Source organism: Arachis hypogaea, chromosome 20 (genome assembly GCF_003086295.3).
Source record: "Arachis hypogaea cultivar Tifrunner chromosome 20, arahy.Tifrunner.gnm2.J5K5, whole genome shotgun sequence".
Taxonomy (NCBI): domain Eukaryota; kingdom Viridiplantae; phylum Streptophyta; class Magnoliopsida; order Fabales; family Fabaceae; genus Arachis; species Arachis hypogaea.
In genome coordinates, this window is record NC_092055.1 from 141,149,933 (window position 1) to 141,211,624 (window position 61,692).

The following is a 61,692-nucleotide window of genomic DNA, read 5'->3' on the forward strand; positions in this document are numbered from 1 at the left end:
ACAATAGAGCTCGGTGGAGCAAGGATTAAAGAAGAGCTGCGACCACAGCCCGGGGGAAAAACCGAGGAGATTCAGGTCGGCGAAGAGGAAGGAAAAACCACCCACATAGGAGCCAACCTAGGGGAAACCCTAAGACAAGGGTTGACTAAGCTCCTAAGAGATAATTCCGATCTCTTCGCCTGGAAGGCCTCCGACATGCCTGGGATAGATCCCGAGCTCATGTCCCACAAACTCTCGGTCTACTCGGGGTCCCGACCTGTGCAACAAAGAAGACGCAAGCTCGACCCAGAGCGAGCCCTAGTAGTGGAAGAGCAAGTACAGGCGCTCCTGGAAGCTGGCTTCATCAGAGAAGTCAAATACCCAACATGGCTAGCCAATGTAGTGCTAGTCAAAAAACAAAATGGCAAATGGAGGATGTGCGTCGACTATACCGACTTAAATAAGGCATGTCCCAAGGACCCTTATCCACTACCAAGCATTGATGCCCTAGTAGACTCTAGCTCGGGGTATCAATACTTGTCGTTCATGGATGCCTACTCGGGGTATAACCAAATCCCGATGTACGAGCCAGACCAAGAGAAGACATCATTCATCACACCCAGAGCCAACTTTTGCTACGTGGTCATGCCATTCGGATTAAAAAATGCAGGAGCCACCTACCAGAGGTTGATGAATAAGGTGTTTGCCTCTCACCTAGGGAGCTTAATGGAAGTATACGTCGACGATATGCTGGTAAAGACCAAGAAAGAAGTCGACCTCTTGCCTGACCTTTCACAAGTCTTTGACACCATAAGGTCGCACGGGATGAGACTAAATCCTGCAAAGTGTGCCTTCGCGGTGGAGGTAGGAAAATTTCTGGGATTCATGCTAACGCAAAGAGGGATCGAAGCCAATCCCGATAAGTGTAGAGCTATCCTGGAAATGAGAAGTCCGACTTGTTTAAGAGAAGTCCAACAACTTAACGGCCAACTTGCAGCTCTCTCCAGGTTTTTGGCAAGATCAGCACTAAGATCCCTTCCACTGTTCTCCCTATTGAGAAAGGGACGCTAGTTTGAATGGACTCCCGAATGCGAGGAGGCGTTCCAGGAGTTCAAAAAGTTTTTGAGCCAACCTCCTATTTTGACCCGACCTGTAGCCGGAAAAGACCTCGTCCTATACCTATCCGTGGCAGACAAGGCTGTCTCAGCAGCCTTGATAAGAGAAGACGAGGACAGTCAACACCCAATCTATTTCATCAGTAAAGTTCTACAGGGCCCTGAGCTAAGGTACCACAAACTAGAGAAATTTGCCTACTCCTTAGTGATAGCCTCACGAAGACTACGGCTTTACTTTCAAGCTCACACAATAAGAGTCCGCACGAACCAACCCATGAAGCAAATCCTCCAAAAGACGGATGTTGCAGGAAGAATGGTTCAATGGGCAATAGAGCTCTCCGAGTTCGACTTGAAGTATGAAACTCGGACGGCGATTAAAGCCCAGTGCCTCACCGACTTCATTGCAGAATACGCAGGAGATCAAGAGGATAAACCAACTACATGGGAACTCTATGTAGATGGATCCTCCAACAAAACAGGAAGTGGTGCAGGCATAATATTGGTAGATGAAAGGGGAACCCAGATAGAGCTTTCCCTCAAGTTTGAATTCCCAGCTTCAAATAATCAGGCAGAGTATGAAGCCTTGATCGCAGGACTGAAGCTGGCAGAAGAAGTCGGTGCTACAAAGGTGATGATATACAGCGACTCCCAAGTGGTGACCTCCCAAATAAGTGGAGAATATCAGGCAAAGGACCCAAACATGAAGAGGTACTTGGAAAAAACTTTGGAGCACCTTGGGCGCTTTGCAGAAACCGAGGTGAAACACATAACTCGGGATCTAAACAGCAGAGCAGATGCCCTATCAAAGTTAGCAAGTACCAAGCCAGGAGGAAATAACAGAAGGCTGATTCAAGAGACTCTCCAGGAACCTTCAGTGGTAAAAATAGAAGACAAACAAGAAGTCTTCGAAGTGGTCGGATTAAACCTCGGATGGATGAACCCCTTAGTCGAATACCTGAAATTCGACATCCTCCCCAAGGAGGAAAAGGAGGCCAAGAAAATCCGAAGGGAAGCACAACACTACACCTTGGCAAGAAATATCCTCTACAGAAGAGGGATATCAACGCCATTATTAAAATGTGTACCGACCTCCAGAACCACCGAGGTATTAGAGGAAGTACATAGTGGAATCTGCGAAAACCATCTCGGAGCAAGGTCATTAGCCAGGAAAGTAATCCGAGCTGGATTCTATTGGCCAACCTTGCAGAAAGATGCCACAGAGTTTGTGAAAAAGTTCCAACCATGTCAAATGCACGCAAATTTCCACGTGGCTCCTCCAGAGGAGCTCATTAGCATCACTTCTCCGTGGCCCTTTGCAAAATGGGGAATGGATTTGTTAGGTCCTTTTCCTCAGGCGCCAGGACAAGTCAGGTACCTAATAGTGGGAATAGATTATTTCACAAAGTGGATAGAAGCCGAACCACTGGCCACTATCACTGCACAAAGAAGTCGGAGGTTCCTCTACAAAATATCATCACAAGGTATGGGATACCTTATTCCATTACCACAGACAATGGAACCCAGTTCACCGACTCCACCTTTAGAAGCCTAGTAGCCAGTATGAACATCAAACACCAGTTCACCTCGGTGGAACACCCACAAGCCAATGGGCAAGCCGAAGCAGCCAACAAAGTCATACTGGCAGGGCTGAAGAAAAAATTACAAGATGCGAAAGGAGCTTGGGCTGAAGAGCTCCCACAAGTACTATGGGCTTACAGAACAACCCCCCAATCCGCCACTGGAGAAACACCCTTCCGACTAGTTTATGGCGTAAAAGCCATGATCCCAATAGAGGTCAATGAGCAAAGCCCAAGAGTGATTTTCCACGACGAGATTGGGAATATACAGGGGCACAAAGAGGAGCTCGACTTGCTCCCCGAAGTCCGAGAAGAAGCCCAGATAAGAGAAGCAGCGTTGAAGCAAAGGATGACCGCAAGATACAACAAAAAAGTCATTCGAAGGAGTTTCACCCCAGATGACTTGGTCCTAATCAGAAACGACATTGAAGTCAACAAATCTGGGGAAGGAAAGCTCGCTGCTAATTGGAAAGGACCATACAAGATCAACGAGGTCTTAGGAAAAGGCTATTATAGGGTAACCGACTTCGACGGCAACGAGTTACCAAGATCATGGCATGCTTGTAATATGAAAAGGTACTACAGCTAAAAGCGAACCCTACTCCCTGATGTACTCTTTTCCCAACTTCATGATTTTTTCCCAAAATCAAAGGGTTTTTTCTGAGAAGGGTTTTTAACGAGGCATCACAGTAGGGGCTAAGGGAAAATAGATTGTCAAAAGCCCTTAGTAGCAATAAGGTACCTCCTCAATTAATAAAGATCTCTTTCATTTTAATATCTCTTTTAAATTCCCTTTTTTATTCTCTTTCTACGAAACGCGCCGATTTAAGCTCGACAAAACGTGAAAATCCCATGAACCGACCTAGATGGTCGTCAGGATAAAACGACGAGGTACAAGTCGGCGTAAAGAGGCTATAGAAGTCGATCATGATAAACTCGGGAGCAGTCCGACTCATAAGTCGGAATGCGAAACCGAGTAAAACTAAAATGAATCGCAAAAGTAGCCTAAGTCACGAAAAGCTCAATGAAACGAAATTGAGTACTAGGAATAACAAAAAGAGATAGGAAAAAACTAAGAAAAGATTATAAGGCTGCCCTGAAGATCAAAAAGATTCAGAAAAGCAGACAATCCCAAAGAAAAGGTTTTTTCCAGAAAAGATCAAAAATCAAAAGAACTACGAATAGAAAAGCATGCGCGCACAAGGTAACTCAAAACCCTTATCCAAAAAAAGGGTATTTATTTAATCGTTAAAATTAAACCCTTATCAAAAAAGGGTATGATAAAACTATTTTGTTTACGGCCTTAAAAGGCCAAAAATTGTTCAAACATCAACAAATAAATATAAAGAGTTTAAAAAAGGGGGCCCACAAGCCGGACCCCCAATAGCCAACAAATTACTTCTTTGCAAGAGGAGTAGAAGGATCACCACCACCAGGACCAGGAGTTGGAGAGAAAGTCAGAGGAGCGGTAGAAGAGCTCGGAGCGTCCTTAGAGCGAGGAGGGGACTCTATGATCCTCTGCCCCCGAGTTTTCAAATCGGACTCGGACTCCACCACGGGGACAGGAGGATCCACGATGGCACCATCAATAACAATCTTATCAGGGTCTAAAGGAGAAAGGTCCAAGTCAGGAGCAATGACTCCGACCTGCTCCTTAAAAACCCTCCAAGCCTCATCAGCACCATCCGCAATAGAGTCCTCCAACTCGGTATAGGCCTTCCGGGCATTCAGCAAGTCATTCTTTACAGACACAAGATCATCAAATAAACTGTTGTAGCTGGCTTGCGCTGCCTTTCTCAAATCCACCTCCATGTTGCATTGGGCTTGCAACTTCTTCTCCTTCTCCCGGAGGCTATCCCTCTCCTCCTTCAGCTTGGCGACTTTCCCTTCCAACTTCCTCTCGTGCTCCTGATATATGCGAAGCCTGCCTTCCAGCTCCTCGACCCTCGAGGTCATCCCTAAAGAGCTGAGAGGAGTCTTCTCAAATATATCTAAGAGTTTGCCACAAACTCCCGCCGTCTTGAGACTCTCCTCAACCACAGCAGTGAGGTAGTGCCAAACAGAAACATCATCCATGCTCATACGAGCATGGGGATAAATGTTCTTTCGGACGAACGCAAGAGCGTCCGCCTCACCAGAAGCGCCAGACTCTAAGGTCTTACGCTTCTTCTTCTCTGGTTCAGGAGTAGGTCGGACAGAGGGGGGTGGCAGAGAGGAAGCAGAAGAGGAAATCACAATAGATTGGGAGGGAGTCCCGACGTTCCGAGGAGGAGGAGGAGGAGAGACAACCGCCCTAGCACCACCAGACCTGGCACGAGACCTCGCCTTGGCCTCCTGAACTCTTTGGTAAGACTCCTGGGCATTTGTTTTTGCCATCTCTGAAAAAAGCAACAATTGATAGATTAGACAAGTCGGAAGAATTAATCAGACAAGTCGGAAAACCAAATGAAAGCTACCTAGTTGCGCCTGGATAAAACTCGGAGACCCCTGGAGAAACTTTTTCGTGTCCAAGTATGGAGACCTCCCCCAAACTTCTCGGAGGAACCCCACAATGGCTGGCTCCACATCATCCAGGTCGTCAAGACCATATTTTTCACAAGGGGAGGCCTCCAACCAGTATAAAGGAAAGCGGGGGGAAGAATTATCATCCAGGAAAAAGGGGTGGTGACCCTCTACAGCTTGCACTTTGAAAAAATAGTTTTTGAAGTCGTGGAAGGATTCGTCAAAAAGGGTGAAAATTCTCCTACCTTGTATGGCTCGGAACGATACCCACTGTTGTTTATTGTTTAGCCCACTAAAGGATTTTGTCATATGAAAAAGATAGAAAAAAATCTTTAAAGAAGTCGGGAACTCTAAAGCCTGGCTGATGAATTGATAAATTTTCAAAAAACCCCAAGAGTTGGGGTGAAGCTGGGTAGGAGCGACTCGGCAATGACGTAAAACAGACATCTCAAAGTCTGAAAAAGGAAGAAAAACACCCAAACGGGTGATCATACACTCATACATAAAGAAAAAATGGGAGGCCGCCTCATTAGCCCTCCCAAAGCAAACCCGGTCTTCTGGACCCGGGGCCACTAACTCATACTTCGGCTCGTCTTCCTCAGAAGAACAAATTCTGTGGCGAGTACGAAGATGGGTGATAAACTCAGAATCGACTGAGGGTTCCTCCCCTAAGACTGTGACATCAACCCAGTGAGAGAGAGCATCTACAGAAGCCATTTCTTTTTCTAAAAAAGGGGTGACAAAACCTACAAGGGGAAAAGAAAATCACCAACACGGTCTCTAAAGGGAGGGGGATGCGAAACTAAAGTCTGCAAATCAAATTTATCTACAAAGGCATATTAAAGAACTAACCTTTTATCTGGAAATGAGGGTTGGAAGCAAAAGCCTTCGAAAGCACAAGAATACAGTACGAACGAATGCAAGGGAAATTTGAAAGATCGCAGAAACGAAACAATGAAAGAGAGAGAAAGTATTTATAAGAACGTTAGGGGCATAATGGTAAAATAGGGGCAGTCATTAATGAAGATGCACCGTTACCAAGGCTATTGAATCCCTACGCACACCCCTAACGAACACGACGCATGATTAGACGTAACTGTCAGAACCAAAAGGTCACGAAAGGTCACGTCGGTTTCAAACCATCACGTCGGTCCTCTTACAAATCGGCTACGACCCCGAGTAGAATACTCGAACCCAAATCTTAAAAAGAAATTGGGCTCGAGTAGGGGCACTGTTCATACCCTGGCCCAATGATAAAGGCCCAGGATCCAGGCAAAGAAGCCCAACCCAAAGGGTTGGCCCTCACCCAGTACCAGCCTTCATCCCAAGAAGTCGGTACTGAACATGACCTGCTCCAAAGAAGTCGGATACGAGGGTTAGCTGGCAGATAACACTCATTCGAATGAGTAACTGCCCCTAGAAACTCTCTAACCACTTCATAGAGCCATATCTTAACCTCCCTAAGATATGGGAACGGTTATCCACCTAAAAAGGTGGCACTACTTCAACGGTGGTTATTGGTTCACCACTATAAATACACTGACACCATTCAGGTATCTCTAAGTTTCAATACTCTCTAACCTGCTCACACTATTGCTAACTTAGGCATCGGAGTGTCTTTGCAGGTACCACCCCCCATTCTTTCACACGTACAAGTCGGACGGAGGAACACCGAGTAACAGATCCACTCGAAAGCCACCTCCTTCATACGTTTGGGCCAACCAACGCCATCCAGCCCATTAATCTCCGGTTACCCAGCGTAACAGAATCCAAACTTAAAAATTATGAATATCGGATCCGATCTGATTCGATGATTTTAGTGCGATCGGATCGAAATTTTAACCATATCTAATTCAATCCGATTCACATTCACCCCTATTAAGATCAGTAATCTACCGAATGGATTTTCGGCCCTTATTAGGCTGGGCCAAAAGAGATGTATTATTGTCAAGGTTGCGAGAACCGGACCGGTCAATAAACCGGTAAGGTCACTGGTTCAATGGTTTACTGGTTCGACCGGGGTTCAACCGGGGTTCAACCGGTTTAATTAAATATTAAATAAAATTATTAAAAAATCTAAAAATAATTTTAAATATATAAAATCAAGGCTTAACCTTGAAGTATACTACAATATCACTAGTGATTGACACAATAGTAAATACTGCTAGCTTTTCTTTTTGGCATTACAAGGGTGTGGCTACTTTTCTCTGCCAAAGATGTTTACAGAAAGTATTCAAGTCTTATACAGATACAAAGATACTCAGCAATAAAAGTTTCATGGATAATGTTCTTCTCAAGATCATTGAACAATTTAGCCACAGCTTTGTTATCACCTTACCAATTGATTTCGGAGCATTATTGTTCCAAAGCTTCAAATGTTTCCGGAGCAGGTAAAGATCATGATGCTTCATCTTGAATGGTTGAGTCCTGTTGTGGAAGGAGTGTTCTCTTTGACAAAGATAGATGACATTGCAATTGCTCAAGGTTCTAAGGCTCGGCCAATTTTCAAAGTAACTGCTCATTGGAGGAAAATTTTATTCAAGCAAACTTCTTATACTCAAGAAATTCAGCAACATAGTTGGTAGTAAATACAACCAATATAGTTATTTTCTCTTAAAATTATTGGTATTTCTTCCAGATATGCTTAATCTTTTACTCTGTTTCATGTCATGCTGCTTAGTATTCCTTTTCAATTACTTTTGCTATTTTGTATCATTTCTAGCTTTTGATTGGTACATTGAGGAAAATCATGACTATATGGCATTTTGTATTTGTCAGATGATTAATCTTTATCTTACAATTGAAATTAAAAAGCTCTCGCTCTTTTCAAGATAGAATATAATTCAGCAACCAAAATCATGAAGTAGCAAACAAATTCATGAAGCCAGCAAACAAACAAATAACCTCAGAAAATGAAAAATCAAAATCAAAATCGAACAAATAAAGCAGCAAACAAATTCATGAAGCAGCAAACAAATTCATGAACAAATAACCTCAGTTCATGAAGCAGCAAACAAATTCATGAACAAATAACCTCAGAAAATGAAAAATCAAAATCAAAATCGAACAAATAAAGCAGCAAACAAATTCATGAAGCCAGCAAACAAATTCATGAACAAATAACCTCAGAAAATGAAAAATCAAAATCATGAAGCCAGCAAACAAACAAATCATAATCAGAAGGCAGCAAATAAATCAAGAACAGAGTCTTACCGGCGGCGAGTGAGGACGCGGTGTCGGCGACGCCCCAACGAGTAGGCGAGCTCGACGACGGCAATGAGGAGGCGGGCTTGGCGAGAAGCAGGATGCGATGGTGGTTGCGGCCCTCAACATCGGCGCTGCTATGGATGGGTGTGGGTGGCTCAGTGGCTGCTTGCTTGGGTGGCTCGGTGGTGAATTTGGGGCTTGGTGGGTGAATGCAATGGAAAGGGGAAACTGGAAAGTGGAATGGAAACTGATTAGGGTTGCTGTGGGTTACGCGATTTCTCCTTTCTCTTTTTTTTTTAAAAAAAAATCCAAAACGACGTCGTTTTCTTCCTCAGAGTGCAAACCATCAAATCGTAAAAAAACCGGACGGTTCTCCCGGTTCACCGGTTAATCACCGGTTTGATCGGTTTTTTGCTAGACGGTTTTTGGCGTTATCCGGACCGGCTAAGTGACCGATTCTCATTTTTCCGGTTGAACCGGCCGGTCCGGTCCGGTTTTCAGAACCATGATTATTGTCATGCCTTGGTTGTATGTCTGCGATTAAAACTTAAAAGTGAGGTCATAATGAGTCATACATTAGTATAGCTCGCTTGTGTGTTCGGTGGTGGTTTCAAAGGTTACGATACAATATTAGAAATTACTAACACCTATTTTTGGTATAAAATAGTGTGCACGCAATTATAATTACACAATGAATTTTGAAAATTAATTAGATAAATGTTGTTAACAACAATTGCTTTAAGAGAAAGTAAATGAAAACTTTTATTTAAAAAAAAAAAATCATAATTTCATGATTCATATAAAAAATATTTTTGTATTTTTTACAAAAGTAAAAAATAAAAACTTATTTTAACAATATAAATAGATAATTCAAAACCAAAAAAAAAAAAAAAATCCAATAAGAAGCGTATGGTAGAGGATTTTCTCCTTGTTGGGGCATGTGGACCGTTCCTAAATTTGTCATCTTTAAGAATAGACAAAAACTCAACTCAAACCATCTCATCATTTCATTTTATTTGCTTTCCTTATTATACCTTTTCAGTTCACTCTTCTCCCACATGCTACAACACACCCTTCTTCATTTGTTTCCTCAACTATCAAATTCTAGACAGAGATCATGGATATTGAAGAGTGGGAGTACCTTCCAGATAATGGGTACCTTGATTTCAATGATGAGGGTGGCAAGCAAATCTTCCTTGGCAAGAGAAACTTAGAGCCAAAAAGTGCTTTTGACATGGATTACTTTTGTTCATCTCCACCAAGAAGCCCAAGGACCATGATGCACAACAATCACAATCACAATCAACTTGTTCCTCTTCCAATTCTTTTACAACCCAGAATCGGAAACTCCTCATCAGATAAGAGAGACATCACAAACAACGTTGTTTCCCCTAAGACAGTTGATCATGATACTGTCTCACAGGTTTTCTTCAAGACCAAGGAAAACGAATTCGCCGACATGAAATTGGACACAGGTATATAAATACACGTGTTATTTCACGCATTTTTAATGTGTATTTTATATTTTCGACAAATATTCTATATAAATAACTGAATTTTTGCATATACATTGGTTTTTATGTATTTTATACGGATAGCTGATTCTTAGCATTAGAGAATGTTCTAGAATGTTCTATATACATATAATACCTTGGCTAGAACATTGTTTGGTTGATTATTGGTGTTGCTAACATGCATACAGGTAGCTTCAAATTTGAGGAGAAAGGCGAGATGATTACGTCTCCAAGAATGATAACTTCGCCTAGAATGAAGATTGAGAAGAAAGAAGTTCTTGGGATGGAGTGTGATGATGAGGATGAAGAGGAAGAGGATCGAAGTTGGGAAGAAGAGAATGAGGGTGGATTCAACATATGGAAGTGGAGCTTGAGTGGGGTTGGAGCTATCTGTTCTTTTGGTGTTGCTGCAGCCACCATCTGTTTTCTCTTCTTTGGAAGCCACCAAAAGAGGAACAACATCCTTCACGACAACAACATTCGCTTCCAGATCTATGCCGAAGACAAGGTTAGTTAAGAATTGTTAGAATTTAATCAAATCTGTTAAATTATTTAATAATTTTTATCTATTAACTTCACATAAAATTTAATATATCTGAATTTTTATCATCTGAACATATTTTATAAAAATAATAATTAAAAATTATTAAATAAATTGATATGATTAATTAAATTGCATAATATATGACACGAATCAATATTTTAACTGCTATCTCTACATAAATAATTAGGAAAAATATAGGGAGTCAATGAAATATTTGTATAATGTGTACAATGGAAGTTTCGGGAGTATTTTAGTGTTATATTTTTCCATCAATATAAACTTATAGGATGAGTGGTATTATGATATGGTATTTTTAGATCTGAAAGGTTAAGAGTTCGATTCTTTGTGAACTTTAAAATTAGCTTATGATCCATTGGCTCCCTAGCAAGACTCAAATAATTATTCTTAAAAGAGTAGGAATTTATTTGTAGAATATTCATAAACATTATTTAAAAGACAAAAATATTATTTATAACATAAAGTTTTTTTAAAACCTTTACTTTTTGAAAAAAAATTATATTTCAAACTAAGTCTCTCTTTGAAATATTGAACAATTTTTTTACTTTAGTAGATGATTTTTTTTTTTCTAATAGATCTTTTGAGATAAATGTGTTACATCACGGATCTGGCTAATTTTTATATTATGTATCCGTGTCACAATAAAAAATTAAATTTTAGAAAAAAAAAATAAATGGTGTTGTAAAACTAATTGCAAAATATGTAATCAAAATATTTAATTAACTTCTTACTATTTTAAATGTCATATAAACATTAATATCTAATTAGATGACCGTATAAAAATGTAAAACAATTAAATTCGTGATACTACTTTGAATGATGAATATTTTAGCCAGATTAGGTTAAAATTTTAATAAATGCATGGTTATGAAATTATTGGATAATTGGGCTGACCCATGAATATAATTTGGATATGATTGCAGAACATTAAAAAAGTGGTACAGCATGCAACAAAATTTAATGAAGCAGTTTCTGTAGTGGCAGGTGTTCCTATAAGCAGAGCTCACATAACCATTGGAGGTTACTATGATGGACTTTGAACCAATTATTATGTGATTATTTCTTGAAAAAATTATTGGCTGTTTAAGCAAAAATATACTTCTGTAAATAACATGATGCAGGGATACTTCTGTTTTCCTTGTAGATACACTAAATTAGCTAGGGAAAAAAAAATTAGAGTGAAGATTATTTAGATTTGTCTCTATTAATTTTTGTTTTGGTTATATTAGTGCAAAGGAAAAGATTAAAGAGTTCAATCTTTCTATCAAATTAGTCATTAAAAAAGAGCTACAATTATGAAACTTCAAAAAACAAAATCTATATATAAAACACTATGCATGATAGTGTTTGAATACTATATTTTTATATTAAAATACAAAATTGTGGGACAGAAATTTTTGTAATTGTAGAAATAGCCATAGATATACATATTTTTTATTTTTATATTTTGCATTTTTTATTTCTTTATTTTTACTTTGTATTCGAATCAACACTAACCAATTCTTCGCTTTTTAGTTTTTATACTAAAAATATTCACCAATTAATATTTTCCTATCTAAATAAATACAATCTAAGACAAAATGAGAACTAAATATCTAATTGCAATCCTTTTAAAACTTACTAAATTACCATTTTTTTTAGTACAACTAAATATTTTTTAAATATTGTCTTTTATTCGGTCTTTAGAAAAAAGAAAAAATAAAAAACAAATAATTTCTCTAATTTTTTTACCAATGGTACCGTAAAAATGAATATTTAAATTAATTAAATATTAATAAATTTTTAAAAACTTAGCAAAAGCTAAATTTTAAAGGACAAGTAGTATTTTCATTTTTTTTATACTATTTATCAACATGTCACCGTTTTTTTTTTTGCAGATGGTAGCAATTTTTTTCTTTAGTGCTTAAGGCCTAAATGGAATAATAGCCAATGAACTATAATTCAAATGATATAGTCTCTCCACTCTTACTTAGAGATCTCGAGTTTGAGTCTCACGCCTAACTTTGGAAAAAAAAAATAATAATAACTTCAATAAAAAAGTTTTGAATGAAACAACTCCTTCACCACATTATAAAAAATCCTCAAGGAAAAAATATCTTCAACATGAAAAAAGGTTGTGACTTTATGTTATTCTAAACTTGACCCTTCATCTAAAATTTAACAATACATATTATTTTGTTCTTGGATTTACCATACCAAAATAGCGAAGGTTGAGGTTACTATCAAATAGTTTCTTCTCCTCTCTTCTCACGTCTCCATGACAAAAAAACATGGAGATATTTATTATGATATGCATGAAGTCACCAAGCTGTGAATAAGAAAGAAAACGAAAATATGGTTGCAAACAAAATGAGATTTATTAAGAGATGGCCCACTTGGGAGAACTACTCTCTCAATTTGCATCCATGGATGATTTCTAATGGCACACGTTGTTCAGTGATTGTTAAGTTGCATTGTCAATATAAGTGACTGGTTGGTAGGTGTTAGTTGGAATTACACAAATTTGTTCAATGTATTTTGAAAGAAAGTACAAATTTGCATAACCTTTTTGGAAACATGTTAAGGATACTTGTCAAGGATTCGGATAATATTTTATTTTATTTTATTTTATTAAAAAATAGAATTAAAGGATTCCAATAATATAAGATTCGGAACTTGAGAATCAGGAAAAGGGTGAGTGACATTGGACAAAAGGGAATCTCAATTATATACTTGAGAAATTTTGTGCTTTTAATTTTTTTTATTTTACAAAATTTTATGAAAATGAAAAGTTGAAACAATAAAATATGGTTATGTTTTTGAAACATTATATTCTTCGGAAAATGAATAATTTTTTTTTCTTAGTATCTTTTCTTACATTTGATTCTAAGGCTAAGTTTGTTTCTGATAATAAGACAGGACAAAACATTGAGAATAAGATAAGACACTGAAGGACAGAAACATAAATTTTTGTGTTCTTGTATTCTGTTTGGTGAAAAACTAAAATAAATTATGAAAATTTAACTTATTCTCATTTTTTTCATTTAAAAAATTTGAAATAAAAAATATAATAATAAAAAATATAATCATAAAAAATTAATAAAAATAATAAAAAAATAAAAAATAAGTTGTGTTTCTTGTTAGTATTTATGTGTCTTTTCTTTTAGGATGGACACAAAATACATTAATACATTGTCTCTGTTCATGTCTCTTTTACCAAACACGATTATGTGTTTCTATGTCCCTATTGTCCTATCCCTATAAACAAACGCAGCCTAAAATATGATTGACAGTAAAATTTGAATACATGATTCTATTAAGAATTAAAGTATGTTACGTTATTATAAAGGTTTTCACAAGTGTTAGGTGTAATCTAGCACCATACATATTTTTTTTTCATCATATTTAAATTTTATAAAATATAATATCATAATTTAGAAAAAAAATATCCATCTCCGTTTATTGGTGAAAGTGTTGAGCTGTAACTTTCCTTTTGCTCTTGCATCTGATGGCTTTTTTCATTGATTTAAATATTAATAAATATTATTTTTTAAAATTATCATAAAAAAATCTTCTAATAATACACGTGAGTTATTATTATTATTATTATTATTTTTTGTTACCCACGGTATCTCCCAATCCGATAGGCTAAAGACTAATTCGTCGCGGATCGGAGCTCCATTTAAGGGTCTGTCGCTGGCCAATGAGTTGCTGCATGCACAAGATGAGAGTCAAACCCCCGACACTTACTTAAACAGACGAGTGAACTGACCACTCGATCAACCTAAAATTATTATTATTATTATTATTAACGCACGTGAATACTACACACAAAATTGGGTTTACAAAGATTTTTTTTTTGTCAGTGGATTGAACAACCTCCAATTATAGATACTCCAATAGATTGGATAATTTTCAATCCCTAGGTATACAATACACCCACACACTCTTCACATATTTTATCACATTTTTTCCTCAATTACAAAGATCTGACACCTATTTTGTATAAGGTGCCTGCAAAATGGGCTGCCATTTTATTTTTGGCCCAATACAAAATGTAAATGGAGTTTACTCAGAGGCCCAACTCCTTCGAAAAAAAAAAAGACGGCAATGGTGGTCAGATTAGACTGGAGGGAAGCAAATACCAAAAAAAAAAATTTAAATACCAAAAAAAAAAAAGACTGGAGGGAAGCCTTTTTGGAATAGGACTTGATTAAAAAATTACTAGAAGCTTTTGGTTCTTGTGATTGTTGGATCAACCATATCATCAAGTGTGTGACTTCAATAGTGACATGCATATCATTTTTCACCTTATTTGTTTATCCTTGCTGCTAAAGGCTAAAGCTCTTTCCAATTTGTTTTGGAAAACTCAAGCATCTCCTATGGATGAATGAAGTTAAAAGGATTTAGATTGTGGTGGAAGAATACTGATAAATAAAGAGAATTACTGGATAAGCTTAGAGAAACTCACAATAAGCAAACAGTGGATGGATCATGGATGGGTTTATTTTAATGATTTTTCAATTGAATAAGGCTGTGCATATAAGCAATTTTTGTTGGAATGCATAAATACCTCTAATTATTAGATAAACAATGTTACGTTATCAGTAAATATTATTATTTTAAATTAATATTTAATTAGTAATAATTTTACATTTATATTTATAAGTATTTATATACATAGATTAATATAATTTATACTTATATTTTTTAAAATTTATTACATAAATTAATAAAATTTATTTGTTAAAAATAATTTAATGTTTGTATTTGACTAAAATTACTAAAAAATAATGTTCCCTAGAGTTTCTGTTATTATATTACATTTGTATTCATAATAAAATATAAATTATTTTGTTGAATTTTATGTTATAAATTATAATATATTTACAAAACGTTTGACTGAACTTCTAAACTTTTGAATGAATTTGAACCCTTCAATTATCTAAGAGAGCATCTGGTGCATGGCTTTGAGAGCATCATATCATAACCACGTTCTTTTGAGTCAACGTAGACTTCGTGCAAGGCAAGTACATGGTGACAAAGAAATTATGTGGCAAAACGTTGTTGTATTTCAAAGTTTCAATAATAAATGGACAATAAAAATAAAAATATGACTCAAGCTTTGTAATTTCTATTAACACGTGGAATAAAATATTTGAGAATTAACTATGTACTAAAAAAATTTAGACCCCGATTAAATCCTAAAAAATATTATCCATAAAATAGATTTTAAGTGATTTAAAAATATAATAAAAATAATTAATAAATATTATATTTTTTATAAGTGAATTTTATATTTAATAAATGATTTATTTAATTAATCTGAATTTTTTAATATCATTTAAATAAATATTTAGAAAGTACATAAAAAAACAGAGTAAAATTTGCTTTTTAGATTTTTTATTTAAAAAAATGGTCATTCACAATATTTTTTTTTTTGAAAATCACTAAATATAAAATTAGAAATAAGTATTATTTTGGTTCCTAAAATTTAGGGTTAAAATCAAATTCATCCCAACGTTATTTTTTGCATTAAAATTGTTCTTTTTATTTTTTACGGATAAAAATACTCTCTACCATCACCACCTTTACCACTACTACCATCTCTTTTACTCTCACTAAATATCAATAATCAGATTTAAGAACACAATATTCAACATCAACAATAATCCATTATTTAAATTCAGAAATAACAACATCAACTACATCTCTTTTCCTCTCTTCCTTTCTCCTTCTGGACATTTTTTTTAAGTTTATATTTTTTATTAGGAATAATTTAGTAATAAAATAAAAAATTTTATTAAAAATGACAATTTTAATATACCAAAAATAATGTTGGAGACTATTTTAAATCCAAAATAAGTTGAAGGCGAATTTGATTTTGATCCTAAATTTTAAAAATTAAAACAATACTTATCCCTATAAAATTATTAAATATTAAAGATAAAAATATCTTAATTTTTTGATAGTATTTACAAAAATTTGTATTAAAATATAATTTTTTAAATTTTTTTAGAATATATATTAAATATTTTTGTTATCGCATTTTTTAATTTTTTAAGAATTTATTTACTCTTAACATTTTTTAAAATTATTTTTGTTAACATTATTACGAACTTTTAAATATTATTTTAGTAGGTTACTCAATATTTGACGAAGAGTTAATTGATTTGAATTTTGACCAGCAAAATTAAATGTACATTATCACGTGGAGGTAATGTAACGTGGTTTAAGAAACCTTTATTTTGAAGTTTCCAGAATATATTATAAACTCTGAATGCCAACTAGAAGATAAGAAAGCCGAACATGCTGGACAGTTCAGATGCTAGTTTTTCTTCTAAATAATTAAATTTTAAGAACGAGCAGGCAATTATTTAGAATAAAAAATAAAATTAATAAAAGAAAGAGGATAGAATAAAATAGGCACACCGACTAATAAACATATTCTAACAAATCGGTGAGCATTTTCTCCTACTTTGATGGATACAGAACAAAAAATGTGTCCTCTAACAATTTTCCATCTACTTGGATGAAAAGGACGCAACAACATCTTCAAAAATGAAATTCATAAAGCCATATCAAATCAAATTATAATTACTAGAATAATTAAAATCTTGATTTAATTCTTAAAATTTATACTAGAATAATTTTATAATTTAAATATTATTAAAATTTTACGTTTTATACATTTAATTTATTTTTTTAATTTTACGTAAAATTTTAATTTTTTATAGCTTATCTTATTTTTAACTAGGGTTGTATTAAGATGGATTTTTAAAAAAAAATTGGATAAACATATATAAGAGACATGCTTTTTTAATTGATAATTCAAAACCTTTTCTTTATTAAAATAAAATTTTAAAAAAATGTATTAACGCATTTTTAACAATTTTGAAAAGCTATTTTTTCTCTACAAAAGTCAATCTAAATGCACCAATAGCCAAGTGGAACAATTTGATTTCTTTTTTTTTTTTTTGTAATTTTGGTTCCACCCCTTGTAGTTCCGTTTTTTACTTTTTAGACTAATTTGCTAGAGGTGTTTGCGGTGCAGTTTGGTTCGGTTTTAAGAAAAAAAAGTCATCCGATCCGAACGTTTAATTTATGTGTGGTGTAGTTTGGATTGGATGAACTTTTTTTAGAAATCCGATCCGATCTGATATGATTACAAGCTGTTTGGATCGGTTTGGATTTGTGATTTTTTAAATAAAAAATTAAATACATATAACAAGTTTCAACATCAAATTTTAAATAATTAACAATGACATAACAAGTCTTAGCAATATCTTAAAAAGCAACGATAACATAACAATAGAAATAAAATTATAGGTTAATTAAAATAAATAAATAAATAATATTTTAAACATAAAATATTTATTAAATAATAATAATATATAAATAATAAAAAAATATATAACAAATTGAACATATTATAAGTATAATCATGAATATAATAATAAAATAATAATATTATAATACATTGTGCGGTTTGAATTGAATTAGAGCGATTATAAAAAATAGATCCGAAATCCTATCCAATCCAACCATTTACAAAAAATAGAATCCAATCAAATTCGAATTAGTGCGATTTTAATTGAATTTTGAATTTGAACAACCCTACTAATTGCTGTAACGCTGACTTTGATCCACGTATTGTTTCACGTTTTGCTTTATACTTATCCATGTTAGATGCCGCCAAACTCTTACTAGTAATTAATTGTTAAACGTTTTATTATATGCTTTTTATAGTATGAAATAGTGGACGTGTTTTTCTTCTTCACGTTTATCTTGTATTTTTTTTTTCTCCACACGATACCTATATAAATACACTCGCAACAACTATTTTCCGCATCTTTCAAATAATAACTACTTTCTATAAGATTGGATTTGTGTGTATTACATTTTGGGAGAAAAATGAATGCATTAGCAGCCACAAACAGGAACTTTAGGTTGGCTTCTAAGCTTCTTGGAATAGATTCAAAGCTTGCCAAGAGTTTGCTGATTCCATTCAGGGAAGTGAAGGCAAGTGTGTGAATCTCAAAACAACAATATGTGTTTGTTTGTTTGTTAATAATTAATTAGTTCTTCGTTCTTGCAAAATAATCTTCCATCACCATTTTTTCTAATGCAGGTTGAGTGTACAATACCAAAAGACGATGGAAGCTTAGCAACTTACGTTGGATTCAGAATTCAACATGATAATTCTAGAGGACCAATGAAAGGAGGGATTCGATACCATCCACAGGTTTTCCTTTCTTTTCCTTTTTTTTATTAAAAAAAAAAAACAGAAAGAGACCATTTTTTTAAAAGGTAATATAATAATTTAGTTAAATTATATCATCATTTTTAATTAATAATTTCGCATAAAGATAATTTCATGTTCATGTTTTTTAAAGTAATTGAAAATTTTAAAATATTAAAAACAGGCTCAAATTTTTAAATTTTTTGGTTATGAGCTATGATGCACAGAAACTAACGTAAGTTGGCACAGATGGATGAGGATTTGTGCCTCTTAATCATCTCTCCCTTTGTACAATAGAGGTTTAGGGATGTCCGATTCAGTATTAGAGATATAACCATTAGTGTTATCTTTTTCCATCAGTTGAAACTTTTGGAATGAGTGGTATCATGACATAGTATCATAGCTCTAGATCCGAAATGTTAAGAATTCGATTTTTGGTGAACCCAAAATTAGCTTAAGTTTTTGGGATGAGATGTTTATTATCCCGACTACCCGAATGGTTATTCTAGATAATATGAGTATATTCATTTTTTAACTCATATAACCCATTATACACATTGTACAAATATTCTATTCGCTTCCTATCAGGACTCAATTAAAAAAGTGTCTATACTTCACATGTTATGAAAATGAAACAAACTAATTGGTTCAATAAGATTAATTGAAGACCGAAAACTAATTAATTTAAAATAATAAAACATAAAATTATTGCTTTTCTTTTTAAAATTATATATAAACTATAAAATAAATAATGAAATTGTTTGGCACTGTGAAAGGTTGAAACGGACGAAGTGAATGCTTTGGCGCAACTAATGACGTGGAAGGCAGCAGTAGCAAACATACCATATGGTGGTGCGAAAGGAGGCATAGGTTGTGATCCTTCAGAATTAACTGTTTCTGAGTTGGAAAGACTTACCCGAGTTTTCACTCAGAAAATTCATGATCTCATTGGAATTCAGATTGATGTTCCAGCACCTGACATGGGAACTGGACCCCAGACTATGGCCTGGATCCTAGATGAGTATTCCAAATTTCATGGCCACTCACCTGCAATTGTCACCGGCAAACCTATTGTATGTTTTCTTAAATGCAATTCAAATGTTTAATTATAAATTGCACCTAAATTCAATTAATAAACCCTAATTTGCGTAGGATCTTGGTGGATCTCTGGGGAGAGATGCAGCTACAGGGCGAGGAGTGCTGTTTGCAACTGAGGCTTTGCTTAATCAGCATGGAAAGACAATATCAGGCCAACGCTTTGTCATACAGGTACTCATATTATCTGTATTTTTATACAAATTAATTATTTTTTAGTATTTATATTATATAATTGTTTATCTAATATTTTATAAAATCAATTTAATTATTTGACTCTCAGTGGAAAGTAATTTTATAAGTGTCTTTTAAAAGAACGGAATGGATATGATTGGAAGATTGTATAGACATGTATCAAAATTAAACTCATTGTATATACTCTAATATTAGATACTCAAATTAAACAACCAACTTGGATTGGTCGAGTGGTTAGCTCACTCGTCCGCTTAAGCAAGTATCCAGATCAAATCCCGTCTTGTGTATACAGCAACTCATTGATTAGAGGCGGACTCTTAGACGGAGATCAGATGTACAACAAATTAGTCCTTATCCTCCAGAAACCATGAGCAACTTAAAAAAATTACTCAAATTAAACGTTTATAACATTTTGACATGTTTGAAAACAAAACTTAGTATCATATAAAGAATTTATATATGAGATGAAATGGATGTTGTTAATCTGTTCAGGGATTTGGGAATGTGGGGTCTTGGGCTGCCAAATTAATAAGCGAAAAAGGTGGAAAAGTGGTAGCAGTGAGTGACATAACCGGAGGAATCAAGAACAGTGAAGGTTTGAACATCCCAAGCCTACTAAAACATTCTAAAGAACACAGAGGAGTAAGAGGATTTCAAGGTGGAGATCCTATTGATCCCAATTCAATATTGCTTCAAGATTGTGATGTTCTCATTCCTGCAGCTCTTGGTGGTGTCATCAATAGGTGCTTTAATTTACTCCAGTTTCTTTTTCTCTATTTTCTTCTATAAAATACACATTTATATACTCAAATTCTATTGTGCTAAGTCTTAACTTATTTGGTTTTCAACTTGTGCTATAATCGAAGGGAAAATGCAAATGAGATCAAAGCCAAATTCGTTGTTGAAGCAGCCAATCATCCAACTGACCCAGAGGCTGATGAGGTTGGTTTTAATATCTTCTCTCCTTGCCTTCTCTCAATCAGAAAGTATAATGTTAACCATTGTTCTATGTTGCAGATTCTCAAAAAGAAAGGAGTAGTGATCCTCCCAGATATATTGGCAAATTCAGGAGGAGTTACAGTTAGCTACTTTGAATGGGTGCAGGTACTAATCCAATTATATTCTAGCGAGTTTGAAAATTAGTTATTTTTAGGGGTGTAAGTTATCGAATCGGACCGAAAATTACCGCAAAACTGAACCGAAAATTACAACAACCGATTTAAAAACCGAAAAAATCGTTTTTTTTTTGTTTTTTCCTGACAAAACCGATCGATTCGGTTCGGTTTTCGGTTGGCTCGATAGAAACCGAACCGAAGATATGCATACATTTCAATGTTTTAACCATTTTAACTTTTAACCTAACAACAAAAATCCTCAACCCCTAACCATTTCAATGTTTTACTCTTATTATTTCAGTTTATTGACTATTTTAAACCTCTAATTATTGTGATTTATATTCTTCTCATTAGAAATTAAAAACCAAAAAAATCGACCGAACTAAACCGCTGTTAGTTCGGTTCGATTCGGTTCGGTTGTTGTAAAAACAGTAAACCGAATATATCGGTTCGATTGGTTTTTGGTCCAAAACCGAACCAAACTGAACCGATAACACCCCTAGTTATTTTTACTGATATTGCAAAACAGTATATGAAATTTCCAATTCTATATTTCTGTCCATGTGACACAATCGAAATATAAACCCAAATATGAAATTAGAACAATATTGGAACATGTCTAAAAAGTCCACAATCCAATAAATGATAATTTTGGCACACATGACAGAATATACAAGGGTTCATGTGGGATGAAGAGAAGGTGAACAAAGAGTTGAAGACATACATGACCAAAGGTTTCAAAGATGTGAAGGAGATGTGCAAAACCCATGATTGTGATCTTCGTATGGGAGCCTTTACCCTTGCTGTTAACCGTGTGGCAAGGGCTACACTCCTTAGGGGTTGGGAAGCTTGATCACTCTTCATTCTTCAGATCATTGTCTTTGCTCATTATTTCAGCAATGTAGATTCAGTGTTCAAGTTTCAGTCTCTGCAATACCATACATTTTTTTTTGTTTGTTGTTGTTGTTCTCAGCAACCTTTACTAATTCAGATAAATCTCATCTGTAAATGCTTCGAAAATTTTGTTGATTTGTTCTCCTCACATCCACTTTTTTGTGTTTTCTTTTTCATGGTTTCTTTATATTCTTATTCTTATGAAAAGAACTTCATTGAATTATTGTATCAACATATTTATTTTGACATAATGTTGTATAAATATATCTGTTTCTCTGTTAGTCTTGGAGCATTGAGCAGGGAATATTGTTATTTATATTTATTTTATTATTTTTCTTTGTATTTAATTTTAATTTTTTTGGTAAAATTTGTATTTAAAATTATGAGATTCTGAGTGATAATTCTGGAATAAGAGATACTAAGAATAAGAAGATTGTGACACCTAAGAAAAAGGGATATAAAAAATTGTGCTTTTGCATTTTGTTAGAATCTAGTTTGTTTGATAGTTTAAAATTTTAGTCTATTGAACATGTTGAAACATAATTCGGTGACACAATTCTTACATGTAAACAAGATTCATTAACTTTGACGGAGATATTAAGTAGGGACAGAAAGCGTGATAAAGTTAATTGCTAAAGACTATAATATCGTTTTTCAATCGATAAGTTAGAGATTATCAATTCATAAAATAATTAGCAACTGAATTGAAGTTTTATCAAGGAAATAAATTAACATTTATGTCTTTCTTGTGTAAATTTATGAAACTGATTTTATACTATTAAGAGATAGACATTTGATAATAAAATTATTTGAATTTTTTAAATTATACTTCTTAATCTAATCTCCTCCCCATTCTCATACTCAATTCTTTACCATCATTAATTCATTATCTAAATTATTTTTCATCCAATTCTCATCTGTCATTATAAGTCGCCTATTTGATTTGAATACAGAAACAAAGAAAGTATTGGACTGGCGTATGGGAAGGAGGAGTGTTTCACCTCGTTGTGGGATCAGAGAAAGCAGACCATGCGAGTTGTGTTCCTCAAAATGTAAAAAAAAAATTACCCAGAACAAGAAAAACGGAGGGTCCAAATTCCACGTTTCAAATTTCAAATTTCATCAGCTGCAAATCGGACCATGCGATTTGTGAAGCAAAATTTCATGACCAAAAAACTCGCATGGTCCGAGTTGTGTACTCTGAGTTTTTTTCAATTTTTTAAACACAAATCAGGCCCTCCAATTTGTGTACTCTGAATTTTTTTTAATTTTTTAAACACAAATCGAAAGGTTCAATTTGTATACTCCCACAATTTTAAAAAATACCAAAAATTACTATGTTAGAATATATTACTCGTTTTACTTCCGTATCAAAATTTTTTAGCCTCATAAGTCATCTACTTTTATTTTCGTCTACAAATGAAAAGTGAATAAGAAAAGGAACAAACAGCGTGAGATGGCAGCAACTACAAGTGGTAGCGCAGGGAATCGAATCCCAGAGCTGAGAAAAGACGCAATCTCAAACCGATGGGTAATATTCTCACCTGCCAGAGCCAAACGACCCTCCGAATTCAAGTCCAACTCGCCGGCCGTCTCAGACCAACAGCTTCACCAGCGATGCCCTTTCTGCATCGGCAATGAGCACCAGTGCGCTCCTGAGATCTTCCGCTTTCCACCTGACAACCCCGATTGGACCCTCCGCCTCATCCAGAACCTTTATCCTGCTCTCTCCCGCGACCTCCCTTCCCCCGCCCCTGCCCGACTCGCTAACAACCTCACCGGTTCGGTTCTTGATGGCTTCGGCTTCCACGACGTCATAATCGAGACCCCGGTTCATTCGGTTCAGCTATTGGATTTATCGCCGCACGATGTTGCCCAGGTTTTCCTCGCTCATATCAAGAGGATCCACCAGCTCGCTACCAATGACTCTATCAAATATGTGCAGGTTAGTTTTTTTTTTTCTTTTTTGCGGTTTGGAGTTCTTGACAATCTTGTTAGTTTGGTTAGTATCTTAGACACATAAATTCTTAGTGTTAGGGGATATTAGATTCGTAAGACTCGCATTCAGTTTTCCTTGTGCGAAGTTGATAGTTGAGTTTAACACATTGCTATCTAACGATTTTCAACTATTATCTTCACGCGAAGACATCTGCATACAAGTTTTCATCTATTGGATTTGTTTGATTGTTACTAAATACATTTTAAACTATTAGTATTTTAATCAAATGGAAGTAGTTTCAAGCTAAATTTCTGACATTTTCAATAATGACTTCAGAAATTACGCTAAATCTAATCTTGCATTTTTATCAATAATACTTTCCTTCTTCATTGTCTTCTTGCACTTGCTTCATATAATTTATCATGTATAAACTTGATGTATTAACATTTGAAGGTGTTCAAAAACCATGGTGCTTCAGCTGGTGCATCAATGACTCATTCTCACAGTCAGATGATAGCTCTTCCTGTTATTCCACCTAATGTTTCCGCTCGTCTCGGAAATATGAAGGATTATTTCGAGAAGACAGGCAAATGTTGTATTTGTGAAATTCAACAGGAGGATCTTTTAATTGATACATCTGATAACTTCTTTTCACTGGTTCCGTATGCCGCTACATTTCCTTTTGAGATATGGATTGTTCCCAGGCATCACTCAGCTCATTTCCATGAATTGGATGCCGAAAAGGTAGTGTTTCTTTGTTCTTCAAGTGTTAATAATGATTAAGTGAAAATTATTTATTTCTATTTCAATATAGGACATATGATATAAGTCATGGATTAAAAGTCTTAACTTTAACCGAAGAATTAGTGCCAGCTGTTATAGTTTTGGTGCAGGGGACATAAACGTGTTGAACAATTAGATTTGAAATGTTGTTAGACAGTTAGTTGTTTCTGTTGTGTAGTATGGTAATTTTAGAATACAATTGCATTAATTGTGCTTGGAATCATGAGATTGGTGAAGTGCTTATAAAACTATAATAAGAACTCGGTAAAGACGAGTAGTATTTGTGTACGTGGTGTTGCTTAGATGTTATGCAAATAGCACTTAAAGCAATAGGGGATTTTATTGCTATTGCAGAGCAATTAGATATACAACAACCAAGTTTTCTCTCTCTAGGCGTAATGAAAAAATACAACTCCTCAGTCATGCCATGTTTGCAGCTAATCAATCTTGTGCAAAACCCTGATTTCCATTGAAGAAGCTGGAAATTGGCAATGATCTCGGAAGAGAATGATAGCTATCTATAAAAAGTGATTTGTGGTCTAACAGACATTGTGATTTGAGAATTTATTATGATGGTGCAGATTGAGCTTCTTTAACAGAACAGATTGCTTGCCCTAAACCCACATTGTGTATTGTGCAATGCCATGGTTTAGCATATTTGATCATATGCTCCTTGTGTAGCCATATCTAGAACTAGTTGCGCACTATTATCATTTATCAACTATTTATATTCGTTTATTAATTTGTCCTTTTCAATTTCAAGGAGTGATTATTGTTATTATTATTACTATTTCTTGACTTTGATTTTGTAGGCCATTGACCTTGGAAGGTTGTTGAAACTAATGCTTAGAAAGATGTCTCTGCAATTGAACAATCCACCGTTCAATTATATGATTCACACTAGTCCATTGCACAGTAATGCATCAGAATTAGCATACACTCATTGGTTCATACAGATAGTGCCTCAACTAACACTGACTGCGGGTTTTGAAATCGCAACTGGGTGTCACATAAATCCTGTTTTCCCGGAAGATGCTGCGAAGGTTCTGAGAGAAGTAAATGTACCAGAGTCAGGATGAACCAGGTAGAAACATGAATGTATTGAGACCTAATTGATCAACTATCCTGTGATCGATTGTATACTTCGAATCTCCATTGAGGGAGTTCAACATCTTGCATGTGACTTCAATCCTAGTCCTGAAACCATAAGTTATCGGATATTGGAAGCAAACCATTTACTATGAATAAGTATGTTGGCAAAAACCTTGAGATACTGAAAATTGGAATGAAATGTTGATTATGAATATGTGGGTTCATTTAGGAACGAGTTATGTTGAACTTATGAATGGTTCCATCATTTCAGTTTTCTTTCTTTTATAATGAGTAGTTTCCACAGATTATATGTCCCTTTGTAAATAAATTGAAAGAAAGAAAGAAATTTCATTGATAAAATGTGTAATGAAAGACAAGCCAGTGTGTTGGGAAAAGGACAAACACTAAGAAATATCTTGGAAATATCTTAGATTATAAATGTGTAATGTAAACTTCACAGAACCAACCTCAGCCCTCACCTTATCCTCTTATCAATTCTCTCTTGGTCCCTCCAAAATGTGCATAACGAGACCTCACTTGCTATGAACCTTAGAAAGCATCGCTCTAATAACTTCCCTTTTACTCCCCACTCAATTCAATTCCAGCAGCTTAGCTATAACTTGTGCTATTAACACACCTTCACACACTTATTTTAAATTTCCCTCAGGAAACCACACTTTCAACTCCTGCAAGCCATTGGCAGCAGTTGCTTCTTCAGTTCCATACCAACCCACCAACAACTTGGACTACCTTGAAAAAGAAGAGTTCATTGGACATGATGGAGTCACCTTTGAAGCAGTCGGCGATGGCTCCGTCGTTGCCAAGATGGAACTGAAAAACGGAAGCGTTGTGAGCATGTTGCTGCCCAGTGGGGTGATCACCTCCTACAAGGCTCCCATGTGGCATGGCGGCACGGTGGAGCTGCTGCACACTGCGGTGTCAGAGGGAGATCATGGTGCTGCCCTCATTCAAGGAGGGATCTTTTCAAACTTCACTTTCACAACTGATGACTGCCAAGTTTCTTTCTCTCCAACTCATTGGGTCCTCAGTAAAATTAAAAGCCACCCTGAGGAATCCATTAAGGTCTTGTTTTCCTTTGCATAACTCAGTAACTCCATAATGGATTGCTTTACTCCCATAAATATGAACACAACTTGTTACAGTTAGTTAAGAGTGGAAATTCACGTGCAGTTGTCAAAGCTGATATTTAACTATTGTCATTACATATTAAAGCAACTGCACGTGAGTTGTCACCTATGTAGTAGCTTATAATGTTTTAATTTATATACTTAGATCCTAGAACATATGTGGTGCAGGTAGAATTAATAAATAAATCATCAGAGGACAAGATTGGAATTAAGTACATTGTAACTTTAGAAGAAGATGGGTTGCAGTCAGAGTTTGAAGTCCAAAACTCAATGCATTTACCCCTTCAGATAACAGGGTCCATCCTGAGCCATCTGACAGTGAGTTCACCAGAAGCAACCTATGCAGTTGGATTAGAAAGATCAAATTACTGGAGGAGGCCCCTTTTGGAATCAGAATTTATTTTGAGTCCTCCTCCGGATTCTAATTACCAAGAAGGGTTTGGAAAAATATGGAACATACCAGCACTTCAGCAACTAATTCCTCATTGGGGTGCAACAAAAGATCAGAACAAAGAAGATATGAGTGGTGAAGAAGAGGATGGGTATAAGAATTTACGAGACAAGATTAGTCTCATTTACACAGATGCCCCTCGTAGTATTACAGTTATTGATAGGGTAAGTAATCCTCTAGTTTTGGTAGCTACAATAGGAGAGAATAAATCACTAATTTAGTTCTCAAAAAATTATGATTTTGATTTTTGACAATTTAGTTTTTAAAAATAATAAATATCTCTGTAATTCTTTAAACTAAAAATGTTTGATAAAATGTATTTTAAAATAAGATTTTGCTAACTTCTGTCTTAAGACACATGTTAAGAATGGGAGCCACTTACATAAAGACATTTAAAACGTCTTTTTTTTAATATATTTTTTTAATAATTAAAATTTAACTTATATAATCAATCAAACTGTATTATTTTTATCAAAATTATACCAAATAAATTGGTTTGACCGAAAAATTGATAAATTAAATCTTAAACTGATCTAAATTAATATTTTTTTATAAAGATGATTATAATATCTCTATTATAAAAAATGACTTAAAATATATATATATTTTATTTTTAAAAATTCTAAATCCTAATTCTTCTCTTCTCTATATGCAGTCATAGAATTAGAATTTAGGGTTTTTAAAATTAATATATATAATAAGAGGATTTTAGATATTTTTTATAATAAGAGTATTATAGTCATTTTCTATAAAAAAATTAATTTAGATCAGTTCAACATTTAGTTTATCAATTTTTTGGTCAAATCAATTTATTTGGTCGAATTTTGACAAAAATAACATACTTTGATTTTTTTTGGTGACTATACTTTGATTGATTTTATAGGTTGAATTTTAATTATTAAAAAACGTCTTTAGAAAAAACGTTTTAAGCGTCTTTATGTGAGTAGCTCCCGTTAAGAATACTATAAAAAAAAATATTTTATTAAATAGCTAAATCTTTAAAAAATATTTTATCAAATTTTAGTAGTGAGGAGTTCTTATTTGAACTAAAAAGTTGATGGCTAATTAAGGTAACCCACATTTGGCATCTAATTTAATTTTCAGTCCAAAAATGTGATTTATTTCATGCTAATTCTTTTCATGATTTCATGAAATAAATGTTTCCTTGTATCAGGGTAGAAGAAACTCATTGTCAATTGGAAGGATCGGATTGGACGAGATGTACCTCTTCAGTCCTGGCTCAAAAGTTGAAATTTACAGCAAGTATTCTTACATATTGGTTGGCCAAACTGCCATTCTCAAACCAATAGTAGTAAATCCTCAAGATGTTTGGAACGGAGGGCAATACATACACAATCCAAATCTATAATATGATGCTTAAGCTAAGCTTATATTACAATTAATAGAAAATTATGATTCATGTTTGCAATTTTGGTTTCTCTTTTGAATTTTTATTTCCATTCGATATTTGTATATAAAATATTTACTTTGACTTAATTATTAAAGTATTATACTAATTCTAAACCATACACAAGTACACAACCACCTCACATTTTTCATCTCATAGTAATAAAATTGCAAGTTGATAGGATGTATGATATAAAATGAGTCACTTAAATATTTTTTGAGAAAATAATCGTTTTGGTATCTAAAAGATTCTTTGACAAATTTGACAAAATGAACTTCTAAATATAAGTTTTGTTTGACAAAACAGCCTAAACATCTCGAGTGATAAGCTAACAGTTAGCCTGTTTTGTCAAACAGAGCTAATATTTGAGGTTCATTTTGTCAAAAACAAATATTGAGGTTCGTTTTGTCAAATTCAGAACCTTTCAAGTGCATAAATGACTATTTACTCATATTTTTCTTTTTGTTTTCCTAAATTGTGACTTTGTATAGAAAATCAAGAGAGAAGTGCTCAATTTTATTTGATCCTTTACATCTACATTGAACTTACCAACATTCAGTTGGAATTGACTGATACTTTACATAAAGGTATACCTAAAATGCTCTTAAAATATAAGTCTGTAAACAAGGAATGAACACATTATGTAGGAACAAGATAATGACCATCTTCCTGATTGGTGATCCATAGTAATGGAGTAGCCATTGCAAGAAGAGCAAATGAAAGGCCACAAACCACTTTATATTTAGTCTTCTGAAATGGTTTTCGAATGCGAACCGTCTCAATGTTATCACTATTTTCAGGAGGCACCTGCAAAGCAGAACCAACAGGAATGTCATCTGTTGGTGAGACTGGTTCTTGCCCATCTTGGAACTCATCATAATCAAATAAGCTTCCGTTTGGATTACAATCACAGTTCACATAGTCTGTGAAACAGTTTTCGTCATGTTCGAAGTTGGATCTTCGGCTCCTCTCCACATTGCCGGTCGATAGACTCCTGACCCTTCTGCTCTGCCTGTTGGAGCAACACGAAGTCTCGGCATCTGGATCTTCTAGAGAGTGAATGAGCTTCTGAGGGGTCATAAAGTTGTTCATGGTGTCGGAATTAACTCCAATCTGTGATCTCTGAGTACAATAAAGAAAACAGGAATACTCTCAAACTCTTGGCAACATAAAAATAAATGAAAAGTTTCAATTAACCACAAAATCACACATTCTGACTTGAGATGTATACACACGGAAAGGTTATGCTAAATAATTGTACATTCAATCTACACATTGCAAGGTATGAATTTGTCTCTTTTTTGGTAAATACTATTCAAAAGAACCTCTGTTCCTAATTTCTTCAGCCACCTTTTTATGAAATATGAATAATGAATACTATCAGAGACAGAAACACTTACTCGGGGACTTGTGGTGGTACTTCTGGATACTCTATGACAAGAATTCATGTTCACGAAACCAGCAAACTCGTCTGATAAATTTCTTGCTTGATTACAAAACGGATTCTCAGTGTGTCCCGACCAGGCATTTTCCTGAGCTACAGCTGAGAACAAACCATCTCTGAGAGACACATCAATCCGTCCATTTCCTTGACTCCAAAGCTTCCGGTTCACACCCCTTCGACTATATTTTGAGTGCTGCGAAGGTTGACTCGCTAAAATAGGAGACTTCACTGCATATTCATATCCAGGAAAAAAGTCCAAGGTTTGTGGTTCTGGTGAAATACATGCAGTAGGAGAATGATCTTCATCACCATAAAAACTATCTGCCTCCATACAGTCACTCCTAAAATTTGACCCTGTTACTGATGCAGGACTCTTTACACATGATTTTTTGCTTGCCGTAATTCTCCTGGCAGTTTGCAGAGCTTCATACGCAGCATCTTTGACACATGCCATGTTGTCAAATTGACAGATCTCCATCTTCTCAATTATCTGTTCTAACTCTGAGAAAATACTCCTAGAGTCTATACATTTCATCAACAAGTTCACCATTTGAATGGCTGCAAGTCGCTTCTGAAAATTCGCCTCCAATATCTCAGCTCCAGCATTTAGTATTCTTAGTCCTGCTTGTATGAGTAGTCTTGCATAGGCTTCAACAATCAAAGGATTGGACTTAGCTAAGGACATAACCAAATCCATGTGTGCATTGGCCTGAGACTTCCCCTCTAACGCCGCAGCCACATTCAGGCAAACCTTGTTAACCATTTCATCGGAGGCAAACCGCCAGTTGTCTGAATCCACTAGAGCCTTCAAGCAGAGCGCAGCACCGGAGGTCAAACACTCCTGAGTACTCGAGAGTCCATCACATAGAGGCTTACAAAGCGAACAAATTATGTTCCTCTTCTTGTCTTCTGCGGTTGTTGGGTCAATTCCATATCTTGCAATAGCTAGAACCACCTTTGAGCAAGCTTCCTGAATCTGTAAAGATCCTGCGCTTGATGCTAAGGTCTGAACTATGGATTGCATAATACTACCTATCATGGGAACAATTTTGACACTATGAACCTGTGCAAGAACTTCATAGAGAGAAACTGTGAGCTCCTTCGATAAGGAGCCGATTTTCGCAGTCTCGAAAACTTGTGCAACAAAGATCGGAATTGCCTCGATGTCCAAATCTTTCACATATGACTTCAATGATCTCATCACTGATTTGTAGCTATCTGGATCTTTGTCAAGATTTTCTAGCTCTCGCAACAGTGTTGGACTAAAACTTTTTCCCATTGCTTAATTAACTGAAGCAATATAACAAACACCATGAATACAATAGTAACAAAGTAAATTTCAAAAGCACCTACTTCCATCGCATGGTAAATATATTAATCATTTTGGGCATTCTATATTGCCGAATTGCAAGAAAATTTGGGATATTAACTGAAAGTGCTAACTCGAAACCCAGTACCTCATTTCTTCATCTTGAGATATTAAAAAAAAAAAAAAAAAAAAAACAAATAAAGAACCAACCTTGTGAATCATACAGAAAAGGTATAAAGAGTCGAGTTTCTTTTGATTAAAAAGATTGCAAAACAAAACACACATAGAATTCAGAAAATGGATTCTCCAGTTAAAAAAAAAAATTAAAAAGAATAAGTTATAATTCAATCAAGAAGGAAACAGAAACACACCTTTACAGAGTAAGAAGGAATGTTTTTGAAGCTGTGTAATGTGAGTGTCACTGTCTGAAAGTGTTTTTGGGTTTCAACTTTCAAGTTTTCAAATGTAAGCGTTATTTTAGGGGTTTGTGTAAGAAAAGATTAAAAGAAACACGTTCTGTGTTTTCAATTTCTGGCTTTATATATACATGGAATGTTATATTTGTATTCATCAACTATTTAATGCACAATCAATTCATTTCCATTTTAAAAATTCTTCCTTGAAAATTCCACCGCTATCCTTTCTTTGGTGCTTAGTCAGCTTAGATTTTCAAAAGCAAAACTATCTAAATTTTGAATTTACAATATGTCTCACACTTGAATGGTTTTTTTTTTAGTATTTTTTTTGTTCTATCTATAAAATAAATAGTAAGAGATCATACTTAATTTTTTAAAATAAAATTCAAAATTTAGAAGATTTAAATCCATTAGAATAATAATACACTAATGAATATGAATTAAGAGTAATTACTATATTTTTTAAATAGGATCATTTCTGATATTTTAAAATACACAAAAAATCTCTAATATTTATTTTTGTTAGATAATAGAATCTTTTCCCATTAGTTACTAACAGTAAAATTTTATGAACAAATAAGTCCTAGAATAAATTATAAAATAATTGCCAAAAATTTTAAAAAATCAAAAAATAATTTTTAAAATTTTTTAAAATATTTCTTTCAAATGATTATATATATTCTTTTAAATTAGCAAATTTTAATTTTTTTACATTTTCAGTCTATTTATCTTAAATTTAATTATTTATATACAATTTTTTTATATATTTTCAAAAGGCACTTTTTTTAAAAAAATTAAAATAAATAGATTCATATTTATTTTTTACCATACAATATATTTTAATTTAATTTAATTTATATATACCAAATTCTATAATATTTTTTAATAATTAAAAAGATTAATGAGATATTATTATTTGAAGATATCGGAGAATTTTCATTTAACATAAAAATTTTCACATCAATTATTAGAAATGTTTGTACAGATCCTTACAAGGTAACACTTTAAAACTTATTAACCATGTCATCTATCAAATTAAAATTATAAGCTTTGATAAACTACAAAATCAATATAGATGATTTACAAAATCTCAATGTAAAGTTTTTAATAGAGAAAATGACAAATAGGTCCCTCACCTTTTGTTCTGTGGACATTTTCGTCTGACCATTGAAAAATATTTTTAAGTCCCTGACTTTCACAAAACTTGGACGGATCAGTCCCTGACGGAGGCATTTGGACGAAGGGACTGATCCGTCCAAGTTTTGTGAAGATTAGAGACTTAAAAGTAGGGCTGGAAGTGAGCCGAGCTAGACCAAGCTCAAGCTCGGCTCACGAAAATTGAGCTTGGCTCACGGCTCGGCTCATTAACAATCGAGCTTATTTCTTAAGCTCAAGCTCGACTCACCAAAAGCTCACGAGCTGGTTCGAGCTCACGAGCTGGCTCAAATAAGAAACATAAATACATAATCTATAATTTTATATCAATAAATTATAACTTATATATTTTTAAAAATATTTGAAAAGATCAATTTTATATATTGTTTATCTATCAATAAATTATAAATTTTTTATTTATGTCCTATATTAAAATTATATGTAAAAAATAAATATAAATATTAAATAATTAAGATATATATATATATATATATAATCGAGCCAGCTCACGAGCTAATGAGCTGAGCTTATCCAAGCTCAAGCTCGGCTCATTTAATTTATGAGCTCAATTTCAGGCTCAAGCTTGGCTCACCAGCTCACGAGCTTAGCTTATCGAGCTGTTAACGAGTCGAGCTCGAGCTGGCTCATGAGCTGGCTTGACTCACTTCCAGCCCTACTTAAAAGTATTTTTCAATGGTCAATGATGAAAATGTCTGCGGGGCAAAAGATCAGGGACCTATTTGTCCTTTTCTCTTTTTAATATTTTGTAATATTTGAAAAAGAAATATCTTGACAAATGCAAGTGTTTTGTTTATGTTTATTAGAAAATTTAGAAATTCAGTTGGTATAATGTTACACAAAATATACTTACAGTTAAAACTATGTGTCACCACAGTTAATAATTATGCAAAAAAAACACAATTTTTTTCACTTGAATTTTTTTTTTCTAAATTTATTTTATATTAATATCTTAGGAGTTTAGGTATATAAATAATGTAATGACCTTCATAATTCAATAACCTCTCAAGTTTAGTTATTATTATTGTGGTTTTTATATCATTTTGATATAAGTATCATATGTTAACGATTAAATAATGTTATTTCTTATGATATTTTATTGTTAATAAATAAAATTATTTTTTAGTATATATTTTGTTATTTTTTATTTATTATATATTTTTCAATAATATTTATTTTTCTGATTAGCAAAAATATTATAAGACGTTGACTTTTGAAAAAAATTTAAATCATTTGAAGAGACTGTTGTAGAATTTTAAAATTTTTTTAGGTACTATTTTGAGATTTTTTAAAATTTTCGAGGAGTATTTTGTATTTCACTCTCGGAATTGATTTGTCCAACTCGCACATAGGGGTGTTCATCAAAAACCAAATTGTGGTTAACCGGTTAAAAAATCATAACTACATTTTGGTTAACCAGTTTAATAAAACAATTTTAAAAATTATATCCATATTTTTTAGAATTGGTTAACCAAAATCAAATTAAAAAAACCGATTTTTAATCGGTTAACCAAAACCAAATTAAAATCAAAACCTAATTTCAAAACCAAATTACATACTCTCTCTCTCCCTCTCTCCCCCTTCCTCTCTCTTTCTCTCTCTCTCTCCCTTCTTTCTCTTCTTCTCTCTCTCCTCTTTCTCTTCTTCTCTCTCTCCTCTTTCTCTCCCTTCTCTCTATCTCTCTCTCCTCTTTCTTTTCCTTCTCTCTCTTCCCCTCCCTTCTCTCTCTCTAAGAGAGGGGAGGGGGAGAAAGAGGGAAAAGGAAGAAAGAGAGAGAGAAGAGGAAGAGGAGAGAAAATGAGAGAGATGAAAAGAAGGAGATAAGAAAAAGTTACTCGTATCATTTAGAAAGAAATTTATTTATAGAAAATACTGAAAATAGATAAGAAAGAAAAAGGAACGAAAGCAATGGAAGGGATTTCATTATTTACAAATGTTACTCGTATCATTTAGAAAGAAAAAAAACGTAGATTAAAAAAATTAAATTAAAAGAAGGTTTAAAAATTTGGGTTTTTGTATGTAAAAATATTAATTTTTGTGTAAAAATCTATTTTTATATGTAAAAACCAATTTTATGGTAAGTCACAAAAAAAAAAAACCAATTTTATGGTATAAAAACCAATTTTTTAGTATAAAAACCGGTTTTTTCTATAAAAACCGATTATTTTTTAAAAATTGGTTTTTACTTTAATAACCGATTAAAAACCGATTTTGAATTTCACTAATCGATTAAAAACCGATTTTAAATTTCACTAACCGGTTAATAACCGATTTCATCATGTAAAATCAATTTGGTTAATTAACCAATACTATATTTTTGGTTAACCAAAAAACTGGTTTGATTTTTAGATTAACCAAACCATAAACACCCTTACTCGCACATATAAACACTTAACAGCTACATGTGAGAATCAACGTTCCACAATAACAGACTAATGGAGGGACACTATATTGTCTAACGGAAATAAATGTCGAAGACTTGTAAAAACCAGACCGACTTGTCTGGTTAGACCATAAACCGGGCACCTGACTGGTCTGAACTAGTAATTGGATCGGAGGCTCTTCAAAACCGGTGCAACCCGGTTTGAACTGGTACATTTTTTGTTAATAAAAACCGGTGACCCATCCGGCTTTGAAAAATCGGACCGGTTCAATGTTATCTTTATTGTTTTTCTGTTTCCTCTGAAACCCAAGAGGCCAAGACTCCCCCCATCCCCATCCCTAACCTCAATCATCTCACACCAAAGCACAGACACACAATGTCAAAGTAGCAGCGGCCTCTCATTCACCGGCCGCGTCTCCGTGCCTCTCATCAGCAGCTCTGCCTTGTCTCCGCACCCGCAGTTCTTGCGCACCCGCCTTCTCGTCTTCTCTGCTTCTGGCCTTCTCTGACTCCGCCTCTTGCTTCTGTTGCATTGTCGAAGCTGAGCTAGGTTGCAAGGGGTGAGCTTTACATTTTTTTTATTTTGGTTTATATATGAATCTGTTTCCTTTCTCTTCTAGCTGAGCTTTATTGTATATTAATCTGTAATTAGTAATTACCAGAAGGAAGTTCATTAATAGAGGGCAGCAAAGCTAAAATCTAGATTGCTCTATGCTAATATTTTCACCTTTGGAATGAAACTTTGCAACATTTAACAGACTGGTTAATTAGGTCCAAATCATAATTTATGGGACAATTTAGAGCAATTGAGTAGTCATATGGAAAAAAAAATAGACAGGATTTTGTTAGAAAACAAAATTAACCTTTGACTGCCAATCATCATCATAAGACAATATCATTGTTCACTTGCAAGCTAGGATTTCATAGGGGAATGAACCTGTATTTGTATGATCATTTAAATGATTTCATTAGAGGACATTGTTATACTAAAGCAGTTAAGTATTGATTAGTTTCTTGTAATATTTTTATTAATTTTCAGGAAATGGAGAAGACATTCAAGTATTGAGGTATGAGCATGGGCAGAAATATGATCCACATTATGACTACTTCCCTGACAAAGTTAATATAGCTCGAGGTGGACACCATCTTGCAACTATTTTCATGTATCTCACTGATATGACCAGTAGTGGTGAAACAGTATTCCCCAATGCAGAGGTTTGTATAGTAATTGATGCACTACATTCCTCCTAGTTATAAATTTATTACTGAACAACCATTACAGTTCATTTCAATTTGAATAATTATATCTCTAGTTATACCAATCTTTTTAACATGTGATCTGAATTTTAAGTTTTCTTATTATTTTGTATTTTTTATTTATGTAGGACTGAACCAACAGTTCAACTTGTAACCAGTAATAAGTTGAACCAGTAATCTAGTGACCCAGTAGTTTAACCGATTTGATCACTGATTTGGTTTTTACAACACCAAAACCATTTTTCACCTTTCTCCAAAATTGTTGTTGACTAGATTAGAAGAAATTTTTTATTTATCCAATTTTTTGAAAAGGTGAATTCTGAAATAATATCATGCTTTTCTTAAAAAACAGGAGTTGCCGATTACCAAAATTTTCCTTAAAAAAAAAAAAGCAAATTTAGGTCCCAGAATAATTAAAGATAGGGTTCTTCTCATCTTCACAGAATAATCTCTGTCTTCCAATTTCAGCGCTGGCAATAAGCTGTGTTTGGAACACAAGATTCTGGTTAAGCTAGGAGGTTGTGCTGGAGGTTCCCGCCGATGGTGGCTCAGTAAGTGCAAGGCCTTATCATTATTGTTTGGTGCCCCATTGCATTAAACTTTTTAGCATAGAGTTTGGAGTGCGATATGGAATGAGAATTCAGGATGAGTTTTTTCATTTCTTTTGGAAGCATGTTGAAATTCAAAGTGGTTAGAGCCTTGTGTGGATTTTGTTATCAGTGAGGGTGATGTTTAGAGGAATTATTAGATGCTAACCCACCAATAATCTATGCTTCCTTCCCCCCTCTCTCTCCGAGGGTTCTTCTTCACATGCCCCAAATCCTATTCTTTCCCGAGGAAATGTATGCATCAATTTTGCCCCAACCCCATTCCAAAGAACTGTAAGGTAATGCTATTTCAACCAAAAAGTTCTGCGCTTGGTTATAATCATGCTCTTTTATGTTGAAAAGTTGATGTCTTTTAAGTTTCTATATGTAGCTACTAAGCGGAGCAGTGAGTTTAGCTGCCTTCAACAACACTGTAGTGAGCTATGTGAATGGCTATGATGAACTTCCTGAGAGGAAAGGTGAAGAAGCGGGTTCGGAGGGATTTGACTTCTTGCATCTCATGGAAGAACGTGGCCTTCGTGCAAATTCACAAACCTTTCTGTGGTTGTTAGAAGGATGTATTAATTATGGATCATTTTCTGATGGTTTGAAGCTTCACGGGAAAATTCTAAAGATGGGTTTTTATTCAGAGCAGGTGTTGTGTGATCGGCTGATCGATTTGTATCTCAAATTTGGTGATTTGAAAGGTGCAGTCAAGGTTTTTGAAGATATGCGTGTTAGACCTCTGTCTTGTTGGAATAAGATTATTCATAGATTTGTTGTGGAGAAATTTAATTGTCACGTTCTAAGTTTGTTTCAGCAAATGATGAAGGAAGAGGCGAAGCCTGACGAGAAGACTTTTGCAGGGGTTTTGAGGGCATGTAGTGCTGATGTTCCTTTCTATTATGTGGAGCAAATACATGCCAGGACCATAACTCATGGTTATGAAACCAGTCCATGGATATGTAACCCTCTGATTGATTTATATTTTAAGAACAACTTTGTAAATTCTGCTAGGAAGGTCTTTGATGATATACAGAAGAAGGATAGTGTTTCTTGGGTTGCTATGATCTCTGGTTTATCGCAATGTGGCTATGAACAAGAAGCCATTCATCTTTTTTGCCAGATGCATACATCAGGATTCTGCCTTACCCCGTATATATTTTCGAGTGTTCTAAGTGCCTGTACAAAAATAGGATTTTTTTATTTTGGAGAGCAGCTCCATAGCCTTGCTCTGAAGCAGGGATTCTCGAAGGAAATATATGTCTGCAATGCCCTTGTGACGTTGTATTCTCGATTGGGGAATTTGATATCTGCGGAACAGATTTTCAATACAATGTTAGAGAGGGATGGAGTTTCATATAATTCACTCATCTCAGGTCTAGCTCAACAAGGATATGGTGACAGGGCTTTAAAGTTGTTTAAGAAAATGCATCTCGATAGCCTCAAGCCAGACTGTGTCACAGTTGCAAGTCTTTTGAGTGCCTGTGCATCAGTCAGAGATATTCTGAAAGGAAGACAACTCCACTCATATGTAATAAAGGCAGGAATGTCGTCAGACATAATCCTGGAAGGTTCACTTCTTGATCTTTATGTTAAATGCTCGGATATAGAAACTGCCCATGATTTTTTCCTGACAACAGAATCAGAAAATGTGGTGCTGTGGAATATGATGCTCGTGGCTTATGGTCAGTTAGACAATCTAACTGATTCAGCTCAAATATTTACACAGATGCAGATGGAAGGCATTGTACCTAATCAGTTTACATATCCAAGTATTTTGAGGACTTGCACCTCGTTGGGAGCCCTTGATCTAGGAGAACAGATTCATACTCAAGTGCTTAAAACTGGCTTTCAGTTCAATGTATATGTTTCAAGCGTCCTTATTGACATGTATGCTAAACATGGAGAACTAGTTACTGCCTTGAAAATCCTTAGGAGAATAAAAGAGAAAGATGTTGTTTCATGGACAGCCATGATTGCTGGTTATGCACAGCATGGTATGTTTACTGAAGCTCTTAACCTCTTTGAAGAAATGCAAGATCAAGGGATTCAATCTGATAATATAGGATTTGCAAGTGCAATTAGTGCATGTGCAGGTATCCAAGCACTTGATCAAGGACGGCAGATTCATGCACAATCATGTGTCTCTGGTTATTCTGATGATCTTTCAATTGGTAATGCACTTGTTAGTCTTTATGCTAGGTGTGGGAAAGTACGAGAAGCATATATTGCTTTCGATAAAATATTTGCCAAAGACAATATATCATGGAACTCATTGGTGTCAGGTTTTTCACGAAGTGGATATTACGAAGAAGCACTGAAACTATTTGCTCAGATGAATAAAGCTGGACAGGAAATCAATTCATTCACATTTGGCTCTGCAGTTAGTGCTGCTGCCAATGTTACTAATGTTAAACTAGGGAAGCAGATTCATGCCATGATTAAAAAAACTGGTTATGATTCAGAAAGCGAGGTTTCTAATGTTTTAATCACGTTATATTCAAAATGTGGTAGCATTGATGATGCTAAGAGGCAGTTCTTTGAAATGAATGAAAAGAATGAGGTTTCTTGGAATGCTATAATTACAGCTTATTCTCAACATGGCAAAGGATTTGAAGCTCTAAGCCTTTTTGAGGATATGAAACAGCTTGGTGTATTGCCAAATCATGTTACCTTCGTTGGAGTTTTGTCTGCATGTAGCCATGTGGGTTTGGTGGATGAGGGAATTAGCTACTTCAAATCAATGAGTGAAGTACACAATTTAATTCCAAAGCCTGAACATTATGCATGTATCGTGGATCTTCTTGGGCGGTCTGGTCTTTTAAGTCGTGCAAGGAGATTTATAGAGGAGATGCCAATTCAACCAGATGCAATGATCTGGAGGACCCTTCTAAGTGCATGTATTGTTCATAAGAATATTGATATTGGAGAGTTTGCTGCAAGACATCTTCTAGAACTGGAACCCAAAGATTCAGCAACATATGTTCTGCTTTCAAATATGTACGCAGTGACTGGAAAATGGGGTTGTAGGGATCGGACAAGGCAAATTATGAAAGATAGGGGGGTCAAGAAGGAGCCTGGTCGAAGTTGGATAGAGGTTAACAATTCAGTTCATGCATTTTTTGTTGGTGATCAGAAACACCCTCGTGCGGATATGATATACGAGTATCTCAGAGATCTGAATGAACAGGCGGCTCAAATCGGTTATGTGTCGCAACACAATAACCTTTTGAGTGAGGCAGAGCGAGGTCAAAGGGATCCAACGCAAATTATTCACAGTGAAAAACTGGCTATTGCTTTTGGATTGCTTAGTTTGTCTAGCTCCACTCCCATCCGGGTTTTCAAAAACCTACGTGTTTGTGGCGATTGCCACAGCTGGATTAAGTATGTTTCCGTGACAACGAATCGTGCTATTATTGTAAGAGATGCTTATCGCTTTCATCATTTTGAAGGTGGTGTTTGTTCGTGTAAAGATTATTGGTAAGGAAGATGGTCAACGAAATGAACATTCTGGATTTTCGTTATGCAAACTGCTTATGAAAAGATTCACATAATAATCTTAGCATTTCTCCCAAATCTGTGGTAAGGCTATATCTTTTTGAGCTACACATTTTACCTTTCATGAGAAAAAAATTCATTATTTATATGTTCTCTACTTTACAGGTAGTTAACAGGGTATCCTATGAGATGTGTATGATCCAAGGCTGTAGGGTGTGAAGGGAAAAGGATCATGGAACTATGGAAACCTAAAATTAAATTGCTCCTTAGCGATTGTAACAGTACACACAGATGGATAGTGATGGAATATAAGTAGAGCAAGCTTCATGCCTCATGAGAAGACTCATTAAATTGTTCATATAAATCATCTTGTACAAATTTGTTTGAAGCCAAATGTGAATTTCAACTTGTAAAATTGTAAAACTTGTTACTATAGTAGGCAACCACTATAGTATTACTGTAAATTGATCCATTTAATTTAACAATCATGGTATAAATTTAGTTGTTTTATCATATTGAAATAGAAAGGGGAGATATGGAATTACAATTTAGTTAAATAATTGAAGCATGGAATTGATTTGATTTAAAGCAATCGAAATTAGACAAAAAGAAAAGCAATCGAAAGTCCAAAGTCCAAACACTGCAAAGGAGCCATGGCTTCACCAGCACAGGGACAGGGCGGTACTACTTCTTCTTCCACACAAACCCAAACTCTTCCGTTTCCTCTTCCACTGCAAGATAGGGTGGCTATAGTGACTGGCTCCTCACGTGGAATCGGTCGTCAAATCGCCCTCCACCTCTCTTCACTCGGAGCCCGACTCGTACTCAACTACTCCTCTTCCAACTCCTCCCCAGCCGACTCACTCGCCGCCCAAATCAACGCTACGTCCGCCTCCTCTGCGCTCCCGCAAGCCATCGTAGTCCGCGCTGACATCTCCGACCCCACTCAGGTCCGGCACCTCTTCGACTCCGCCGAGAACGCCTTCAACTTGCCGGTTCACATCCTCGTCAACTCCGCCGGAACCCTAGATCCCAAGCAGCCCTCCATCGCCGACACCTCCGACGAGAGCTTCGACCATGTCTTCGCCGTGAACGCCAGGGGCGCCTTCCTGTGCGCGCGGGAGGCGGCGAACCGGCTGAAACGCGGCGGCGGGGGGCGGATCATACTGTTGTCTTCGTCGCAGGTGGCGGCACTAAGGCCGGGGTTTGGCGCGTACACGGCCTCAAAGGCGGCAGTGGAGGCGATGACGAAGATCCTGGCGAAGGAGCTGAAGGGGACCGGGATCACCGCGAATTGCGTGGCGCCGGGGCCGATCGCGACGGAGTTGTTCTTCAGTAGCAGGACGGAGGAGCAGGTTCAGAAGCTGATTGAGGAGTCGCCGATGCAGAGACTTGGGGAGACCAAGGATGTGGCTCCTCTGGTTGGGTTTCTGGCCTCTGATGCTGGCGAATGGGTCAACGGTCAGGTTATTCGAGTCAACGGCGGTTACGTGTAAAACGGTTATGGCTTTGGTCCTTATGCCTTTCACCAAGGTTAGTTATGATGACAGTTACGGTTTGTTATAGTTGGTTATCAGTCCGTTATGCTGACCTGTCAATTTCAATTGTTCTGTTGCTCTGTCAAGTGAAAACTTAAGGCATATGGATTTTGTATCATGTTATTTACACCAGCACTTAATTTTTTTTTGGTGACTAAATAGAAAAGAAAGAAAAAAAGAGACAAAACCAAATTAATTGGCTAGGGTCATATCTAAATCTATTAGATGTTGAAGCTCACTCCATGGTTGGCTCCAATTCGAGTGAATGTCCGCCACAGAAGCAGCTGCTTTAGCCATACAATCTGCAACACTATTTGCAGTCCTCTGAATTAAAAGAATAGAGACTCTCCAATTCCAATTCATAACCTCCTGTATATGTTTTGCCAAATCCCATTCCGGAATATCCTTACCAAGCATTCTTTGGTTTACCAAGAAAAGAGCTTCTAAACAGTCTGTTTCACAAATAACCTCACGAAATCCACTCTCCCAAGCAAGAAGTAAGCCTCTCCAAATTGCATATAATTCAGCAAAAAGAACACTGCACACTTCGACTTTCCCAGTGCAACCTTTCAACCAACATCCATCAGGATTGCGAATGATACAACCAAAACTAGCATAGCAAGAAGGAGCAAACCAACTAGCATCACAATTCAATTTAACAGAATAAACTGGAGGTGGAATCCAATGCAAACAAAGTGAAGGAGGAGACAGAGATTGATGCATAGCAAAAATAGTGTGAAACTCCCTTACTGAACTACGAATCAAACTCACCACTTTACTAGCACTCCATGAATCATCTATATTAAATAAGTCATGGTTCCTGCTTCTCCAAATCCACCAGATGGTCGAAAAGAGAAGAAAAATATTTTCACTCCTTGCACCTCTATAGAGCCAATCATGTAAATTCGAGTTATCTGAATACAGGCCTAAAAGGTTCCAGACCTCCTTGGCACTAGGGCACTCCCGAAGACAATGAAGAATTGATTCAGAACCATTCTGACATCGTTGACAGGTGCTAGATAAAGCTAAACCACGACCCAAACGAAACTCTGCCGTAGGAATAGCATTATGAAGACTGAGCCAAATCAAGAACTTGTACTTCTCAGGAATATGCAGTCGCCATATCCACAACCAATTATCATGCTCATTCCAGTCAAACTTTCTTTTGGCTAGCCAACTATACCCACTCCTAGCTGAGTAAAGTCTAGAAGATGCCACACCCCACGACCAACCCGAACTCTCTCCAGCATTCAAATCTGGATTATAAGCATTCAAACGCTGTTTGACATCTTCTAGAATGATAGAGAAAATATCATGGAGATTCCATTGACCATCTTTCCAAACGTCTCTAATGGTTAAATCAGAGTCAGATATATGTACAAAAGGGACATCTTGAGCAATTGGACCCTCAATACTCCAATTGTCAAACCAAAAAGATTGATCAAGTGACCCAACGCACCAAGAGAAGGCATCCTTAAGAGCACCAAAAGCCTTTGAGATACTCTTCCAAACATGAGAAGCATTGCAAGGGACAGGGCCATCTAAAACTCCCTCATTCCTCATATACTTCGCCCTCAATAGAGCAACCCAAGGCTTGTCCTGACAATGAAAAAGTTGCCACACCAATTTACCAAGTAAAGATATATTAACACATGCAGGATCTCTAACACCCAGGCCACCAAATTTTTTTGGAGTGATCACGGTCCTCCAATTAACAAGAGAAAGACCTTTACCATCAACTTGACCCTTCCAAAGGAACTGTCTCATCATAGAAGATAATTTATCGCAAACCCAATTTGGAAAAAAAGATACATGCATATGATAGACAGGAATGGATGCTGCAACAGAATTGATCAGGCAAAGTCTCCCTGCTTTATTTAGAAGCCTTCCTTTCCAATTAGCTAATCTTCCCCTCACCTTTTCAATCACCGAATGAAAAGAAGCCCTACTGGTACGAGAATGATTAAGGTTAACTCCAAGATATCTTCCTAAGTCCAAAGCAAAACGTATTGAAGAAACACTAGTAAAAATATCTCTTCTACGAGCAGTCACATTTTTAGAACAAAAAGCTTTAGACTTTTCAAGATTCACTTTCATGCCAGATGCCTTGCAAAAAATGTTAAGAGAATGCATGACCATTTGGACCTGACTCTTTGTAGCCTGACAGAAGAGTAAGAGATCATCTGCAAACATCAAATGAGAAAATTTTGGGCCACCCCTAGTGACAGAAACTGGTTTCCACACACCCTCGACCACCTTATGAGATATATAGCAAGCAAGTCTTTCCATACAAAGCACAAATAAGTAAGGAGACATTGGATCGCCCTGTCTAAGCCCCCTTCTAGGAGCAAAACTATCCAATCTATTCCCATTCCACATAATAGAAAGAGATGATGCACGGACACAAGTCATAATCAAATTAACAGTGATGATAGGAAAACCAAAAGCAATGAGAGTACTCTCCAAAAACCTCCAATCCACCCTATCATAAGCTTTTTCAAGATCAATTTTAAAAGCAAGAGTACCTTTCTTGGATTTTGTATGCTTCATGAAATTCAGAATTTCTTGGGCCACAATAATATTATCAGGAGCACCACGACCCGGAATAAAACCTCCTTGTAAAGGACTAACAATATCTGGAAGAAAAGGCCGAAGTCGGTTAGTCAATACTTTTGTGATAATTTTATAAACAACATTACACAAGCTAATAGGCCTGAAATCCTTCATAAAGGTAGGGTTATCAATTTTAGGAATAAGCACAATCAGAGTTTCCATGATGCTAGGATTTAAGAACTCTCCCAAAAAAGCGCTCCGGACAATATTCCAAATCTCAGTGCCTACTATCTCCCAATATTCTTTAAAAAAATAAGCTTGAAAGCCATCTGGACCAGGAGCCTTAAAAGGGCTCATACTGAATACTGCTGACTTGACTTCCGCAAAAGAGACAGGGTCAATTAACCTAGCACAAGCCTCAGTACTTAGAGTGGGCATCGGAACATCCAATAAACAATCAACCTCAACCTCTTCCGTTGTACCAAAGAGATTCTTGTAAAAAGAGAGAGCTTCTTCCTGGAGAATATCTGGATCAGTAGACCAAGACCCATCTCTAACATATAATCCATGTACTCTATTATGGTTTCTACGTACCAAAGTCTGAAGATGAAAGAATTTAGTGTTTCTATCCCCATACTTGACCCACTGCTCTCTAGATTTCTGGTACCAAAAAAGTTCCTCTTGCAACAAAAGCCTATTGTAATCTTCCCTCAGTTCAGCTTCTTTAATTCTCAGAGATAACACATCGGTAACCTCCAAACGTCGTTGAATCTGATCAATCTGATATTCCAGCTTATTTTTTCGCACAAAAATATTTCCAAAAATCTTTGAGTTGAAGTCCAAAGAAGCCTGTTGAACCATCTTAAGCCTTTCGGTAACACTTCCAAACTCTTGATTCCAAGCCTTACTAATAACATGTTTATAAGAAGGATGTGTTGCCCACGCAGCTTGGAACCTAAAAGGACGTGAGCCTTTCACTCTGGGGCTACCATGACAACGAACTAAAATAGGACAATGATCAGAATGAAGCCTGGTAAGAATTTCAGAATAACCCTCAGGAAACATTGTCATCCACGCCTCATTAACTATAGCTCTATCCAACCTTTTAGCCAAGTCCCTGCCAGCCTGAACTGCTCTATACCAAGTATATCTCCTACCAGTCACTTTAAGATCAAAGAGCTCACAGTCATCTAGAGTAGTAGTTAATAGACTAGCTCTGTGAGAAGAAAAATAAGCACCTGTACTCTCATCTGGTGCCACAATCTCATTAAAATCACCAACGGCCATCCATGGTCTAGTATGGCCTGAATTAATAGAACGCAAATGATCCCAAAGCATACATCTTTTTTCGAATTGAGGACTCCCATATACTGCACTACAAAGCCAAACTAAGTTACCCACACTCACTTTTACTGTGATACATTGGTCAATTTGATCAATAACCACACAAGAAGCAATAGCAATAGAAGATAGAAACCAAATGCCACCCCTGTGTCCTACTGCTTCCTCAATACCAACACAATGAAAACCCAACTTATCCCAAAAATTCTTCAAATTATTAAACATGGTATGAGTCTCAAAGAGAAAGAAGAAAGATGGTTTATATATTCTCACCAAATTTTTGCAATGCACACGGGCCATCTTGTTAGACGCACCCCTCACATTCCAGGCTATGATATTGAAACTATCCATAAAAACAGCAAAAAGAGAGCTCCAATAACAAACTCGAGACTCAACATGATGTCCCTGTCTTCGACGATCCTGCCTTTAATGGACTCTCAAGTTGCAGCCCAAATTTCTCCGTCGAAACTTGTACCATACCCGCCGTCGATGCTCCATCCTTATCTACTGGTGAATTCTGCAAAGAGTTTGGGCGAGGACGCTTTCGCACAGTGCCATTTGTTGTCTCACCTTGCTGCTGATGATGAACATTGTGCCGGGTCCCCGAAGAAGCCACACTAACCGGTTTTCCAATATTGATGCCCCTGCTTAATTTTACTTTGGATCCAGTTGCATGTGTTGTACGTTGGTGATTAGGCCTTGTCCAAGTATTGGTAGCCTTGTTAGGAGTCTTCTTTACTTTTGGTTGGACCTGATGGGTGCTAAGAGAAGGCTTTTGACCCATTTTATACTTTCCTTTCCTAATCACTTGAGTCCAACCTTCCAAATCCTCATGTTGTGCATGGTCTACATGAACAGCATGCAAATCACTCTCCACCAAATCCGGGACAGTAACATTTACAGTCTCATCTCCAAGATTCTTGCCAAAATGAAAACTTGCCTTTTCTACATGTACTGGATTTTTTGAATTTGAGCTTTCTGGCTGCTTTGCTACATCGCTGATCACCTTGGTATTAGTTCCTCCTCCTGCATTGCTGTCAGTCTTGCACACCTTCATATCATGACCAAACTTGAGACATGAGCCACAAATAAGGTGAAGACTTTCATATTCAACCTCATATTCAACACCTTCAACAAGAATCTTCTTAGTCACTGGCAATCCTAAATCTATCTGAACACAGGCTCGAGCATATCGTCCTCTTTCAGCTAATTTTGTTGCCAAATCAACCTTAATGGGAATGCCAACTGCAGCCGCAACACGGAGCATTGCATCTTCTTGGTAGCACCAAATTGGTAATCCGAAAATTCTAATCCACACTAAAGTTGCTCCAAAACAGTTTTCACTTGATCTAAACTCTTGATCCCAAAGCTTCACAGCCACATAATTTCTCTCGATCATCCACGGACCTCCTAAGAGAACCTTTTCTCGCTCCTCAGCTACATCAAACTTCACAAGAAAGTAGTCAAATCCCACGTCCAATAAATCAAAACCTCCCTTAATCCTCCATACCGTTCGGAGTTTATGAGACAATGCAGTGTAGCTATAATGTTTACCTAGCACCTTAATCACTATAGCATCCTTATAAGGTTCTGCCAAGCAATTCTTAGCTTCTTGGGTAAACGTGACACTCGGTGGCAAGAGATCTCATTGCTTCCCAGAAACTACCGCAATGTTATCTCCCGATAAAGTTTCAACAAGTGAAAAAGCTTTAGCAATCTTGGAACCCACAACTTTGTCCCTGAAAGAAACCTTCAAAGGCTTAGAAACCCCTCCCGAAATATGATCCTCCTTTTCCCCTGATGCAATCCCTCTCCCGCTCTCCCCCTTATCTCTTCCGCCGATATTACCGGCTGCCTCACCGTGTTTCACCCTCAAAGTCTCTTCCCCGCTCACTCCACTGCTCATCTTCAATTTTCAAAATTGTACATAGTACGGAGTACGTACTCCCACTAAACCCTAAAACAACTAGTCACTTTCGTTTAATTTACACCGATTTCTTAATTGAGAAATCAAAATAGAGTTTTTGTTCTTCCAAAACTCTGAAACTCTTTCACTTCTTCTCATACTTCCCTCAGGTTCTCACCTTTTCTAACATATTCTTTCAATTGCCAATTCTTGCTCTCTCTCCAATTTTGATGAAACCACAATTACCTCTATTATTCGTGCATAACCTTTGTTGTGAAAAACTTTAGAATCTTTGACAATGGATTTGTTATATATTTATTAAAATAAAAATTTCACTAATAATAATCATGAGCTAAATCATTTCATAAAAGAAGGTAAATTTGCACCAATTGTTAAATTTGATCACTGATTGAAGAACAACAAAGAATACTTATCCCACTAGATAGGATCAGCTACATAGATCAAATAATTATTGGGTCCTATTATCTATCATGTCTGCCATGAAATATTGAGAATTTAGGTTTCTTGAATTTAGGAATTAGGCTTCTTAAAGTTTTAGGTTAGGATTATTAACAATTTGAGGTAAAATATTGAGGATATAATTGTATTTTGGTCCTTCTCCATAATTTTCATTTAAAAAGGTTTATAAAACTTTTGATGTAATTTATTCTTTTTAGTAACATAATTCCATTTCAACAATTTAAAAGAATGAATTTCCTAAACTACTCGCCACACGAGTGTGTTTTCACCTGGGTAGTGTATTGTGTGATCCCATGTGATTTTTCCGCGCCATGTGAGGTGTGAGGTGTGACGAGTGAGAGATTTTCTTTTATTTTTCAATGGAAACTCAGGTTAACTTCACGTGAAGTTGATAGTTAAGAGTCGTTAAATAATTTGACATGTTTGACTAAATTATCATCTAACAACTCTCAGTTATGCACCTGAGTCTCCACCTTATTTTTCTGGTTGAATTGTTTAACTAAAATTTTTGTTTTTGTTAATTAAATCTTGTGTATGCTCCTAAATGCTAATTTTCCCATATCTTTCTTTTTCTTTTGTTATGAAATAGAGTGGCTTCCACACAAAGCAGTTCCAAGACATGTGAGGAGTGAAATTAAAATAGTTCACGAACTCAGAAGTCAAATGTATGGGAAATTTCTGACTTTTGAAAGCCATCAAAGGCACAATACTCATCAGATCTACAAAATTCTTTATTAAGAGAACAAATCTGCATCTCTTGTTAACAATATATGCCTAAAAAAATAGAATCATGGCTAATGCAATAAATAAGAAAGCTACTGCTGATGAGGGTGTCAAAGAAGAAGATGATGAAGGGTTTATCTGAATAATAAAGTCGCAAGTGGGAGTAGAAATATTCTTCATAGTAATTTGGGCTAAGCCTTCAAAATTGCAAGCCATGTCGTTCTGATTTTGCGCTTGGTAGTACATATTAAATGCATATGAGGCATTCCCATTAGCATCAAGATTGTTGCATGAAGAACCATATCCCAATGCAGTGCAATCCGCAAATGTGCAAGCATAGTTTATATTATCAGCTAGTTTGCTAAGATCCGTGGCATCTGGATTGAACATGCACCATTTTGGGTCCAAGTATATCACATTCTTAGCACCCACTAATATTTTGTTTTGACCTTGACCAGAAAGATCCATTGGGAACTTAGGTTGTCCATCGTACCTGTCAATTTGGTCAAACATGTTAAATCATCTAATTATTTTTAACTATCAACTTCACATCAAAACAGCTGTGAAATGATCAAAGATTTAAGTCAATACCGGAATATTCCCCAATGACGCTCAAAGTTGCCAGGAGCAATGCTCTTAGCATCCTCATCAATAAGGCCAAAGAGATAAACTTGAAGGTGCCCTGGTCTTAGAGGTGTACCTTTACTTGATGAAATCCTTGGAAGAAGTCCATTATAGAACCTTACAGCATTGGCCACGTTGGCATTCTTGTCTCCATCTGTGGGCCACCCTACTTCTCCAACCAAGATTGCCACGTCACCATACCCAACCCCTTTGAGAGCAGAAACCAAGGTGTCAAAATTTGCATCAAAGACATTGGTGTAAAGAACCCCATTGTCGTTTATGGGGTTTGATACCCCATCAAAGAAGGCATAGTCAAAAGGGAAATCATCATTGCCATAGAGACTCAAGAATGGGTAGATGTTAACGGTGAATGGTGCATTGTTGTTGTGCAAGAATTGCACTATTTGTGTCATGAGATCTGATATGTCAGGCCTAAAAGTTCCTGCCGATGGAACAGGGTTGTTCTGTGGGGATTGGTACACGTCAGCATTTAAGGGCACTGTGGCCTTTATCTTCTCCCCCATCCCAGCTTCATTAAGGGCATTTTGTATGTTCTGTAGGGCAGGCAATGTCACATTCAAGAATGAATTGTTGTATGATTTCAAGAATGGTTCGTTCCCAACTGCTACATATCTGTAGTACAATATGCATAAATATTATGGTCACTTAATGCTTGTAAACTCTTTTAATTCAAAAAGTATATGATTAGTGATGATCAAATTATTATTATAGGATGATTCAGAAAAGTTTGTATGTTGGAGAAATGAAGTGGAAGATGAAGATTAGATCAAAAGCAAAGAAAGAAAAGAAGTTAATCACCTTTGTTGTAAAAATAAACCATTTTGCAAAATATTAGCTTTTCTAAACTTTTGAAGAGATGCTTTAAAACAAAAGAATACTAATACTAATACTACTACCAAGATGTAATTAGAAGATAGAGAAGTAGCATTAGAATCAACATTTCGAGAGAACATAAGATGAGATAAAAAAAATATCACATCCAACTCAAAGGATTTCTCATCTTATAAACTCGTTTTTTTTAATGTGGGACTAACTTCATGTACTACTCGGACTTGCAATTGTTAATAATTCATAGATACAAATTAAAAGGAAATAATGAACTGACTTGATGTTAACTCCACCCTTGAAGTTGTAACTGGTAACATTCTTTCTGACCCACTGAACAGCTCGATCATAGCTAGTCATGGCAGCAAGCTGGTCATTGGGAATGGCAACCATAACTTCAATCCCAGACCCAGCAAGTGCACTCATGATTCTTCCATCTGCATCAAACAGTTTCACTTTCTCTATTCCATTGTCCTTCATCATCTGCACCACTGTGTCTGCTCTCAATTGCTGTGTAGCTTGTGTTCCCCAATTCACTCCAACCCCTTCCACACACCAACTCATCATAATAATTATACTAATCACTTCAACAACTGCTTCTACCATAACCCATCTCTCAAACCATTTCCTCCCCATTATAATAATAATAAAACAACAGGTATTTTGTAAATACAAGAAAAAATTAACTGTTTAATAATAAGAAGTTAAAATAGGATGCCAAGTATTGAAAACTTTCCTTATATATGTTTAGATATGTAGAAGAAGAGGAAGAAGGAAAAAGAAAATAAAAGTAACCGTTTTACTAATGATACGCGAAACTTTAGCACACTTTACAACCCCACGATGAACTGAATGAGAATTAATAAGGAATTCGTCAAATATATGAGTTAAGAATTAAAAAGAAAGGAACTTTCTCTTTTGGTAATTTTAATTAATTACTTATTATTTGTTTACTCTATTGGCCTATTTCTACTTAACAGCGACAAACGTGGAACGCTCAAGAGACTAATAATAATAAAAATAATAATATAAACCCAGAAATAAAGATACAATCTTTTCATTTTATTTTCTGTTAGTTATAATAGAACCTTGTTTTTTTGCAGTGGACTGAGGAATGAATGAAGAAGTAAAAGTAGAAATGAGACGATCTGATAAAAGCTGAAACTTATAACAAGCAGCTATATATTAGTTTGTGAAATTAATGGAAGTGGGAATCACGAATAATTGAAGGAGAAAAAGAAAAGAAAAGAATGAAGTGTGTTTTGCTTTGCTTAGTGAAGATGGAGAAAAATGGAAGGTAGAAAGAAAAAGAAAGCGTGTGTTGTTGATATCATGGCCATGTTCTTCCCCCCGTGAAGCTGGGGTTTGGTTTCTTGAAATTGAAAGCGATGGCTTCTGAGTTTTAGAATTTACACAAAGAAGAGTGGGTCGAGGTTCTGGCTTGTCTCCTCTTTGATTCGTACTTCACGTAAAGTTGATAGTTGAGAACCGTTAGATAAAAATTTAGTCAAGTCGTTAGATAAAAATTTAGTCAAATCAGTTAATTACTTTTAACTATTAATTTCACGTGAAATATATAAATAAATAAAAATAAAGAATCACGTCCATTTACATGAGATTGATAGTTAAAAATTATTAGATAATAATTAATTAAATATATTAAATTATTTAATAATTTTTAATTATCAATTTTATATAAAAATAACTGCTTATAAATTTTAATCATAAATAAATAATCATTGAACGAATTAATATGTTATTCAAATAGATTTTGCCATCTTAAACGAGTGAAAATAATAATGGATAATAGAATTGATGGGGAGAGTGTAGAGTGTCGGCTTCCACATGAATGTGTTGCTGTTTACCAATAAATAAGGGTGTAAAGTGTAAATCTTTGGAGTCAGATGGTCGGTGATTGCATCGAATTCCACCTCACCATCAGAAAATGAGAAATTCTAAGAAATGTTACCTTTTCAATAATATCAGGTTAATTCCCGCTGTAATTTTTAAATTAAAATTATATTTTAGTTTATTCTAAAATTCATTCTTTGTGTGTAATTCAGGGAATGTTATTTGTCCTATCCTCTTTTTGACTAACTTATTTTTTAGGTAAAATATAATTCATATTTTTAAAAGTTGTATTAAAAAAACCAACTATATTAAATATATATAAAAAATTATTCATCAAATCAGCTATTCATATCAAATATATGTTAAAATATAAAATATATATTAAAAATAATTATATAATACATATATTTATACACAAATATATAATAAATAATTTACTGATTAATTTTTATTGTGTCTATAATATTTTTTAAAAAAAAATTAGCTATAACTTTGAAGTGAGATAAGGTATACTTCTATTTAATTGCATCATACAAAAATATGAAATATAAAAATTAAGTTCTTCCAAATACAATAATATATGCCTTTGTACCAACGAACTATATCTCAATCGGCATAGTCTCTTCATACTTACTTAAAAGTCGCGGCTTCGAGTTTTTTTATTTTTGGTAAAATAAAAAAAAAAAGCAACATATGCATGCCTTCACATTCTAGGAAAGAAACCCTTAGGAATAGTTGGGATGAACCTATTTGGAGTGCCATCCAAATTTTCTCATATAATTAGTTGATTTAACTTTAAATAACTCCAATTTTCATATCCTTGGACTTCTTTATTAGATACTAGTATTAACTAAACGGAAAAAAAAATTAGTATGTCACAAAGAAAGAATAATCTTGTTCAAATTTAACCTTAAAAATACATAATATAGAACATGGAATGAAGGGTGGAAATTAACTACCTAAAAGAAACCAAACTAAAAACTTTGTAGTGTAACGGAGATTCTGGACATAATCTGTGATACCTGTACAAGGTTAACAATTTCCTCCTTAACAAGATTTCTTTTAAATTCTACATGTAACCTTCATTGAAAAAAGGGTTATTATTATGCACTAGGAGTAATTAGAAAGGATTATTGCTTAGAAGTTATGTTCAAAAAAGGGTTATGGAGAATGATAATAACAATAATAATATGAATGGGGTACAGTGGTGTAACATATGCTCAGAAATGGTGAATCCAATTACTGAAGCTGATAACAAGTGCCCCATTTGTGACACAGAATTTGCTGAGATAATAATGGATAACATAAGGGATCAAAGTGATAATTCTATTGATTTAAGGTCTACTTGGATGTTCATACTTTATGCTCCAATATTTCTAGGCTTGATGGGTGCAATTAGCCCTCTTATTCCCCCCGGCGGCGGCGCCACCCCTCCGGCCGGCGAAGACGAGACGGAGAACGAACTTATGCCGACGAGAAGAGGATCGACTAGTTATGTAATGCATCTCTTTCGAGGTCTTCATGTTAGGAGCTTTGATAATAATAATCGTAGTACTCGCAGTAGAAGTATAGACGCCAGCAACATGGTTGTCATTGATCCGTTTACGGACGGAGCCTTGATTTTTCGAGTTCCGAACATGAATCATCATACAACAACAAGCAATCAAAATGAGGGAACGAGCATTGGATCCTTCCATGAGTTTCTGGTGGGATCAGGATTTGATTTGTTGCTGCAGCAGTTGGCACAGAACGGAGGAAGTGGATATGGGAGTGTTGTGAACCCGCCAACAAAGAAGGCGGCAATAGAAGCATTACCGAGTGTGATTATCAATGAAGAGATTTTACAGTGCATGGTTTGTTTGGAAGAGATTGAGATTGGAAATGAAGCAAAGGAGATGCCATGTCTCCATAAATTTCATGGTGACTGCATAATCTCATGGCTTAAACCTCATAGTTCATGCCCTGTTTGTAGGTTTCAGATGCCTTTTGAGGATTTCACAGCTGAGACTAATTTGGAAGATAGAAACGATGGGAATCAAAATAGTGAGCTTGTCACAGGATCAAGAAGGAACTGGTTTCCAATGCTGCAATCCTTTAATAATTTTCTTCCACCACCTTGATCATGCACTTCCTCTGTCTCCTATGCCAAAACTTGTATATAAGCTCTTGTTAATTTTTTTAGGAAAATGCTATTTGTACACCAAAATCAGTCACTAAAATCAGCTACTAATGTATTTATACATGTATGATTTAATTTATTTTCAATATGTATTTGTATTCCAACATGTATTTTATATTGGTGGCTGACTTTGGTAACTGATTTTGGTATACACGTAGTATAATCCTTTTTTTTTTTAATATATATGTGTTAGGTTATTTTGCTTAGTGGAGTTTAATGTTCTTTTCAATTATGTATATAATTTCATTTTTGAATGTTTAATTTCATTATTTAGACCTAATTTTGGTAGCATTAATTTCCTACCTTATTTTTGTGGATTATTTTTGCTTAACAATTTAAAAATAAATGAAAGCAATTGTATGATATTTGTAATATTTTTGTGTGTATTTTTTTATAATTTTTTATTTTATAAAAATATTAAGAACTAATTTATCTTTCTATTATATTGGAGAATAACTTGTTTATTTTGTTTAAAAATTTCGATAATAATACCATTAAAAATATAAAAGAAAACTTTTTTTTAGATAAATTTTTTTTTATATTTATTATTTTTGACATCCTGAGTTTTTATTATTTTCTAAAAAAAATATACTTTTTATTTTTAACAAATACCAAAGTACTAGTAGGAAAAACTCATAAAATAAAATAATAAAAATTTATATACAAATATTTTTATATAAAATTATTAATTAATTTTTTTATATGATTTAATATATTTTTATACAAATAAATCAATAATTCACTTATGTTTGTGGCGATTAATTGATCCATGAATTTATAATTTAAAAATAATATATACTTATGTTATATAATGCAAAATTAAACCATATAGTTACAATATTTTCTTGGTTGACTTGCGTATAGTTATGTTTCCACCTTCATATGAATAATACATACATTTTTTTAATTAAAACAGGGCCTAAGCTCAAAGGAAAAAACATTAAAAGCCCATGTTTCCGCAAAACGTAACTGCCAAAATCGGGCCACAGTGAACAAAGTTGATCACCCAACCCAAAAAGATAAATTATTATAGAACATAACTGTCCTTCAACGTGGGCTTCGGCCCATCCAAGACAAAAGAAAATATTGTTACCCAACGGGATGTAGAAAATCCCCTTTGTTATTTATCCTTGACCTTACTCGTATAAACAAGAAAAAAAAAAAAAATTAACATGTGTGTTACTTTTTTGTATATTTTTTATAATATAAAAATTAAAATATATAAAAAAATACATAAAATATTTGTTCCAAAAATTACCTAAAACATTGATTTGGGTGTGAACGTGAGGTCCATACTCCAGACTCCCTATGAGGCAGTATCCGACTTATTCTTACACCGAGGTGCTGCTGTCTAAGTTCTTTGTGAGGAGGTGGGATGATACCTGCAAAAGACTCTTATGTTTAAGTTAATAAAGGTTTTAAGCAGAGTTTTAGTAAAATAGAATGTGTATATACTTGATAGGTGTCAGTGTATTTATAATAAGATCGTTAATCACTTTTTTTAGAGTAGTTCCACTTTTGTTAGTAGATAACCATTTCTTTTATCATAAAATTTTGTTGGGATCTATTTTTTAGGAGAGATAAAAATAATAAGATAAATTCAAAAAAAAACTTATTTAAATGAATAAAGTGGGACCTCTTATTGTGTGTTCGACCTCTTTAAATAAGTCGAATAAATGATAAAGACCTTTTTTTTGTGGGTCGACTTTTTTGTCTTGGTTAAATCTGACTCTATATTTTGGGACATGGAATAAACTATTATTTTTATACACAAAGAATAACATGATGATGGCATTGAAACAGTAGTATTTCCATGTATTCAACACAATTCAATCTCAATTTAGCAATTTGACTCTTCCTCTCATTGGACAGAATCTTAGCAAAGTACTTGCAATAAAATATCTAGATTCTAGACACAACCCTCCAATGTTACATAAAATGCTCAAACTCAATAACCAAAGTACACATATCACGTGGAGCTTGCTTCCTTCCAAATCACAATGCTATCTTGTATCTACTTTAATTTGCTTCTGATATCCAAGTTCTAAATAATAATTTTTTGGAATCAATATTAACATGATTAATATATGTTTGTAATAGGCATGGGGTTTATGGAAGCAAGGAAGGTCATTAGAGCTTTATAGTCAGATTTCTAAGTGTTCTCTCCTATTAATCCCTTTTTTTTAACAAAATAAATATTATACATTAATTTTTTTTTATTTTTTAGTATTTTAAGTAAAGATTAAATAGATATTAGAGAAAGTGTACAAATTTCTTTAATATGAAAAAAAAAATTAATACATTTGAGATATACCAACAAGTGACGATACAAATATATATATATATATATATCAAAGTCTCATAGTATAGTATACTCTATAGTTATATGCGGCTTCAAGGATCTAAATATTATTTTCATTAAGAAAAATAAATAAGTAAATAAACAAACATTTCTTTATAAAGAATCTTATCGCTATACCTAATTAATGATAAGCTACGCTTATACGCATATATTGTTATTAATTAGGTAAGACACCTACTTCTTTGTTTTCTTGTATATACAAGATATTCTAGAATAATACGTCCGAATATTTGTTTATTGCTAATTATATATAATTATTAATTAAAACGAGTATAGGTAAAACATTAAAATAATTAGATAAGAAGATAAGAGAAAATAAAATAAAATGAAGACTATTTGATGGAATGAATGAAATGGACATGAAATTAAAAAATAAAGAAAATAAAAATGTCATATGACATATGAATCGTTTTCACTAAGACACATGGTTATGTGATGGAGGTTTCTCATTGGTTGGTGAGCACCACACATCACCCTTCTCCCACCATGTTTCCATGCAACAAATCCGGTTTTTCTGATTCACAAACAAGCATATACCTATCATGATACTAAATTCTTTTCTTTTATAAAATGCTTATCAAACTTTTAACAATTCATTTTTGAATTTAATTTTGATGTACTTACTGTGCATCTAATCACATAAAGTCACGCCATAAAAAATAGGAGACCACTTCGATAAAGACATTAAAAATATATTTTTTTTTAAAACGTTTACATGTGTCATGATATTATTTGACATCTTTATTAAACCGGTTAATAATTTATTTTTAATAAACCAAAATAAAATCGGTTTATTATAGCAACAATAATAAACTCAATTGTCTACACTATAATTATTAGACCCGATTTAATCCGACCGATTTACATAATCTAAACCGAATTATATTTATTTTTTTGATAAAAAGACAAATATATTCCTGATTTTATTTAGAAAAAAACAGAAAACAAAAAACCATGATCCAGTGGATTATGTTGGTCGGTTCGACCGAATCGGATAACAATTGAGTTTATTGTTATTGTTATAAAAAAAATCAGTTTTATTCTAGTTTGTTAAAAAATTCAAAAATAAATTCATTAATACGTCCAATAATAATACGATACATAAGTGTCTTTATAAAAAGACATTTTATGCGTCTTTATGGGAACATCTTTCTAAAAAATAACTACTATTTTCATTGATCGCATGCGGATATAATTGTAGGACTGTAAAAAATATTTTATACTATAAGGCTCGTAAATTTAATTTTATACAACATAATTAATTAAAATTTAATAATGCAAATTAATATACATGTAAAATTGCTAAAACCATACTTTAATTAAAATTTTAATATTATATATATAGTTTAAGTATCATTACTCAATATATACAAAACTTATATAGCCTTTGGTTCAAGCTTCATTTCATTTTCACAAACTTTCCGTTTTTTTGCAGTTTTTTCTCGCCATGAATGAAAAGGAAAGAAAGACAGCAAGATCAATTGGTGGTAGTGCATGCATTATTAAAACAAAAGAATAATTAATAAGCCAAAGAAGTCGCAACCACATATATATAATAACCAAAAGGCTGTTAAGTTTCCCTCAAGCATAAAACCACAATGAACTCTTTGCTTTCAATGGAGAGAAATGTGCACATGAAATCAAACAAAAAGTTTAGTTTTGATAAACTGGAAATATAAATTATATTTTTTTTTAGATAACTATTTATAATACTAATGTCATGAAATTACTCGTTCTAAAAGTTCAAGCCGATAAAAAGATGTAATATAAATAGTTATATTTTTAACATTTTTTTAAACAAGAGTTTTTTTTGAATTTGCTTGATTTTTTTATAAATCTTTTGTTTTTTATTTATCTTATGCTATTTTGACATAAAATTCTGATACGATGTCATAAAATTATTCATCTTAAAAGCTTAACTTAATAGAAAATGACAATATAAATAAGGGTAAAGTATATTTTTTGTCCCTAAGTTTGACAAAAGTATTAAACATATCCCTAAATTTTATTTTGTTTCAATTTTGTCCCAAAAATTTTTTATTTGCATCAAATATACCCTTAACGGCTAAATTTTCAAAAAATTTAAGACCAACCTAACAATAATGTATGAAAATTATGCTTGATTTACTTGTGTTGAGGGTTGTTCTTATGAAATTGTTGTTGAATTGGCCTTAAATTTTTTGAAAAATTAGCCGCTAAGGGTATATTTGATGCAAATCGAAAACTTTTGGGACAAAATTGAAACAAAATAAAACTTAGAAGTATTTTTAAAACTTTTGTCAAACTTCAGAGACAAAAAATATACTTTACCCTATAAATAATTATATCTCTAACAATTAATATAAAAAATAATTACTTTTATTAATGTAACTTTACGTAATTTAATATATTTATAAATTATTTTTATACAAACAGTATATCAAACTTAAATTAATATGTAGAAAGAGAAAAATGGTATAGAAAAAGAAAGAAAAGCAGCACACAGTTTAGGCAGAAAACAGCTCAATGCAAGCTGAAGGTGTGTAGTGTCTGTGTTGGTAGGCATGTGATGTTTCTTTGGGCATAAGATTCAGACGTTAGTCAAGAAACCTCTCCATTGTTGCTGTTCTTGTCACATAAACATGTTTCTAATTATTTTTATTAATTATTTTACTTGTTAAGCCTGATGAACTTTGTAATTATTACCCAGTCTCTAAATTCTTACCCTTTACCTTTTAATATTTCATAGGTTCATCAGTCCTCTCTCCTGGCCCAAGGTATCTTCTGACCGTGAAAATTTAAGAACATATAATTTTATATAAAGTTGATAATTGAGAATTGTTAGATGATAATTTAATAAATTTATCAAATTATTTAATAATTTTAAGTCATTAATTTCACATCAAGTTAACTACACCTAAATTTTTACTATTTTCTGCACGGATTTAGGAAAATTATTATCAACATATTATATATTTAATTTGTATTTAGCAGTTTAATTACTTTTTATTATTCAGGCCATGTAATAACTATATATAGTATATATTTTAATTTTGACATATAGAGAGGTATAATATAAAATATAGATTATAAAAAAAAATAGTATAAAATATTTTATAAAATTATTTAATCAAATTTTAATTTAATTTTTTTCATTATTCAAGTCATAGATATCAAAGAAATCTCGTTATTTTTATCAAGTATGACAATACGTAATTAGATATAAGCATCATTTTATATGCTTACATGAAATATTATTATAAGCATTAAATATATGGTGGAAACTCAAGTGCAGTCGACTTCAGATAAAGTTGATACTTGAGAGTCGTTAGATGATTTGACTAAATTTTCATCTAATAGCTCTCAGATATCAACTTCACATGAAATCGACTTTACCTGAGTTTTCATCTAAATATATATTATAATGCTAAAATCAATCACTGATAATATATATCTAATTGTTCTGTAATTCTTTTTTCTTATGATATTTTTTAATCCAACAGAATAAGAATTATTTTGTCGTAGATTTGAGTTCTATTTAAAAATTTATCGTTGTTGCATGCACAATACGAAAATTAAATTTTTGATATTTTTTAAAGTGGACTAATAAATTTAACCACTAAATTAACTCAAATTGGTTAATTGTTTCATAACTTTTAAGATAGATACTTTGGAGGGTAAGATAATGTTCTAAATGATCTGAATATGTGTATAATTAAATTAAATTACAGCGTAAATTGATGCAATTGTTAGGCTTTTAAGCATCTAAGCACATACAAGTAATAATAGAGAAGTGCAAGCAAAATAAATTAATGATGAAATTAGAGCATAGTATGCTTGTAGTGTACTTGAAACTTTGATCTATTAACTGCAGGCATGCCTTGGTGTGAGGCACTAAGCTAGCTGGCCAGAACTTTTAAATTGTAAAGTTGAAATAAGAAATGCACAATTTCTTTGGAATTAATGCTCTCCCTTCTGTTGGTGGGATGTCACATAGGCATATTCCACACACCATCAAAATTGTTGAGATGCAATAACAATAGCAGCATTCAAAGTATATGACTCCTAAATTTAGGTTAAAATCATTTGGAGTGCCAACAATTATTGTTTTATATCCATGCATGTCCATCATCAAAAGGTCATTCATGTCTACTATTTAGTTTTTGATATACATACAAAAGTACATAGAAACATACAATTATATATATATATATATATATATATATATATATATATATATATATATATATATATATATATATATATATATATATATATATATATATATATGCACATACCACTATACCTTTTTTTTTTATAGAGTTAAATCAAGATTTTTTTTGTTGTTGTCTAGAGTTAAATCAAGATATAAAGGTGAATACGTATTTTATATAGCAAAAGTTTATAAGACCAACAGTTTTATTTAAATTTGGAAGCGAGTAC

The 61,692-nt window shown here is 34.3% G+C and overlaps 9 protein-coding genes across 11 annotated transcripts; 7 read left to right on the forward strand and 2 right to left on the reverse strand.

Annotated features, from left to right (window-relative positions):
- The first annotated feature begins 9,269 nt into the window (after window positions 1–9,269).
- Window positions 9,270–11,712, forward strand: LOC112785275 (uncharacterized). Its single transcript, XM_025828732.3, has 3 exons — window positions 9,270–9,855; window positions 10,083–10,402; window positions 11,380–11,712. The coding sequence occupies exons 1-3, from the start codon at window positions 9,498–9,500 to the stop codon at window positions 11,494–11,496; spliced, it is 795 nt and encodes a 264-aa protein (XP_025684517.1). The 5' UTR covers window positions 9,270–9,497; the 3' UTR covers window positions 11,497–11,712.
- Window positions 11,713–18,085: 6,373 nt separating this feature from the next.
- LOC112784327 (glutamate dehydrogenase 1) lies at window positions 18,086–22,257 on the forward strand. Its single transcript, XM_025827480.3, has 8 exons — window positions 18,086–18,457; window positions 18,567–18,680; window positions 19,454–19,750; window positions 19,830–19,946; window positions 20,460–20,710; window positions 20,834–20,909; window positions 20,985–21,071; window positions 21,750–22,257. Exons 1-8 carry the CDS (start codon window positions 18,350–18,352, stop codon window positions 21,933–21,935), a joined length of 1,236 nt encoding a protein of 411 aa, XP_025683265.1. The 5' UTR covers window positions 18,086–18,349; the 3' UTR covers window positions 21,936–22,257.
- Window positions 22,258–22,580: 323 nt separating this feature from the next.
- LOC112782709 (ADP-glucose phosphorylase) lies at window positions 22,581–26,002 on the forward strand. Its single transcript, XM_025825234.3, has 3 exons — window positions 22,581–23,921; window positions 24,369–24,659; window positions 25,511–26,002. Exons 1-3 carry the CDS (start codon window positions 23,433–23,435, stop codon window positions 25,775–25,777), a joined length of 1,047 nt encoding a protein of 348 aa, XP_025681019.1. The 5' UTR covers window positions 22,581–23,432; the 3' UTR covers window positions 25,778–26,002.
- Window positions 26,003–26,123: 121 nt separating this feature from the next.
- Window positions 26,124–28,916, forward strand: LOC112782710 (protein NDH-DEPENDENT CYCLIC ELECTRON FLOW 5). The gene is made up of 3 exons (XM_072229389.1): window positions 26,124–26,873; window positions 27,107–27,553; window positions 28,564–28,916. Exons 1-3 carry the CDS (start codon window positions 26,616–26,618, stop codon window positions 28,756–28,758), a joined length of 900 nt encoding a protein of 299 aa, XP_072085490.1. The 5' UTR covers window positions 26,124–26,615; the 3' UTR covers window positions 28,759–28,916.
- A 363-nt stretch (window positions 28,917–29,279) lies between these two features.
- Window positions 29,280–32,063, reverse strand: LOC112782708 (protein SINE1). Its single transcript, XM_025825232.3, has 3 exons — window positions 31,922–32,063; window positions 30,198–31,531; window positions 29,280–29,919 (listed from the first exon to the last, which is right to left on the reverse strand). Exons 2-3 carry the CDS (start codon window positions 31,518–31,520, stop codon window positions 29,437–29,439), a joined length of 1,806 nt encoding a protein of 601 aa, XP_025681017.1. The 5' UTR covers window positions 31,521–31,531; window positions 31,922–32,063; the 3' UTR covers window positions 29,280–29,436.
- Window positions 32,064–35,781: 3,718 nt separating this feature from the next.
- On the forward strand, window positions 35,782–41,380 carry LOC112786766 (pentatricopeptide repeat-containing protein At4g13650). Of its 2 annotated transcripts, none has more exons than XM_025830144.2 (5): window positions 35,782–36,082; window positions 36,562–36,737; window positions 37,248–37,665; window positions 37,758–40,951; window positions 41,033–41,380. In XM_025830144.2, the coding sequence occupies exons 3-4, from the start codon at window positions 37,549–37,551 to the stop codon at window positions 40,851–40,853; spliced, it is 3,213 nt and encodes a 1,070-aa protein (XP_025685929.1). In that variant the 5' UTR covers window positions 35,782–36,082; window positions 36,562–36,737; window positions 37,248–37,548; the 3' UTR covers window positions 40,854–40,951; window positions 41,033–41,380. The 2 variants fall into 2 exon arrangements, with proteins under 2 accessions (XP_025685929.1, XP_025685930.1); XM_025830145.2 differs by having other exon boundaries at window positions 35,804–36,082; window positions 37,248–37,330.
- A 51-nt stretch (window positions 41,381–41,431) lies between these two features.
- On the forward strand, window positions 41,432–49,432 carry LOC112786768 (NADPH-dependent aldehyde reductase-like protein, chloroplastic). Its single transcript, XM_025830148.3, has 2 exons — window positions 41,432–42,400; window positions 49,275–49,432. Exon 1 carries the CDS (start codon window positions 41,521–41,523, stop codon window positions 42,361–42,363), a length of 843 nt encoding a protein of 280 aa, XP_025685933.1. The 5' UTR covers window positions 41,432–41,520; the 3' UTR covers window positions 42,364–42,400; window positions 49,275–49,432.
- LOC112786767 (glucan endo-1,3-beta-glucosidase 8) lies at window positions 49,352–52,315 on the reverse strand. 2 transcript variants are annotated; one of them, XM_072229390.1, is made up of 4 exons: window positions 51,967–52,177; window positions 51,159–51,423; window positions 50,000–50,665; window positions 49,352–49,901 (listed from the first exon to the last, which is right to left on the reverse strand). In XM_072229390.1, the coding sequence occupies exons 2-4, from the start codon at window positions 51,359–51,361 to the stop codon at window positions 49,460–49,462; spliced, it is 1,311 nt and encodes a 436-aa protein (XP_072085491.1). In that variant the 5' UTR covers window positions 51,362–51,423; window positions 51,967–52,177; the 3' UTR covers window positions 49,352–49,459. The 2 variants fall into 2 exon arrangements, with proteins under 2 accessions (XP_072085491.1, XP_025685932.1); XM_025830147.3 differs by having other exon boundaries at window positions 51,159–52,315.
- Window positions 52,316–53,892: 1,577 nt separating this feature from the next.
- Window positions 53,893–54,849, forward strand: LOC112786558 (E3 ubiquitin-protein ligase RING1-like). The gene has a single exon (XM_025829928.1). The coding sequence runs from the start codon at window positions 53,893–53,895 to the stop codon at window positions 54,847–54,849; it is 957 nt and encodes a 318-aa protein (XP_025685713.1).
- Window positions 54,850–61,692: the final 6,843 nt, after the last annotated feature.

What these genes read in the sequence shown, in the direction of transcription:
- LOC112785275 (XM_025828732.3), top strand. Translation starts at nt 9,498, where the DNA reads ATGGATATTGAAGAGTGGGAGTACCTTCCAGATAATGGGTACCTTGAT. An exon ending in CGACATGAAATTGGACACAG is followed by an intron (nt 9,856 to 10,082) that starts GTATATAAATAC and finishes ACATGCATACAG; the next exon opens with GTAGCTTCAAATTTGAGGAG. An exon ending in AGATCTATGCCGAAGACAAG is followed by an intron (nt 10,403 to 11,379) that starts GTTAGTTAAGAA and finishes ATATGATTGCAG; the next exon opens with AACATTAAAAAAGTGGTACA.
- LOC112784327 (XM_025827480.3), top strand. Translation starts at nt 18,350, where the DNA reads ATGAATGCATTAGCAGCCACAAACAGGAACTTTAGGTTGGCTTCTAAG. An exon ending in TTCCATTCAGGGAAGTGAAG is followed by an intron (nt 18,458 to 18,566) that starts GCAAGTGTGTGA and finishes TTTCTAATGCAG; the next exon opens with GTTGAGTGTACAATACCAAA. An exon ending in TTGTCACCGGCAAACCTATT is followed by an intron (nt 19,751 to 19,829) that starts GTATGTTTTCTT and finishes TAATTTGCGTAG; the next exon opens with GATCTTGGTGGATCTCTGGG.
- LOC112782709 (XM_025825234.3), top strand. Translation starts at nt 23,433, where the DNA reads ATGGCAGCAACTACAAGTGGTAGCGCAGGGAATCGAATCCCAGAGCTG. An exon ending in ACTCTATCAAATATGTGCAG is followed by an intron (nt 23,922 to 24,368) that starts GTTAGTTTTTTT and finishes TAACATTTGAAG; the next exon opens with GTGTTCAAAAACCATGGTGC. An exon ending in ATGAATTGGATGCCGAAAAG is followed by an intron (nt 24,660 to 25,510) that starts GTAGTGTTTCTT and finishes TTGATTTTGTAG; the next exon opens with GCCATTGACCTTGGAAGGTT.
- LOC112782710 (XM_072229389.1), top strand. Translation starts at nt 26,616, where the DNA reads ATGGAACTGAAAAACGGAAGCGTTGTGAGCATGTTGCTGCCCAGTGGG. An exon ending in ACCCTGAGGAATCCATTAAG is followed by an intron (nt 26,874 to 27,106) that starts GTCTTGTTTTCC and finishes TATGTGGTGCAG; the next exon opens with GTAGAATTAATAAATAAATC. An exon ending in GTATTACAGTTATTGATAGG is followed by an intron (nt 27,554 to 28,563) that starts GTAAGTAATCCT and finishes TCCTTGTATCAG; the next exon opens with GGTAGAAGAAACTCATTGTC.
- LOC112782708 (XM_025825232.3), bottom strand. Translation starts at nt 31,520, where the DNA reads ATGGGAAAAAGTTTTAGTCCAACACTGTTGCGAGAGCTAGAAAATCTT. An exon ending in GTACCACCACAAGTCCCCGA is followed by an intron (nt 29,920 to 30,197) that starts GTAAGTGTTTCT and finishes TATTGTACTCAG; the next exon opens with AGATCACAGATTGGAGTTAA.
- LOC112786766 (XM_025830144.2), top strand. Translation starts at nt 37,549, where the DNA reads ATGCTTCCTTCCCCCCTCTCTCTCCGAGGGTTCTTCTTCACATGCCCC. An exon ending in CCATTCCAAAGAACTGTAAG is followed by an intron (nt 37,666 to 37,757) that starts GTAATGCTATTT and finishes TTCTATATGTAG; the next exon opens with CTACTAAGCGGAGCAGTGAG.
- LOC112786768 (XM_025830148.3), top strand. Translation starts at nt 41,521, where the DNA reads ATGGCTTCACCAGCACAGGGACAGGGCGGTACTACTTCTTCTTCCACA.
- LOC112786767 (XM_025830147.3), bottom strand. Translation starts at nt 51,514, where the DNA reads ATGGGGAGGAAATGGTTTGAGAGATGGGTTATGGTAGAAGCAGTTGTT. An exon ending in AAGGGTGGAGTTAACATCAA is followed by an intron (nt 50,666 to 51,158) that starts GTCAGTTCATTA and finishes ATTGTACTACAG; the next exon opens with ATATGTAGCAGTTGGGAACG. An exon ending in CGTCATTGGGGAATATTCCG is followed by an intron (nt 49,902 to 49,999) that starts GTATTGACTTAA and finishes CCAAATTGACAG; the next exon opens with GTACGATGGACAACCTAAGT.
- LOC112786558 (XM_025829928.1), top strand. Translation starts at nt 53,893, where the DNA reads ATGGAGAATGATAATAACAATAATAATATGAATGGGGTACAGTGGTGT.